The 60948-nt window shown below is 34.3% G+C and overlaps 2 protein-coding genes across 2 annotated transcripts; one reads left to right on the forward strand and one right to left on the reverse strand.

Annotated features, from left to right (window-relative positions):
- Positions 1-9895: 9895 nt before the first annotated feature.
- Positions 9896-13636, reverse strand: LOC149559472 (uncharacterized). The gene has a single exon (XM_089831456.1). The coding sequence runs from the start codon at positions 13634-13636 to the stop codon at positions 9896-9898; it is 3741 nt and encodes a 1246-aa protein (XP_089687582.1).
- A 16643-nt stretch (positions 13637-30279) lies between these two features.
- On the forward strand, positions 30280-60132 carry LOC149559473 (DNA-directed RNA polymerases II, IV and V subunit 3-like). Its single transcript, XM_089833392.1, has 3 exons — positions 30280-30832; positions 30974-31211; positions 59538-60132. Exons 1-3 carry the CDS (start codon positions 30384-30386, stop codon positions 59814-59816), a joined length of 966 nt encoding a protein of 321 aa, XP_089689518.1. The 5' UTR covers positions 30280-30383; the 3' UTR covers positions 59817-60132.
- The last annotated feature ends 816 nt before the right edge of the window (positions 60133-60948 follow it).

Raw genomic sequence — 60948 nt, forward strand, 5'->3', positions numbered from 1 at the left:
ACATATCTAGAGTTTGGTTTTCCTAGTGAGATTTAGAAAACTCTTCACAACCAACAGGTTAGATATAAGACTAGCAAATCTTTCAAGAATTAACGCCTACTATTCTTCTTGATTCTCCATCAAAATGTTAACCAATTTAGGAATTTTGTCACTACAATTGATGGTACAAGTGTTAGACAATCCATGCAGCTTTGGTACCCACTTTGGGACACAAATACAAGAGATGGAAATTTCATAGTATTCAAGGATGTATTTGTGCAGTGGATAATAAGGGTACTTGGGGGAACTATCGCAAGGTTTCCATAGTTAATTAAGAATATTTTGAGACATAAAAAGTGTCTAGCTGATAAGGGTTATGAGTACAACTTGGGTGATTGGATTCTCAAGCTGAAATATTCATTGATAAGGATATATGGGTGTAGACAACCACCTCATAGACTTCCTTTGTTCATCCTAGAAATATTAGGTTTCTTGGAGTTTATGTGGAAGTTACTACGGGTTGAGAAAGAAATTATTCAACCAATAAGAAAGGGAAACATGGTGCCTCATTTTAGAAATTTCAATGGATATATAGTTGGGTATAGTAAGATCTAAGAGGTTCAAGAAGTCATCATGAATAAATTATGGTTGATTAGTGATAAAGTAGAGATTATGATCATGAGGGGCAATATAAAACTATAAAGCTAGGTATTCTCATCAACTAAACATTAAAGAAAATATTATTAGGGATTGTGATGACTCACACGAAGCATACCAAAGGTTAAGGAAGTGGAATATCTTGAATAAAATAGAGAATCAGAGGTCAACTAAAGGTTTTCCTCATTTTCATTTTGAAGTAGATACTGAAGGATTGAGAATTATATCAAAGTATTTAAAAAGTACACCAAGAATATATTGAGCAAGAAAAAGGAAATAAAGTTGAACAACCATCTTCTCCACCTTCTCAAACCAAAAGGAGATATTTTAGTTTGATAGGTTTAAGTTCTAGTCATCCCACTCTCAAAACTCATAAAGAAGGGACTAGTACCCCTTTGGTGGCCTATGATGAATTTGATAATGAATGAACAACAGAAATTGCTAATATTCTCAGAAACATGAAAGAGGGTAAAAATGTTGAGACATTAAAGCCACCTCCTAGATTTTCTGAGAAAGAGCATGGATACTATGCTTAGACTAAGGAGAATGATGACCTAATTGATATTAAAGATGAGAAGGAGGTCATTTCTCTTAGGTTCATTGAACTATAAAATTTTACTCAAACACAAGAGTTCAAGGACTTTTGGATCAGATATAAAATGAAGGACTTTGACGAAGAAAAGAGCAAAATACTTGAAGGTGTGGAAGAGTCTCAGAATGCCTCAATTGTCCAGTAGATGATGGATGAGCTACATTTGGATTAAATTTCATGTACTAAAGAAGAGGCTAGAGAGATGGTGAAAAATAATGACATATTGATACTCCCAAGTTTAACATTAAAATAATTGCATTTACTTGATCAAGGAAGAAAGCAAGAAGATTCAACATTTGTATCAAAATGTGAATCATTGGGAAAAGTGGAAGGGATAGGGTATGACCCCAAAACAAAAACCCTTTCCACATGGGTTACGTTCAAAGGGAATATGCCTAAGATTATTGATATATCTAAAGCAGAAGAAGGGATGGCCCTAGTGCAAACTATGGACAACACATATCCTATAGTTGTTGCATCACAGTTAACACGTCAGTTTATGTTTAACAAGGTTTATATTAAACATATGAAAGAAACAATCATAGAATTATAAAAGAGAGAATTGGAGATGAACTCAATAATAAATAAAATGCATGTGAAAACTAGGAGGCTAGAAAAAGAACTACATGATTCAAAATCTGATGGAAGTACTCAAGCTATTTTGGTCCATAAGGTTACAAATGTTGATGTTGGAGAAAGCTAGGATAAGAATATAACCTCATATATTGATCACAAAGATTGTACTTTTAAGGTACTAGAAGAGATTCTTGCCTACAAGGTAAATTTCATATCACCCAAAAGTGATGAGGTGTTCTAGGAGTTTAATAGTGTTAGCCCCAAATTTGTCTTGTCGATTGTAGGTATTAACACTCTGAATTTTGCTAAAATAAAGTTGAACTTGAACCTAGTAGCCATTTATTTCAACTTTTACTTTAAACTGGTATCTTTCACACAAATACCCAATCCTTCTTTTTCATGTCCCTGTTAGTCCAACAAATCCCATGCAAAGAGGGAGTTGAAGTTGAAGTAAGAAAAGGCAGTTTCAGCTTTAACTTCATCTCTTTTATTTCTAATGATTGCATTTGTTTTCTTCTCATAGGGATTTAATTTTAAAAAAATGTACATTTTACTTGAAGGAGGCCCCACTTCTGTGCCATGTGTTGAAGATGGAAAAGGCAATAAATATGGTAGTTAAGTGGCATGTGTCAAAAGTGCCAATTATTTTTTGGAAAGTAAAAGTAGTGATTATTTGTCATCATTAAAATGGGTTTGCACGTTGATATGATGGAGATGAGTAATGATGAATGGCTAGAAAGTCTTGTCAAATAAATTCACACGCCAATATTAATGATTTTGCACACTCCATATCTGTCCTTGATTTTCCAAAATCTTGTGCTTTAAAATCCTTCCTTTTCTGGCTTAATTTCCTATCTTGCTATGTCAAAGCCCAAAACATCAAGCTCGTAAGAAAAAAACTGGAAGTGCTTGACTTAGCGAAAACCTGGTGAGTGCATATTTCGGCTTCCTCTACATTTTTTGTTTTCTTACTCTTGTTTCTCTAGATTAAAGTTTTCTTTTTAAGCATTTTAAGTTTCTGATTTCCTATCAAATCAGCCATGACTCTTTTTTGACCTAAGCTTCCTAAACCTAAGAAACCTTATTTGTTAAGCTCTCTGTCTAAGATTCGGGATACTTTTCTAGTCAATGTAGACCTAACCCAACTGAGAGAGAGTAAAGAATGCACAAGCTAGACCATTTACCAGAAACTCATCAGTAGTGGTCTAATAAAAGTTGCTGCTTTCCTGACTACCAAAGGGTGTCCAAAGTTGATTTTTAAGTGTGCAAATCATTATGATCCTCATACTAGATGTATAAAGGTCATAGGTGAAGTTCTAGTCAGAATTGATAGAGTTATAGTCATTTCATTCTTAAGGATACCTCATAAAGAACCTTATGAGCCATAGACTTTTGAAGAATCTGGACACTTCTATGAAAAGAAAAAGAAAGATTATGATTCTATTCTGGTACAGACCTAACTTTTAAAGCCAGCACTAGGGGTCTTAAGGTTACCTTTCACTGGGATGACTAGATGTATTTGTTCATTCATAAAATTGTTGAAGGACATAAATTCATTGACTGGGCAGATTTGATAGCCAAAGGTTTGCACTCAAGTCTTGTAGGTCTGAATATCTTCGACCCTTTCTTCATGTCCTCCTTTTTGGTTTACATCTTGGCTATGTCAAAAGAATGGGAAGGGCTACCACATGAACCTTGGAGATAAGACATGACCATATGTCAGTATTATGGAAGTCTACAAGAAAAAGAGCCCTACAAGGAGTTCTAGAGGATTAATGATGTGTTCCTAGGGAGACTGGTTTTTGAGCTCCAAGGCCAAGAGAATTGTAGGATCTATGAAGAATCTATGCAAGCTATTAAGGTTTGTGGTTGTTTTTTTATACAATTCTTTAGATTCACCTACATTAGAGTCGAGGGTTTCATTCAAGAACCTTTTAAGTTGCCTCTCTATTATCTTGATGGCATTGTCCTTTATGAAATCTGTAGGCAACTCCTGCATGTCACTCATTTGTTTAAAAATATTAAAAAGACTTGTGCTACCCTGTTTCCTATAAAAACCAGCCACTATAGATGTCCTAATGTCAAATAGGCTATGTTGATAGATTCAACAATGTTAAAATTGTGCTTCAAACCCTACCTTGCTAGAAAGAGATTTGATCATGTAGGATTTACTAGGGAAAATCTAAAATATGCATCCTCCATCAAGCACATCCCTCACTTAGAAGACTACTAGGCCAAATGCTCTGATGAGTTTGAAGTTGAGAAAAATATTGTGGTCGAGATTGACCATAAGCCAAATACAAGCATTTGAAGTTCAACATGAAATCAGTGAGAAAAAAAAATGATAATGAAGAAGTAGTTGATCCTCTGTATATTGAAAAAATCAAATGTCTCCCTATCCTTGAGCTAGATTGGAACAAGAGAGAAGAAGATGATTTGTATTCCCACATGACATGAGTTTTGAAGAGAATATAAAATTGGTTAGCTCAAAAGATGGATCAAGCATCAATTTGAGAAAATCCCCAAAAGCATTCAAGAACTAAAAAAGAGAAGCCTTCAAGGAAGTTGATTGTGCCCTCTAATATTGCTATTGGTGATTCTATTGTAAGTCAAAATGAAGTTGAAGTTGAAGTATCTATTCCTCTAGTTCAACTTCAAGTTCAACTTCAAACAAAAAGTACTAAAAGAACTACTTTTTTGTCCACTCAAAGCAAGAGGACTGGGCAAAACAAAGTAGAGAGTGGGATAGCAATAAAATTGGATTCCCTAGAAACTAAAGAGGTAGTAGAACAAATTATTGCCCCTGATATGTCTAACTCAATAGAACTCCAACAAAAAATGATAGAAGGTGATAGTGCATCAATGAGTACTCTGGCTTTGATTGACAATAATGCCACGCTTGGAAAAGAACTTTTGATGCCTAAGTAGTTGGAAACCTCTGTAGAAAAGAAAAGAAGCATGGTAGCACTCTCCATGCCAGTAGATGACTTGGTGAGCAAATGCCTTGGGAGGTCTTCTAAAGTTCAGAAAGCAAAAATGGAATCTCGACTCGATTTTGACAAAGAGACAAGATGGTGGTTGGTAGAAATTGCCAAACCTCCACAGGATAAACTTCAAGAAGAACTCATGCCTCAAGATTATCAAGTGTCAAACGTAGACCTGGGTAAAGCAGTAGAGCCATGGACATGAAAATATTTGAAGTGTCTGACAAGAAGATAACAGACTGGATATGGAAGGATGCTAAAGATAAGAAAAGTATAAAGGAAGCTATGGGAAGTATGGCCCAATTTATCAATGCAATTCTACATCCTGAATTGAAGCCAATCAATGAAATGTCAGCCATTGTTGATGCCAAGTCTCTAAATAATCAACAATTCTTAGATAATTTGCAAAAGTGTAAAGCCACAACAAAAATATATTTGAAGAATGGGTCCAAATTGTGTGAACTGAAGTAGTAACACAAGTGAATCTCTTGAGTGATACTCGTAAAGAAACTTTGATTGTCACTATGAAGGTCGAATCAAATATCAAGGGATATGAGAAGGAGAAAAATAATTGGATAAAAGTGATACTTTGGATTGATGAAATACAGGGGCATGGCCTGTAGAAATTCATTTCTGAATGCCCTGTGGCTAGTCTTGATGATAAAATTTTCCCCATGATCCAAGAATGCATTGAATTGAGAAATGAAGCAATCACACAAGGTTTAGCTGAAGTTAAAGAAATATTATCTAAGCTTGGGGTCATATATGATATAATTCAGGTGATAGATGATATAATTTGTAGCAACCCAAAGTGGTTTTATAAGCAGTGTGCAGAAGCAGAATATGACTATGTCTTACCCACAGAAGATATCGTCAAACAAGTATAAAAGAGGTTCTTGGAGCTTCAAGAAAAGAAATCACCTATAAAACAAGATTTTTTGAATATTGCCCATGTCAAGGCCATGTTGATAATCAATCAAAAGCACCTAGAAATGCACAAAGGAAAGATAGTGGAGCTAAAGAGGTAAAAAGAAAATAGGAAGCAAAGGATCACTTTTCTCAGTCTGCCACTTCAGTCAATCATCTCATCCTTTACTGCCATGTATTAAAGCTAGAAAGCTAGAAGGATTGTTGTTGGCATGGAGAAACCCGTGTGACAGCTATAATTTCTTAGTTGCATACCTTCTAGTTTTTATTTTCTCCATTTTATTTTAGTTGGTTAGTTTGGTTAAGTAACCAAATAACTATCCACGCTTGACGAGGTAATTTTGAATTTTGTTATCTAGCCCCAAAGAGTGTATATATATATATCACCATGGTGAAATTTTATATAGCTACAAATTTATATCACCATGATGAAATTTTATATAGTTACAAATTTATATCACCATGGTGAAATTTTTAGATATCTTTCTAAATCTATGATATATATATATATATATATATATATATATATATCACCATGGTGAAATTTTATATAGCTACAAATTTATATCACCATGGTGAAATTTTTAGATATCTTTCTAAATCTGTGATGATATAATAATTATATCACAATAAAGATACACATCTATTCATAGATGATTTGATAAACAAGGACGCAAAGCGTCTAGTTCCTGCCATCATGTATTTTGAATTGGAGGCTGTAGTGTTCAGGTGAAATAACTTGTTCATTTTGCTAGTTATTATTGTTTGATTTTCTTGTATTTTTTTTATTTGACTACGTGAATGAGGCAATAAGACTGCAGAATTAACTTTTCCTACTACAAAATACAATAGTTGATTTGTCATATTTTTAGAATCAAATTTGCTGAGAACAATTTTGAAGGTCTTAATTCTAGATAACTTTGGACAACTTGAGAGTTGAATAAAAATTTATAAATCAATAGAACAATTCAGAAGATATTTTACAATAATGATTCATTGCTATTTGGAGGAGCGTTTGTTATCATAAAAGTGTTGAAGAAAATATAAATATGCTAAATCTTGTTTCCATAATTTGAATACATAATCTTTTATGCATTATCTCAAAATAGAACTGATGATTAATTTTTATTTTCAATCACATTATTTACATTGAGACAATGATAACAACATTTTCTAAAGTTAAGAAAGAAGCATTTGCATTATATTCATTCATATGCATGACAACACTAAAATTTATGTTCACATATGACATATGACGGTAGGAAGTAGTTGTTCCATTTTTTTAATTTACTTCATGGCATATAAAGTAATTTTATAGCTTCGATGCTATAGAGGGTGACAAAGAAGTGAAAGCTGACTAACAATTTAGTAATGTCTGAAAATAAGGTACATAGTTGTAGACATATTTGGTTTAGTATTCAACCTAAGCTATTGATAGAATATTGTTTGTAAGCATATGTACAATATAGCATTTTGGTTTATGATGGCTCAATGGACTTTGTAGCAAAGGTTTTTGTAATAAAGTATTCTGTAGTTTTTTTATTCCTCTTTTGCCTGCAATGTCAACAAAAGAATTACGTTAGATATTTGTTATTGATACATGAAACATTTGTGCAATAATTCATGTTTTTAGTGTTTTTTTAAAAGTATTTGTAAGCTCACCTTTTCACTTGTTTGAGTGGTTTGAAGCAAGTTGACATGTGTAATTGCATTGGCTTGGGTCAGTGTGAAAGTTGCTTGAATGCAAAGGTCTCTTAGCATGAATACAACTTTGGATTTTTGCTGCATATATTCATGATACTTGATGTTGCGGAGTGCTGGGATTAATTGGTCAACCATCATGTTGTCAATGAAGCACTGGATTGGTTGTTTATTTTCACTAAAAAGAAATGTCTTGAGGTGTAACTTGTGCACATAGTTGACATCTTGCTTGCATCCAATACAGTGTGCAATTTCTTCTTCGAGGATTCCATATCCTTCAAATTTGTGTTGGTAATGTGGACAAAATGCTCCAAATGGATTGGAGAATGGATTTGCAATCTTCAATTTCCCATTGACCTGTTTCAAAGTATAGTTTCTAAGTGTCAATTACATTTTATAGCAACAATTGTTTACATTTCAACAATGATTTTCTTTTACCTCTCTAGTTTTCTACATTATGCCATGTAACATTTGCAATGTCATTTTGTCATTTAGCTTGCAAATAAATGTGGATAGGCCTGTTCGAAGTGTTTGTTTTCGGTCTGTCCTTCTTACAATGTTTTTAAAAGCCATGTTGGTGTTTCATTTCATGCAAGATGTTCTTCTGCTGAGATGTAGTGCTAAATAAAATTTGGATGGATTTCCAACTGCGTAGAATATACAGATAGACTTTAACATATTGAATTGAATATTTCCATAATAAATAGTGCGCTAATTTGAAAAAGTACAATTGGAGAAGTAATTTGTATTAATTGTTACCTGTGCCCTGTCTTCCTCAGAATGACCATCCTTTATTTCTAGAATGTTGAGGTTGCCTTGCTTTTGTGCTGCAACGACCAATGCACCTACTGTTCCAATAGGGCAGTTGCTTGTGCTATTTAACAGGTTCCTTATTGTAGTGCTGGGGATGAAATTGTAGTCATTGCATATGCGATTGATTGTTTCAACAGTGCTTGTTTCATTTAGTACAAGAATGCAATCACAATCACCTCTATCATAGTCTGATTTTGATTGAATTTCAAATCCACTTATAGAGACACCCATGCCCGGGATTATTTTGTCCTCATATTGGTGGATTAAGTTTTCAGTAACAGTCACTGTTATTGTCATCTCTGCTTTAGGATCTGTTAGGTCTGCCCGTAGCACTTCTCGTGTTTTGTTGACTTTGTCAAGGTTGACTTTGTAGACAACTAAGACATCTCCTTCAAATGTGTTGCCTCCTTTTCTTGCATTCAAGTCTTCTATAGAAATGCAACCAGCTGTTTTCAGTTTTGTCTTGCATTGGTACTTATGTTAGTGTATTTTTCGTTTGAATATGAAACTAAAAAATTGTTAAAAGAAAATATAGGTTACCTTTTTGTAGATTGTTCTTGTCTAATTTGTGTAGCCTTTCCTGCTCTTTTGTTTGCGTCCATTGATTTGTTTGCATAAATTGTGGGTAGAAAAAATTTGTTTAGTGCATCAATTCTTTGTTACTATGTAGATATTTTGTAATTTGTATAATGTGGTTATTGAATCTCAAAGTTTCATGTTAATACAGTAATTACTAAACTACTTTGTCTTAAATTGTTTACCATGGAATATTCTAACTTGTTTTCGTTTTAAACATTGTAATATTGCATATTTTGTTTGTTGTACTACATTGTTTTTTTGGCAACAAGAAATGAGAAAAGGAATTGTTATGTTGTCTAGTTATGTGAGTTTGATGTGATTATGTGGAGTAGATAGTTGTTGGTGATAAATGTATTTGGAGAAATGTAGGATGTTGTTGGGTGAATTTTCAGTAATTTTGGTCATGTTGGGAAAAGTTGTCATTTGTCGGATGGATTTTTAATATTGTTGATAGGTGATCAGTCCAGTATGCTTCTGATTTGTAAATATTGCATATATTTGTAGTTATGTTGGACCAAATATGATCAATAAGTGGAGTGTTCATATTGTCTGTATCTTGTAAGAGAAATTTAAGTTTGTGGTGTTGCATGTAATTGTTAAGAGTTTTAGCTCAGTTGTTTGTTGTTTGCATATTTATATTGAAATCTCCTAATATGTACAATATGTTATTTTGCTCTATGTTGTTTAGTACATAATTTAGAGCTCTTTGTATCTCATCTATATCGGAGTTTGGCCTTGCGTATAAGTTGATTATATTAATTTTATTCTTGAAGCTTGTTATTATTATTCTTTGTATTTCTACATTTTCTGTAATGTGTTCACTGATCTTGGTTGCTAATAATTCTTTTCTTGTTAAAGTTAGTAAACCATGGATACCATGAATAGAAAAGTAGTTGTATGTGTCAGTAAAAGGTTTCAAGGCATCAATTTTGCTATTCGCTTCCTGTAGGCATAAGATGTCAGAAGAGACGATCTCATAGTCAATTGAGAGGTCAAGTAAATGTGCATGGTATCCACGAGTGTTTAGGGAGAAAATGGTCAAATGCTGTAATGATTCCAAGCATATGTCATGATTTTGAAGTTTCCACTATGCGATTGTATTTAGCCTTTCCATTTCTCTAATTATTTTTTGCTTGACTTTGAAATTTTTGGTTGTAAGAGGCTTCACGAAGTATAAGTGATCAATTGTTCTTGTTCGTGAAAGTGTTGTATATGTGAGCCCATGATTTTTCACTCCTGTTGGGTCAAAAGCAAGCGCGTCCATTTTTAGTCCTTGAGATCGATGGATAGTACGAGCACATGCGAGTTGAATTGGAAATTGTTTTCGTATGGTTATTTTTTTATTTGCAGTTGTTTTAAGGATTGGTCTTGCAATGCGTAGAATTGGTACCCAATCTTGTTCAATTTCATCATTGTAGTATGTAATATACTTTGTTTTTGGTTGGTGGCCTATGTTTGCATCGTTAAATTTGATCCATACAATGTCGTGCTTGTTATTTCTAGTGTATAATTTGAAAATTCCGTCAAAGCCATTGACAATACCATCTTGTGTGTTGTAGTTTCCTGAATAAATTTCTATGAGCACTCCTTCCTTCACATTTATTTCAGTAGGAAGGCATGTTGTATGAGCATAAAGTCGTAATGCATTGTAGTTTTCCTCAAAATCATCAATTGCTCTTAGTGTAATTGTATTTCCAGGCATACTTGATAACATATTCTTGTTGTGTTTATCCACATCCGATCTCCTAAAGTATAGGAAAGGAAGAGTGGGGTCAGTTGGTATGGGTTTTATGCAGTGGTCATTAAGGTATTCTATGTCTTCTATTGTTTGTTCACCTATACGGATTCTGTTTAGAATGTGAACAAATGTGGTGTCTTTTTGACGCATTGTATTTCTCAAAGAGAAACACTTTATATTGTCGTTCCAGAAATTGTAAGGCATCAAGTCTTTGCCTGTTGGTTTGCTTTCAAAGACATTTGAATCTAGAACTGGTAATGCCTGGTATAGGTCACCACAGAAGATTGTGTCTAATCCTCCAAAATAAATAGTAGGTTTTTGCATGATGTCACGCAAACGTAAGTCAATGTATCTCAAGAAAGAGGATCCCACTAAGGATATCTCATCTATGAGTAGGATTCGAAGCTGACAGTAATGCTTAGACATTTTGTCAAGTGTATCAATATTTAGAGGGATAAATTTGGACTTATTGAATGGTATGTGTAATGCAGAATGTATTGTAACACCGCCAATGTTGTAGGCAGCTTTTCCTATATATGCAGCTATCAATCCCTTTGGTTTGTCAGGGTCGTCATTGATGTCATTACTATATAGACGTAGCAGTGCATGGTAAATAGCTTTAGCTGTAAATGTTTTGCCAGTGCCAGCACCACCTGTGAGGAAAAGGTGTATTGGTGTGACCCTATCTTTTTGTTTCTTGGTTATGATGTCTTTAACTATCATTTGTTGCTCAATATTGAGTGTTCGACGCAAGTTGAAGTAGTCAATGTTATTCATTATCTGTGGGTGTTTGGCTATGTCAAATCCAACATTTGATGATGTATATAAGTTTTTATATGAATTTGTTGGAATGTCTGTTGATATGTCATAAGCTTCATGTATTATGTCATTTTTTCCTTTTTCCTTGTTTTGTTTACTGGAGTCTTTGAGCTTTAGTTCATTTTCCTCTTCTTCAATGTTTCCCCATTTGCTATTCATATTATAACAAAAATTTGCACGATTTCTTATAATTGTTTCTTCATGGTATGCATATGCTAATTGCCAAGAGCTGAAATTTTCAAAGATTGTTTGAATACTTATTATAAATGGAACATATAATAGGACTTGTTCTCTATAGTAGTTTTCTGGATCAATGTGGATGTTGTAATTCATAAAACGTATTATATCAAGTTTTTTTTTCTTTCTAGTAAAATGTTTAGTTCCATTATATTCTGAAACAAATTCAGCAAAGCATATGTGGTTTAGAGTTTCTGAACGGTTAACATAGTAATGTAGTGAAGATTTTGCCATTATATTCTCAGATTCATCTGGCTCTTCTCTCAACTCTTTTGAAGATTTAAGAACAAAAATTTGCTCATCATCAGGTCTTGTGTCAATGAATATACATCTTCGGGAACTTTGATTGAGTGGCATTGAGAGGACTAAATGTGCAGCTTGTTGTGTTGACATCTGTTGCAAGTTTAGTAAAGCATTTCCTAGTTTTTTTATTATGTGAAGTGCATCTATATTATTTCTTTGGTGGTCTTTTCGAATCTGTTTGAATGCATTTGTCATTGATCTGTCTACTTTTGCCATATATGAGCTGCAATACATAGCTGCGGCATATGCATTTAGTACAAATTGTGCATCTGTATTTGCTCTCCATAACAATGGCATTTTCTTTGAGAAACTGTTATTCCATATTTGACAAGGTTTTTGTTTGAGAAATAGAGTAGGCCTATCTAATGTTGACCTGATTGAGTTGACATAGTCGTACTCTGTCAATTGCAGTTCATCTAGAAACATATCATATGTGAATGAACTATCATAGTTTTCTTTTTCTAGTGTTGAGAATATGTTTGTTGCATTTGTTGATGTTGTATTAGAGCTTTCTGCTAAAGGTTCAAGTATCATTGTTTTTGGAAAAGGAGGGATGGGAAAGTTGTATTGGCATGTTTTTCTTCGTGATCTTTTACATCGTTTTGTATGGTTATGTATTTGCAGTTTTGCTAAAGATTGTTGTAAGTGCTCTGTACTACAAGTTATGTAGTTATTGACAAAATTAACTATGTCCATGTTGCTTTCTCTCCCATAGATTGGGGCATTATGTACCCAAATCAGAAGATGGTCATGTTCATTACCTCTATTTTGAAATTTTGTTACAGAGAAAAAGTCAGAAACTTTACCAAAGAAGGAGACATCAGTCATTATTAATTTTTGGATAGCTTTTGTTCGATGTCGATAATAACGTGCACATGTAACTAGGTCTTTGCGAATGAGGGTGTTTATGTCAGTATTACTTTGACAAGTTATTTCATTGTTCTCTGGTTTTGATTCATTTATTTTGTGCAAAGAGTGTAAAGTTTTTGTTAATGGTTCCCAATTTTGTTCTGCACTTGTAAAAGTAAGGAAAAAAGTTGGTGGTCCCAATTGACGTATCATAGCAAAGGCATTTTTTTTGAGTTGTTGGCAGTAGTCCAGAGATATTCGTATCCTTTTGAAGTCAACATAGCCAATGTCTGATTTCAATATCTTCTCTAAGTTTGGCTTGTTTTTGACGTCTTTTGCAATGAGTTTCCTTCCTTTAAGTTGACCTTTTCTTATTCTAACCCACATTGTTGACAATACTTGATGTATTAGTATCTTGATTGCTTTGAAGAAAAGATTTGTTGTATGCAGTGCAAAATTACGGTGATTGTTTAAGACTTCCCATTGTGCTACTTTTTGATAACTTAATTTTTCTAAAACATGATTTTTCCGTGGTTCTCCAAAAAATAGTGTAGGAAAATTCATTTCCTCTGCATGTTTATCTTTGAATATTCCTATTGGATAAGATTCTTCAGCAGGTGCTATTTCAATAATTTTTTCATCCATGTTTTGTATGCTTCTTGAATCTGTAAATCCATGTATCAGTGTTTCTGATGGATTAGCATTGTCACTATTACTTTCTGAATTAGAATCAGATGACATAGATTGACATAATATTTTATCTTGTTTCTCTTCCTCTAGTAATTGCAACCATGCATCGTTGATTTGAACATTTTCTAATTTGTATAATGTTGTGTCTGCCAATTCATGAAGAGCTTGCATAATAAGATTAGGCCTTACCATTCCTTTTTGAAAGGCATTTTTATATTCAAGTCATCGCTTAAGAGAGACTGCAACAGTTGATGTGTTATTGAATGATAGGGGCAAAGTGTTTTGGACAATGTTCAAATTGACAGGCACATTTATGATAGAACCGGTTAGACCAATTTGTGATCTTCTATGTCCTAGTTCCCATATTTGAGCAAAAGCAATTCTCAAGGACACTAGTCTTTCCTCTAGTTGACTCAGACATTTTACATGTTGTAAAGGATTATTTGTTCTAATGTTTTCTAGTGTTGCAAATTTTGGAAGCTTTGATTGTTTAAGAGATTTGTTACATATTTTGCATATGTTTGCATTATCATTTGGGTAATTACGTTGGGTCAACATTTTGTATATATCTTTTTCCTTTGCTCTTACATGTTTGATATTTTTTTTGAAATGCAAAGTCTGACAAATCGGACAGGTATATTTCGGAGTGTCTTGTATTTCAAATTCATATATTTCTACTGGTGTCTTCTTTGATCTTGTTTGCTTTCTTTTTAAGCTATTAGTTGTTGGTGATATAGTTTTTGGTGATATAGGTACAACATTAATATTGAATTGTTGTTTATGACTATTCAAACTAGGTTTATTGCAGAGTAGACTACTTTCATTGCTTATCATTTTAGATCTAATGAATTTTTTTGTGTTTCTGAGAGATTGCAAAATAATTTCCTTAGCAGAATGCATATTCTGTTGCTCTTTATTGTTTTTAGGACCTTTTTGCATTTTTTGTTCTCTAATATTGCGATTTTTTAACATGTCTGTATTCTGACCAGGCAATTCTTTAAACTTATGAAAATTGATTGTATGGTTTATGTGTTGGACTGGTTGCAATTGCAACAAAGGTTCAAAATGGCCACTTTGAGGATTCGTATCATGAAATAGTATACGATATGGTTCTGTGTTCAATGTTTTATTGAAGTCTAGGTATTGTTTTCCTGTTTTCAGTGAAAAGACACAAATACGAATATTTAACCACTTGGAAAGCTAGTGAATGCAAAATATGTCTCCCCATAAACCAGTTTCATTACTATTGTTTACTTCTTTTGCAGATAGACGCATTCGTCGCAAGTAAGTGTTCTGGTCGTTTACATTATGGAGGTCTTTAATGAGAAGAGGATGCAACTCATGATTGTATGCATGTAATGCTTCTGGATCTGCTTTTGCAAGGCACATTGAAAAATAGTCTATTGTACCATTTCGTAGCTCTTTGACAGTTTTTGTAAACTGAAGTAAGTATTCAATAGAGTCAAACAAGCAGTCGCCAACATTGTATTTGAATTTTTGTAGCCTACAAAGTCCTTGGTTTGCCAACTCTATATCAATGTTGCATGATTGATCTTTATTAGTCATCTTGACAATGTGAATATTTGATGATCAAAAGTTGCAATTGATGAGTATTTGTTGGCAATGCACACTTGTACTTAATGCATTTAAGACATAGTAACTTCTAACATATGATAATGATCTTCATAGGAAGTGGGTGGAATGCACTGTATGAAACTAGTCAACTTCTCTATGAATTTTGGATTCCTTGGTTAATTGTTAGCTATCGTGTCTTAGCCTGCGCATGCAAGACAAATACTTTGTTAGTTTTGTTTAATTACACTTTTCAAATTTGTGATGAATAATTTTGTTTAGACTCTTCCAACATATAGACACGAATATGTACATGATCATGTTGCAAGAGACATTAGACAAATTTAGAAGAAAATATTTCTTACCAATTAATAACAATACTTAGTAATTTATGTTTGCCACATTTGAATATGTACTATTCGTAATCTATCCTAGTATACAAGAAAAGAACGATTGTCTTAGAACAAATCATAGATACTATACTGTTTATAATCACCAAGATATAAATATATATGCGCAAGCATTACAATATAGCTGTAAAAACTGACTATAGAGAATTCAATGAAATGTTTCAAGATTTTTGCTTATGTGTGCAAGCATCTTCAACATTAATCTCTAAGTGCAAAAACTTTTGTATATTCACAAAGATCTTATAGTGGATGCACAGATGCAGGTATATGTTTGAGGAGTGTGCTTTCCATATTATTTATCACACCCTCAATTTCAGATAACTTGCTTTTTAGAATACCAATCTCCAAAATTATCTTGTCATTAATTGACAAAACTTTCTTATCGACATTATTTGTGAAGAGAAGAGTTCCATATGCTCTGCAACCTGTATTATGTTCTGTTGCATCCACAAAATTGCTTTTGTAGTCCACTGTTTCATTCATACTATAGAGACTCATATCATAGGTGCTTGAATCTAGTTCTTTAGGTCCACTTTTTGTGTTCCATGGGAGCATTGGTTTAAGCTTGCGGTTGTTCATGTTGTCGTACCCTACAATTTTTGAAAAAATATAATTAGATATCTTTCATGTTCAAATGTATTTGATTCACGTTTATTTGTGCAAATGATTCTAATTACTTGGCTACACTATCTAATATTTTTCATTGACTATGATTAGAAAATGCATCAAAAACGGTAAAAGGAAATACCATTTTGTTGTTGTACTCCTTTATATTGAAAGTGCTCAGATTTCAAAATTTCAATAGCATTTTGCAATAAATATGAACCTGCAACATTGGAATCATAGGTTGACGATGGTTTTCCTTGAAAGCTTGAATGCATGTTCGAAGTATTGTCCAATTTGTATGCATCGTTGATGCTATCATTTCCAACACAGTTATGGGCAACTATGTTTCCTAGTAATCCCGATGATGTATGTGTATATGGTGGGAGATAACTAGTTTGATATTGATTAGGAAAATGTTTTGATGATTGACAATCTTTAGTTTGTTGGACTGCATCAAAATTGTAATTTGTAGGTGTCATTACACAATGGACATCAGGTACTACTGTGCTATCAAATGGGATGTCATCTAAGGATGGTCTTTGTGATAGTGTACCATCATGTATATTAGACAATGGTGCACAGTGAAGCTTTATGTTTTCCTCTTGATGGGTCGTGGTTTGGTAGATTGGATTTTCTGTTATTAATGGGTTAATATGCACTAATGTATCATTGGTTTCTATTGCACTTTTCTTATAGCAGTCTGCACAGTCTATCACTCCTCTCATAGAAAGTGCTGCTTCATCATATGCATTTGCAGCTTCTTCTAGCGATTCAAATGTTCCAAGCCATTGGCGTCGCTTAGTTTCTGGATCCCTTATCTCTACAGCATATCGACCCCAAGGACGTCTCCTGATACCCTTGTATTTCCTATGCTTTGGACATTTTTTGGACCTGGAAGACAAGTTTTTGCTTTCTTTAAAGGTGGACGTGTCTTCATTCTCCAAATCTATAATTCTTTTTGCCTTGAAACAAGTCATCTATACTCTTGGTTCTGTAAAGATGGTGCACAGTTTAGACAAAGTAGACCAATTGAATAGATGAAAGAAACAAAGATATCGATATAGTATCTTTTTACTAAAATGCTATGTAGAACAATTCAAAATGTTTACCATGATTTTGTTATTTTGAATATAGTAATTTAGATCTCATTAGAAGTAATGAGATCTAATTATCTAATTTTTTCAATTTGCAATCCTTTATTATTATTTTACCAAACAGTAAGAGTAGACAATGTTTAAATTCTAATAGTTCTTTTGACAAATTAATGTACATCATGTAAGGGTCCAGATCCAGTATAAAAATAAACTTACATAAGAATTCAGAAAATGGATGCAACAAAAGAAACAGGTAACATGAGTTGATCCTGTGAATCAGTAAGACTAGATGATGTTTAAGGTCTAACACTTCTTTAGATAAATTAATGTAGATCATGTAAGGGTCCAGATCCATTATGAAATAAAAGTTGCATAAGAATTCAAAAAGTGGGTCCAAGAAAACAAAGAGCTAACATGACTTGATGTTATGTTCTTGGTGCAGCAAGTATTTTGTAGCCAGACACTTCCTTTAAATTATATATGTTCGCATTGATTAAATTACATGATTCTCAAAAATTGACACTCCAAATGTATACTTGTCTCTATGTTATGTCCTTCGAGCTCCTAAAGACTACATATATTTCTCCATTATGTACAAAGTGACATAAAAAACTATTACGTCAAATGCTAATAGGAATATGAACAAAGGTGTTTCCTTGACAGTAAAATATAGCATTAAGAGAATGCATATGTTAAGTATCGCGAACAATTCGGGTAAAGGCATGGTGCCTTCAGGAATCACCACAACAATTTGCTTTGGGGAACTTGTTTGTATGTGGAACCTTGAACTTTATATACCACAATTATGTCTTCAAAGCTTGTCTACCCTGTCATATGAATATTGAAACCTTTTGTTACATGCCTATTGCTATCAGTCTAGTAGACCATGTAATTATAAATCATTTAACATTATCTTCAAATAGTATTATAATTAATAAATTGAAAGGCCTATTGATTGACATTGCTATTTTTTGTCTCCGATTAAAAGTCACATAAATTTGTCGCACAGTTTCATGTGGAGTGCAATATTCAAAATTTGGTTTTTTCTTAGTGGAGACCCATGAATGTCCTTAGTTCTAATGTCTTTTTAATATGCAATGCTAATTCTAGCATTTTCTCAAAAAATTGTGTCAATGTTGTAATGCCAAATATTGAATAATATGACAACTTAAAATAATAAATACTAATTGTTTCTACTAACTAATGGATGGTTGGGTCTTCTATCATTATGCTATGTTCGTCCTCCAATGCAACTACATCTATAGCTATTAGTGGAAAACTGTAAAAAATTACATTGAAGTGACATTGTAGTGTAAAAAATTAGGTATTACGTACAGATGTCGTTGATGCTTTCGAAGATCGAAAAGCTATAATTGCCGTAATGAATTTTCAATTTCCATAAATTTTTCATGAAGAAATTGTAGTAATTATAGTTGAAGTATCCTATGATACTTGAAAGCAAGCATAACAAATCATATGCAAATTTGATGTGCTTTGCAAACTTGGAATTTCAACAACAAAGAAACATGAATACAACTTTGTTCTCATGGAATCAAAATATTACATGAAATTGATTCTTTTATCATTGGTTGCCATTGTACAAATTATCGAATAATCTATTTCTATAGCACAATGGAGCATATACTTATACATTATAAGTATTTACTTTTGCAAAACAACCATGTTGTAAAAATTAATTCATCCATAGAGGATGCGCCATCTTCCAATATCTGCTACAAGATGAATGCCAGGTGGCATCTCGTTATTTGGAAATACAAACAAATAATGGTATGAGTAGTGGTGCTTTATGGTTTTAGTAGCTATAGCTCCTGTAGTACCATCATACCATTCTCCTAGAAGTTGTATACTGTCATATGTTATAATCCATTCAAGCGAGAGAGTTGGATATGATATGAGAAGGTTTATTATGCATACAAGTGTCTCACTTTCAACAGGGGTTTTAAATGGTGATAGCTGACAGAATAGTGTTTTGCATGCTGGATTAAAAACATTTATGAATTGTTCTATACTATGATTCTCATAAGGAAAATGGATTAGAATATCTTGACAGTGAACTATGATATGAGCTTCAGTATATACTCGCACAAGATATTTCAAGTAAATCAATTCTCCATTTGTCATGAATGGAGATAAGACATGAATTTGATTGGTCTCTGGTATTGTTTGAATGTTTCCCCATCCATTGTATTGAAACATTGCATCATGATTTTCATAAAAATATTTTTCCAATATATTCCTTTGACATTCACTTGGAAGTTGTTGGATTCTTTCAAGGACCTCAGATTCTGGATTTTCATGGTCTGTTGGGTAGTTTATTGTATTTGATGCATTTAGAGTGTTCATATTCTTAGATTTTGCTAAGCGTCAATGAATTCTAAGATATAGCTTAACTTCATTACATAGTACAAAATGATAATGAATTGATTTCTTCAAATAATTGAATATTTGTTTATCTAAAATTTCAATATCTCTAACCAGTTTATAATCTATGATTTTTTTTTGGTTTTAGTTAGTTTTCAGTTCATTTATCCTTTATTAGAAGCTATTGTGTATCTTAAATATATATCAAATCTAAGTAAATAAACATTGTTTTATGGGTAGGATTTATATACATAATTTTTTTGACTACACACGATAGAAAATATGTTCAAACTATGTTTCATGGTATCTAAACAATGTGAATTTGAAACATCAATTCTTTTCTCTAAGTGACAATTGATACAAACATCCCTCAATCAATAATTTAGAAGAGAATATGGAAAACCAAGTAGATAAATTTGTCAAAATATCAATACTAATGAAATATTAGTGTTCTATAAATTATTGTCATAATTACGACTACTTGATGATTACAATTACAAATAAAATTTGGACTTTTAGTTTGAAAACTCTGAATTGAAACATACCGATTACTTGTAGCTGGCAATGTCAACTGTCTGAACAAATTCCAAAACTCCTAGCACAGTTCAAACATCTGTGAAATCTACAAAATTCAAAAGTCACCAATATAAGACATATAATCCATAAATAATTTTTTTTCACCTTATCAGAATACATTTTTTACAATGAAGTATGACAATATGCAAAGGAAAACATAATCTATGAGGCAATTAGGCATTATTTATCATGCTACATACCCATTGTTTAATTGGTGTAATGATTTTCAATCTATGTTCAAATTTCTCCATTTCTACTAATACATGTAATACTTAATGTACAAACTACTTCAGTACAACAAGTCTTCGTAAAAAAAATCACACTTTGCAATATGGAAAACAAAAAGACATATTACTAACTATGGATACAACATTTACCACACAAGAAACATGTCAATTAATTTATCGACATCAAATGTTCAGAATTTAAAGAGCATTTTCAATACTATTCTTAATCAAATAATAATTTTCTATCTAATGTATATGCATTAAATTTGATCATCATTGGTTTTTATTTAAAAGATGACATAGTTAAAGACTAGTCCAAAATATAACAGTTTACTATTTATAGCAATGATTTTACAAAGCAGTAGAATTCATTTTTCTAGCAAGGTTAGAGGTCTATACAAATTATTGTATACAAATTACATATGCTATGGAATATGTACATAGAATCATGACATGTTATCTATGATAACAAGTCATGTATTCAAATTTTGGCGAGCTAAGAAGTAGTCATTTCTGCCAAGGAGCAATTGTTTTGTGCATAAGTTCTAATTGGAGGAGGAGACATATGCATTTGGAGGAATATGAGTGCATTGCATACGACTGAGGTTCTCAAAGCACTCTGCTGCGAAAAATGCGAACAATGAGCATGCAAGGCATGATCAACAATTGCCTTATATTTACTACTAATCGCAATTTTTAGGGAATTGTACACACAAGTTGTCACAGCACATGAACTTAAAGATTCTAGTGAGAACAGTCCACATATAAGGTCATTACTCATCTCTATAACATATGCAGCAATGTATGGATCATAGTCTTCTTCAGGCTTGAAGTAATGCTTCACATACGCATTTGCTAATTGCTTCACAATTTGTATATCTTCTAAAAGGTCCATGCAATTGGTCAAGAATTTAGAAACAATGTCTGCATAATGTGTTGAACTAGATTTATTCTGCAAGAATTCTTCACTGAGCACTATGCGCAAAGATTTCTCAACATTTGGGCATTCAATAATAAACACAGTCTCCAAATGTCTTGAGTCAATTGCACCAATAATTGGAGAAGTCCATTGTGCACTTGGGCATGGAATAAAAATTCGGTCACACATTCTGAAAGTCCAAATCTGCGAGAAGTGACTACGAAATTAGATTAAAAAAAAGAGTTACAGATAATAATTAATATGTTTTTAGACATGGAATAATGTATTCTTATTTGACCTATTTGCAATGCGAATAATAGTGTAATTTTGTTTGATTAGTCTATTGGCCTTGTTGAAATGGATTTGACTACTCACCCTTGAAAATGTTGTTTGTGTCTTCTATGATTGCTAAATTATTTCTTCACTTTCATGAACTTGAAGTTGAGAAATTTGTCTGTGGTATCCAATAGTCTGACTCATTATTTGTGAAATTATTAAAATCATTTGCTAGTTTTCTCACATGGAGGCAAATATAGAGAGAATAAGGTGATGTTGTGCTTTGCTTGAACATTAATCAAATGGGTATTTCGAATGCCAAGGAGAAAGAACTGATTAAATGCCAAATATGGGAAAACATGCATTGATTTACCAGATCTTTGACCCTAATGTGAAGCTATATGCAGAAAGTATAAGTTGACAGATTCTAGTCAAACAATTTCATTGTGCCCATGAGAAGGCTCATAAGATTTCAATATTCAACACTGTCAAAGTTTCAAATACTAGTCCCAAACACTTTTGGTAGCCTTTGATAGACGAGCAATTAAAATAAAATGGCAAGCTATTTGTGGGAGTTCGAAACTTTTTCAGTAGACAATGGTAATATGATCCCTTAGACTTTGAAAGCATTGATCTTTGACTATAACTAGCTTTTGTTCATCATTACAAACAAACTAAACCATTTTTCAACTTACAACATAAGCTATACTGAGCGTGTTCTTTATTTCAAAAAACTACGAATAGTATCATGACTTCTGAAACTACATTTTGGGAAAACTGATACTAGTTTCATGAATACTGGCACATTAGACCCATACAAATTTCAAAAGAATTACTACTAAAACATGTCAGTAAATAAATCAATGAAAGTTGAATATTCAATTTCATAGAAAATTTAAATCATTTACGCGTAATTTTTTTGTTTTCTTCGTTCAAATTTCATCATTTTAACATAAATAGTTATTAAAATTGTTTAAAAATATTACTCATTGAAATAATTTGTACCAAAATATACTGACAATTATTTACAATAATAAAACAATAAAATCAATATATTTCATTTTTTAATTGAAACAAATATAGTTATTTCATATATTTATTAAACTATTCTTATAATCGATGATATTTATAACTGATGTTTCGAGGTAGAAAAATGCCTAGTTGTTATCAACTTATGTTAAATATGTTAACGATATGTGTTTTCCTGCAAACAAATTCTGAGAACTTTAACTAGACTATAATCTTAATATTAACTAGCTTCAATTATGTTTCCTGATTTCTATTATAAACAAATATAGAATCTCTTCAAACCTACTCATAACAAAAAGTTAATTAAAATAAAATTAAGTATATAGGTATAAGGTATAAATCATAATAAAAGAAGAGTCGGTAGTGGTCCAATAATAGGCATAGTAGTTGGGCTTACTTAGTCCTTTATTGGAGCACAAAAAGTGTCACATGAATACTTATTACCAAAAAGAAATGACAAATCTAAAAAAACAATTATGTGATTCCATATTAGTGTACCAATAAGCACAATGACTTAGTGCACAACTATGATCTTGCATTTTTAAAACCATGTTGGATGCCTTAGACAAAAAAAAATGATGATGTGCCATTATATATGATAGGTGAGACTTGAAGCCAATTTTTTCAAAATGAGACTTTCCAAGTAACGAGTTGTACAAGATTAAGAATGATACGAAATGTGCACATAGAATTTTGGATGTTCTACTATAAGACTCTCTCAACTAAACAAGGTTTTCATACAACCATACATGAGGCTATATTAAGGCAAGACAACAAATTAAAATGTTTCATTAGGATATGAGAATAGATATAAATCATTACTACAAATACCCATAAACTAGGTTTTATACAACCAATAATGTGATTCCACATTAATGTACCAATAAGCACAACTGTGATCTTAGGATTTTTAGACCATTTTGGATGCCTTAGCAAAACAAAATGTCGATGTGTCATTACATATGATCGTGGGGTTCGAAACCAATTGTTTTGATAGAAGACTTGACAAGTAAGTAGATGTATAAGATTGAGAATGATATGAAATATCACATAAAATTTTGTGTGTTCCACTATAAGACCCTCTCTCCACTAAGCTAGGTTCTCATAGAACTGCAAACGATGCCATATTAAGGCAGGACAACCAATTAAACTATTTCCTTGTAAGAAAAGAACATATATAAGTTATTACTACACATGCCCACAAACTAAGTTTTTATAAAACTATAAAATGAGTAAATCTATAGTCATCGTAGACACCAAATGTAACTTTGGTTCCACAAATTAACAAGTACTGTCGTTTGAATATACGTCACCTCATATTCCTACCATACATTTGGAAAGGATTAACTACATGAATTCTAAACCGACGGCTGAAGTATAACTTTGTCACGCACGAGTTGAATCGAAGACCGACCAAATCTGACGACTGCACGGACCTCCGGGGCTGTCTCATTTAACGTAGGGCATGACATCCAAATATTTTCATCTTAAATCAATAAGAAGCTTCGATCAAATTATGATTAAAACTATAGGAACACAGCAACTCAAATATTAAATAAACGGAAAGGCGGCTGGCCTTCTTTCTCTCTCGTACAATTTTTTTACCTTGGTTGTATCTGTTTTCTCAAAATCCTCGTCTGACCAATCTTAAGGTTTGTACCGACTCATTTGGGCATTGCAAGTCCATGTTCTTCATTACTTAATCCCTGAATGAAAACCGTGTATCAATTTTTTCTAATTTAGTGTTTTTCGGGCGCACTGCAGATCTTTGAATGTGTCTTTTAAAGTTGTAGATTGGCTTCAAATGGTTCAGCTGAGATGGGTGTTGAGGAAAATGCTGCAATAAGGTCTTTTTGGTGCAGTATATTGATTTGAAGGGGCGTGTGTGTAAAGGCATGGCTACAGATTGATTCGAGGAGGCTTATGTTTTGAGGCACCGGCTACGGTGCAACATATTTGCACCGTAGAAAACCGTGCCGACTCCTGCCCCCGTCCGAATGATGTGTCCTTTCATTTACGCAAGAGTCCGCTAACAGGTAAATTTTGTTTATGGACTTTAACTTTTATTTTTATATCCATCCTCTCTGTTTTAATGATTCAATTTTTATTATTATATTTTTTAAATAAAATAATATTTGGATATATGTATTTAATTTCATGTAAAAAAATATAAAAAATAATTTCATATTTAAAAATAATTGAATAAATATATTTTTAAATGAATAAAAGATAATTAATTATTGTTTTAGTTTTAATAAATAATAAAAGGATGTACAAATATTAGTATTAATTTAAAAAAAAAAGAAATATCATGTTTATAAATTTAATTCAATTTTAAAATTAAATATATTAAGATAAAGTTTAAATTTTAAAAAGATATAGAATTTGAAATGTAAGTAAAAATTATATTTAAAATATAAAAATTGTTATTAAAATAATTGTAATTAAAATATTTCATAATTATTATTCTTACAGAATAAAATGAAAAAACGTTTATGTTCTACATGCAAAATAGTAATTAAATACCAATTACTTTACTTTTTGAAAACTACATTCTTTTATATATTTTAATATGTTAGAAAAGCCACACTTAGACTCTTTTTAACATCAAACCAATTTTATATTTTTTTTATAAGAATACTTAAATCATTTTTTAAAAATAAAATACTGATAAAAAAGTATATTTAAAAAAAAAAATTTAGTTGTAAGATTATCTATAGTAATTTCTAATTATATTTTGATAAGATTTATTTATTTATTTTAAAATAGTTTAAGTTTTATTCATATTTTGAAATAATTATATTATTGATTAAAAAATATAAAATATTTTAAATATTTTTTTATTTTTATATGCATAATATTACTCACACAATTTAATTAATATATATGTAAACTTAAATTTCTAAAAAAAATTAATTTGTTATAATATCATAATTTAAAAAATTTAAGTAAGCTGAAAACTTAATATTAAATAAATTATTTAAAGAAGATAAAATATATTTTTACTTTATAAAAATAGAAAAAATAATAATTTAATTTTAAGATTATATTATACTATTTTTTTTAAAATTATAACTTAGCTAACATTTTCTATATTATTTTGTATGATTTAATTATTAAAAGTTAAATAATAATGAAACATTCAAAAAATGATCTCTGATTCAATGATTTAAATGCATTTACATATTGAAATAATTATATTTTGATATTACAATGTATTTGAAAATGAAAATTTGAAGAAATGATCTCTAATTCATTAAAATTATTTATAAAGTGTTCCCAGTACATAATATAAGATAATAAATTTAAGTAAGTTAAGAACTTAAATTAGAAAAATATGTTTTTTCTAGTAATTCTAAATATTCAATTAGAAAAACAAATCTATAATTTTTACTTCGAATATATCAAATGTCATTTTTAAAAAATCATTCAAATTTATCATTCAATTTTTTAAATAAGAAATTAAATTTTGTTTATTAAATAGAGTAATTATAAAATATTGAAAACAAAAAACTTAATAAAATATTGAAAAACACTTTTTTTCCTTCAGCTCTCTCATCTTCATGATGGATCACAGAGTGTGATCCGAAACGTTGATGCAAAAATTGTAACACAATCTACCTAGAAAACACAGCTAAGAATTCTAATGGATTGTGGAAAACTACTATCTACAACTTAATTTAGTTTTAAAGTTATATTTTTAATTATAATTAGACTAAGATTTATATAATGATTTAAGTTTTATTTATACATCTATAAATGAAAAATTTAAGAAATGACTTATTAAATATGTAATAATTATTTTTAATATTTTATATTATAAATATTTTGAAGATTCTTTTAACGAAATCTAGATATAATTGAATTCAAAGTTTTATTTATTAAATATATAAATCTAATTATATGTTTTTGAAATATTATAAATTTTTAATATTATATAGTATTAAACTTAAAGTTATAATACTATTATTATGTAATAATAAATTGAAGTAACAAATAAAAACTTCCTATTAAAAAAAATTAATTTAAATAATTTTTAAAGAGTGCATTCTTTATATAAATTTAAAAAATTACTTCTAAGTTTTTTACAACATATTAGAGCATAACTTATTATTAAAATAAAATCAACCAAATTTTAGATGATATTTTTTGAGTAAGTGAGTGAAAACAAATATAATGATACTAAGACAGAAGAAAACATAACAATATTTATTTAAATGTAATATAGAAAATTAATAGTGTATTCAACTAAAAAATTTAATAGTTAAAATTTTGATAAGAATAATAATTATGAAATATTTCAATTACAATTATTTTTATTTTCCCTTCTTTTAAATTAAATTGTTAATAGCAATTTTTATATTTTAAATATAATTTTTACTTATATTTCAAATTCTATATCTTTTAAAATTTAAACTTTATCTTAATATATTTAATTTTAAAATTGAATTAAATTTATAAATATGATATTTCTTTAAAAAAAAATTAATACTAGTATTTGTACATCCTTTTATTATTTATTAAAACTAAACTAATAGTTAATGATCTTTTATTCATTTAAAAATATATTTATTCAATTATTTTTTAAATATGAAATTATTTTATATATTTTTTAACATGAAATTAAATACATATATCCAAATATTATTTTATTAAAAAAATATAATAATAAAAATTGAATCATTAAAACACAGAGGATGGATATAAAAATAGAAGTTGAAGTCCATGGACAAAATTTACCTGTTATCCGAAAAGGACAGCGTACTGTCACGCAGTACGTAAATAAAAGGACACATCATTCGGGCAGGGGGCAGGAGTCGGCACGGTTTTCTACGGTGCAAATATGTTGCACCGTAGCCGGTGCCATGTTTTGATGGGTATGGTTCTCTATTAGTTTGATCAGAAAAGGTACTTGTTTGAGATGGGTAGTAAAGAGGAAGGATGGGTGTGGCAGCAGCATGTGATGCAGGTAACAAGGGTGTGTCAGGAGCAGAGGGACACCCCTCTATTGTGGGCAATTGAAGTGAGCAAATGCCTCAAAGCAGCAGCTGTCAGCACGCCCTCTGTGGAGCTGGGAGATATGCTCATATCGCATTTGTGTTGGAGCAATAATGGACCTACCTTTTAGTTTCCCTTAAAACACATAATTAACTATCTAAAGAAATGTGAGCGAAATGTTTCCTAGAAGACTTGGCCTTTTAATTCTCCAACACATACAGATTACTATTTTGTAGTGTAGGAGTGCAGTCTTGTTGAGTCACATGTCAAGCAAATACAAATAAGAAGAGCCTGTCCAACAGGTGCGATGACGACAAAAAAAAGTGTTAATTAGCATCCACTGAAAAAAAATGATAGCGGAGAATTGTTTGGGACCTACTCAATAAACCAGCCTGTGTGTTGCTGTTGCACCGACATATTAAGTGTAAACAAAACTGCATGCTTTCAAATCTGTCCCCTTTGCTCATGTCACATGCGTGAAAATGGCATTCACAAACATGCTCGGCAGAATTCGCGTGGACAGCCTTTTCCTTAACTCTCCATTCAAACCGATGTTATTTTGTTTAATGAGTTGTTAATATAAACTCGACTATTGTCAAATAAAACTTAGCCTTTCATAACACAAGCATTAATTCCAGATCAATATCAGATAAGGTGAAATTGCTTATTAATTGACATCCTTGGAGTACTTTTGGAACTAATTTATCTCCAGTAATTTTTGGACTGTCATTTAGAACTGCTAACCAAACATGAGTAAGCTAGTGCATCTACAGTTGCAATGCCTCTTCTTCTTGTTTGTAGGTCTATCTCACCCTCTGACTTCGCGCTAAATCCTCTGACATCGTGTCAGGAGGCATCATTCCTTTTAGGCGCTTGGCAGAGGGATTTTATTTTTACTTTGTCTAAACTTGACGGTTCAACCACTCTGCCAATGTGGAGACCAATGAATTAAAGGAGAACAAAAATTATCTTAGCCTAATTTAACTTGCAGATGCTTTTGGATGAAAAGATTTATGCGACCCTGCTACTTTACTAATAATAGTCTGACCAGCAATCAATATAGGTGGAGAAACTCTAGTACGCACTTTAAAAAGCTATTAAACCAAGACCCCCATCGAAGCAAGATTTGAAAAGATGCGTGCACCTTTGGGAAAAGAGCAAGAGCGCTGAAAATATTCATTGTTTTTCAGTCTTAACAGAATTCACTGTTTTTCAGTCTTAAATACCTTTTGTAAGTTTCTGCTTACTCACAGTCGCGCTCAAACAGAATTTCTTTCTATTCTACAAAGAGTCATCCAAGCGCATGAAGCAATATTCGAGCTTATTCTACCACCAAAATTTGGATTCAATTATAAGAGAGAAAGAAATAGGTTTGTTGTTTCCGGAACAGTCCATTAAGCGCTCAAATTCCATAGGACCTGATCGGAAGCATATTGGGGTGATAACTGCTTTCCATAACAGTTTGTCGATTACTTGGAGGCATGGGCTTTTTACTTTTAAATGTGATTTGGTAAGTGTTTGAGAAGAGAGCTCATGACATTTTTGGGTTCTTTGTGGGTATGCTCGAGTTTGATAAAAATGGCCAAAATGAGCTAACAATAAACTAAAGCTGTCATATTCTATGAAAAAATGCATCCTTTACCAAAATCATAGCAAGTGTAGTGTCAGAAGCAAACTGTGCAGATCTGTACAGCTACAGCCAGATGTATATGAACAAGAACAACTAGAACAGGAGAAGGACGACAACAAAGAAGAACAATCTGAAAATAGACATCATGTATGGCAAGGAGTATAAACAAGAACCCATTTTCGCCTGTACCCACCCTACTGCAATTAAATATACATGTAGATATATAATAGGTTTCAACTATAACACGCTGTGTAAACAAAGACAGCTCAAACACAAAGCAAAAGGAAAAACACAGAATCGAATGGCAAATGCAAAGCATGCTTACCTGAGAAGGAACAAGCACTGTGTAATCTTTCCTCTCTGGTTTTCATGACCCCAGAATCTGCTCATCTCTCTATTTGTAACTCACGCACACCGACATCCACAGAGACCAATAAAAAAAATCAACCGTGGATTCAGGGATATTGAAGATTCAGAAATTTAATAATATTACTGTTTACTCAGAAGAATGAGCAAGGGTGCAAGGACAATGAAAGATTTAAAAATAATGATGATAAAGAATTGTAGGCAAATATTCAACACTGTCAATTCTCAGTGTAAGACCAAATGCATCGTGTCCTCATTTTATCCTAAAATGTGCTATCATATGCCAACACAACAGTTCATGATTTGTACTTAGGCCACAAAGGAAGAGATTTTGGTTAGATTTTCTGCACCCTCCCTGACACAGCCATTAAAACTGACAAGACAAAACAAAATCATGAAATTAAAGACTGCAAAATACCCATCAACGAGATGAAATGTCACCATTTCATCACAAGATGGTGGAAACCCTACTGTTTGCAGTACTCACCAATTAGAATGTGACAACAAAGCACTTCTGAAAAATAATTTAACTCTGAAAAAAAGCAAAACATAGCAAAATAGGTCGTGGGGAAAAAATAAAGTTCTCCCATTAATAACATTAGTGGAGAAATAACAGCAACCCGGTTGCTATAGTATACTGCCATTCGGCAGGAACTAATAAACATGGAGTTCTTTATCACTTGACTTATGTGCATATTTGCACACAAAGATTTAATATAAAAACATGTATATAGGTGTACATGTAGATGTATAACCATACCAAGAATAGCATACATCGAGAGGGAGCTTTCAGTTGAGCTCAATAGGAAAAACATGAGGAGGGAGCTGTGAGTTGAGCTGAGGAGACGGGGAAGATGGAGATGTCGTATCAGCGGTTTCCGAACGTCAAAATCCGCGAGGTAAAAGACGAGTATTTGAAGTTCGAGCTGCGGAACACAGACGTGAGCATCGCGAATGCCCTGCGGCGAGTGATGATCGCAGAGGTGCCGACTATAGCCATAGATCTGGTGGAAATCGAGAACAATTCGTCGGTGCTCAATGACGAATTCATCGCGCACAGGTTGGGCCTCATCCCACTCACTTCCAAGCGCGCAATCGAGATGAGCTTTGCGCGCGACTGCGATCAGTGTGACGGCGATGCGCAATGCGAGAACTGCTCTGTCGAATTCCACCTCCATGCCAAATGTGATGGCGACCAAACCCTCGATGTCACCAGCTTGGACCTCGTCTCGTCTGATGATCGAGTTATTCCTGTTGACGCAGCTAATCGCTCTGCCAGTGACTACGATCCGACCGAACAGAGGTCTGCAAAATGTTTTGGGTTTTAATTTTTACTTCATTTGAGGGTCAGGGATAGAGTTTTTTTGGGGTTAGTCTTCTCTACTGTATTTGTGCTCTGTAATGGGGACGGGATGATTGTGGCTTATTGCTAATTTCTGCGCAGGGGCATAATCATAGTTAAACTTCGACGCGGTCAGGAGTTGAAGCTTCGAGCCATAGCCAGGAAGGGTATCGGTAAGGACCATGCCAAATGGTCACCAGCTGCAACGGTCACTTTTATGTACGAACCTGATATTCATATCAATGAGAATTTGATGGAGAGCCTAACCCTTGAGGAGAAGCGAGACTGGGTTGATAGCAGTCCCACAAAGGTTTTTAAAATTGATGAAGATACCAATCAGGTTTGTTACGTTGTCTGCTTCTTATCACTACTTAAGGCCTTGAAAGTAGGCACATTAGAGGCAGTTTTCAGTGCTTTATTGCTCAGCTGAGAAGATATTCCTTCCTTTGCTTTGAGGAAACGAATGTTCAATGAAAAGAGCTCCTATGAACATCTTAACAAGTTCTTTTGGACCACTTAACCATGAGTGTCACGGATATACTGCCCCGTCAAAATCACGAAAACATAGATATCTTTACACATATGTGGAAATAAATGACTGATTGTATTAGATATCTTCACACATATATGTGGAAATAAATGATAGGAAAGACAACCAACTCATGAAGTAAAGCTAGAGAAATCATCAAACAAAAAGAAAAGTTCGATTAAAGTGAACAACACTCCTTATGCCATCAAAAACAGATATTACAAGTATATATTTTGCCCCTTCTGCTATCACAAAACCTTACTCCACTTTTCAAGCTTTGACACAACTGTACACTGCCTTGCCACGTGTTAAAAGAGAGTAACAACTACTATACATTTTTTCAATATCGCAAATAAAATCAGTAAGAATTTCATACCAGTTATTTCATTATTAGTATCTTAGATTTTCAGTTTGCACAGAACAGATTCCAAATCCCATTTGTGCATAAACACTCAAAATATATATGCCTGATAGTTTTTGGTTTTCTGCAAATGGAGCACACATCAATGTTAGTACTTTTCAGCTTATAAGGTTAGTGCTGTAAGGTAAAAGCCCATCTAAAACATGCCTTTCTAGCCTCTAGAATATTGAATCAGATCATTTTGAAACATTTATGACATTTTTTAGCATCTAACCCAACATTCCTTTTTAGTATTCAAGTAGTCAGAGACTTTATTAACAAGTGCTTTATAAATAAGTTTAGTTTTAGTATTGCATAATAAAATACTTTCATTCCATTTGAACTCCTTATACTGATTAGTATCATTAATGTTTTTCATCTCTTGCTTACATGCATCTTGATGATGGATCACAGAGTGTGATCCAAAATGTTGATGTTAAAAAAACTCACAATCTAAACCAGAAGCTAGGAGTTCAAAAATCATTAATGTAATCGCTAGTCATTTGGCAACCCTTGCAGGCTTACCCCATAAAGTAAAATGTTCTCCAATTAGACTGTGGCAGATCATGCATCTGGCCAAGGGATGGTCAATCAATCAAATGACCATTATTAATAATATTATTGAAGCATTGAATTCCTTTCTGTTCCAGCTCTTGGCTGAACACTCCTGGATGAGAGCAAGGGGCTTACCTTTATGCTCAGTGTTCCACCAAATGAACCTATGTCCCTACATAGCCTCATCATTGTTTTGCAGTAAATGACAATTTATAACCTTATGTTTAACCAGTTCCCAAGCCTTCCATAGGCTATTAAAGATTACAGAACCTGGAGTGAAAATACTATGCTTGCTAATGAGGATGTTACAAAATGGTAGATCTTTCTATTTCATGGCATATGCTTGGGTAGACCCAGCAAGATATTACTCCTTACCTATAGTTTTCGGGGACTATCTTGCTCAGGGGCCTTAATAATCAATTTAACAGAGAGGGCAATGACATGCAACTTCAAGTCTTCAAGACTTAGGCCCCTGTGCCCCTTGTCCATACCACACAACTTCCACTTGACATAATTTTTTCCCCTCGTACCTTTGCCATCACACCACGTGAAACTTCTAATGTTCTTCTGAATATCACTTACCTGATAAATATAAAGAGGTAGACTGAAGCATGGTATAAACTGTACAAGGACATAACTTTTTCACATATTTGCAATTGCCCCAAGAAAGAGTTATTGCTCGTTCCATCCAACAAGTTTTGTTTTAAATCTTATTCTTAATCCATAAACATATATTTTTCAAGTTTGTATTGATAGCAAATGTCACCCCAAGGTATCTTACAAGCTTATTAGGATCAACCAATTTGAAGGTCAATTTTATTGAAACATGTTGGAGGTTTTATGCTTCCACCCTAGCATAATGGATTTTATAATGGCACCTTGGCTCTAGAGGCAAGGCAAAATAAATCAAGTTTCTGAACGAGGTTAAACACATTTCTTCTTCAAGATCATCTGCAAATTGGATGCTAATTAGATCCTTCTCATCGTGGGGTACTAAACATTTAATTTTTTGGACAGGTTGTGCCTCTCCTAGCAGATAGTGGATAGCATCAGATGTAATAATAAATAAGGCAGGTGCTAGAGGGCTCCCTTGTCTTATGGATCTTTCCAGCACAAAGGTCTCAGATAGGGCGCCATTTACATCAATTTGGGCCATTGCATCACATAGTAGAGTATTGACCATATTACATAGTTCCTCGGGAATACAGTTCCAAGGTCATCATTAGAAGAAGCCATTCCACCCTATCACATGACTTCTCAAAATCTTGCAAGAGCAAAGCAGCTTTTTGCTTTGAGCATTTGGCTGACTCCATTGCTTTGCAGCTTGTAATCAGATTCTCTATGATATATCTCCCTTTAATGAATTCAGTTTGTACATTGTAAATAAACTTAGGAAGAGTTTCAATTAACCTCATAACTATGATCTTGTATAGTAATTTGTAAGAGATATTCAATATGGTGATAGGCCTCCAGTTTTTGTCTTAGTCTTGTCAACATCCCTGGATTATCCCTTTTTTAATTTTCTTGCATAGTGGGTAATATAATACCTCTTGGCTCACAAGTGGCAGGAACTTTCTCCATCCAACATGGGATGACTTACTTATAGGGGAAACCCATCTCTGCCCTCCCAATCATTTATCCTTACTGACTCATAAGTCATATATGATTTTTCTTAGGAGAATAAATTTATAATTACTAATGTTTATCTCTAATTCTAACACATATTCATAGATGTATCTTTGATCTGATTGCTGCTATAATATAATTATTTTCTGCTCTTAGTTTTAATCTTAATTTATTTCTCACTTTGCTTATCTTTTGATTATTTGAATTTTGATAGTTCATGGATGCCTTCTACAAATGAAGCTTCCTTGCTTTTATATCCTCCACATTGGATAAGGTCATACCATTTTGTCTTGAAAGGGTACAAATTTTTGCAATTGCTTCCATTTTAAGGAGTCACAATCTTTCACCATTATTCCCCCTTGAAAGAATGCAACATTCCATCCCTAATTACCATCTCAATTCTAAAATTATTTTTAGTTGAAGGCTTTTTAAGGAATTATCACTCATATTAAATTAAATTTAAATTCTAAAGTTAGTCCAAACATATTAGCTGGTCACTGCTCTTTGTATTTCCTTTGCACAATTTTAAAGCCAATGATTTGGAGTTTTTGATGCTGCAATTTTCATGTGAGAGTAATATTCAAGTGTCATGTGATTTTAATACTGTATTTTATTTTGGGGCACGACAGTGGTTTTAAATATCTGGTTTACACATCATTTCCTGGAACCTTTTTGGGGAAGCCATAAAATGTCAATTGTCAAGATTCCTTTACATCTTTTTTCGAAGGTTGAATAGTTATGTTCCCCATGATTAGAATGAAGATTCCCTTTTACAAACTCATAGGTGTTTTGAGTTAGTGTTCCATTAAATTAAGTTTAAATGAATACATAAAAGTTGTTCAAGACCTAGATATTAATATACCATTGCACGTGAGCTCTGTCTGTCTCCCTGTCCCTGTAACAATGCATTAATGACAAAACTAGTTACGGGGCTTTGTAACAAATAAGCTTTCAATTTGAGTTGTTCTCTAAGAGAAATATTTATCTGGTTTTGACTGTAGTTGTATCTTATCCCACAATAATCTCCTTAGAGATCTGGTTATCTAGGAAAGTATAAGATGGCAAAATGCCTTATTTAAGGACAGGATTTTTTGGAATGTATACAAAGGGAGAAATACTGATTTTTGGGATGATTAGTGATTCATGGAGACTTCAATTTCTTATATTTAGGCTTCTAAGTTATTCTAGCTTATCTTAGCGATTTTCAGTAAAGTTCTCACCAACACTCTAGGGAGCTTGAATGCCACGACCTCAGTGATCTAGTTACTTCAGCTTATTTTTTTGAATCATAAGTTAATAATTTGATAATCTTGATATTGTAAGAATGCCTAGGAGTTCTCATTGATTACATTTATTTTTCCTTATTCATCATCATTCTCATTTTGATGACGGATTATGCATGTTGAATATCTGGATCAGATTTCAAAGTTTTAAAAAGATTCCTTCAATCCTCTTTTCTAAGGTTTAATAGTCAAGCTCCCCAAGATTAGAGATAAAGATTCCCTTTTACAATTTCAGAGGTTCTTTAATTATGTGTTTCTTCTCTTAAGGCTGAAATGAATCTATATATTAAGCTGCTCAAGTTTTTGTGTTTCCATACATTTACTTTGCCTTATTCATCATCATTCTCATCTTGATGATGGATTATGTAGGTTGAGGGAAAGTGTAGGTGGTTTCAAATATTTGTTTCACATTTTGATGTTTTAAACTATTAATCATTAAGATTCCTTTAATCCTTTTTCCTAGGGTTGAATAGTTATGCTGCTTATGATTAGAGATGAAGATTCCCTTTTACAATTTCATAGGTTCTTTAATTTTGTGTTTCTTTTTGTAAAGTTCAAATGAACCTATGTATTTAGCTGAACAAGTTTTTACGTTTCCTTTCATTGATATATTTACTTTGCCTTATTCATCATCATTCTCATCTTGATGATGGATTATGTAGGTTGAGGAAAAGTGTAGGTGGTTTCAAATCTCTGATTCACATTTCATTTTTAAGAACCTTATTGTGGAAGTCTTAAACTATTAATCATCAAGATTCCTTTAATCCATTTTCTAGGGTTGAACAGTCATGTTCCCCATGATTAGAAATGAAGATTCCCTTTTACAAATTCATAGATACTTTAATTTTGTGTTTCTTTTCATAAAGTTGAAGTTGAAATGAATCTATTCACCAAGTTGTTCAAGACATACCTGTAGATGTTTACCATTGCACTTCTCTCTCTCTCTCACACACACACGTGCACACACACACACACACAAAAGTGGCAAATTGTTTATGGATTTGTAACATACAAGTTCTATGCTTGGTCTAGTCTTAGAAGTATATATTTGGCTTTAACCCTAGTTGCATTTTTTCTTCGAGGATATTCCTACAGAACTGTTTATCTTGGTGTGATGTACCTTTTTGGGATGATCTTGGATCTTGCAAATAATTCATAAGATCATCCCTTTTTCTATTACGGTTAGGTGTTTAACATGAAATATAAATACAAGATTCCACATCAAATATAATTACATATACATACTTGTTCCTAATCACCTTATCCTACTTAGATAAACCATACAAATTGTTGATCTTTGAAAATTAAAATTCAAAGATAATTGAGGTAGTGTTCTTTACAAACAGATGCTCTAAAAGTTCATGGAACCTTACAAACAATTTTGAAATTGGGGTCAACTGAAGTTGAGTATGAGATTCACTTTCTCCAAACAGACGAGCCTTATAATTATGTTGTAGGAAAACAAGTGAGAAAACATGGTTTCTTGTTTGATTTGGATATTTTCTGCTATTATAGTTCCTCCTATGGTAAAATAGAACCACTCGAGCCCATTCTTTGATGTTCATGTAGTCTAACAACATCCTCAACAAGAGGCATTTTAATTTTAGAATCAGACGTATTGTTAAATTTCTATACATTAATGTTACATTGAATGTGCTGAGCATGACCGTGTAAGTCCTTTCGTACCTTTTTGGCTGCTTTATTGATATCAAACTTGCATGTAGAAAAGGATGTAAAGTGTAATGTTCCTGTCATAAAATAAATAAATAATCAAATCATTGTTTATGGGCCGAAGGATATAGTATATCTCAGACCAATTTTTATTTAATTGTTTTCATAGGTGTGGCCGTCGGTTATCTTTGTAAACCCTTGGGAGTTCCTTTGAAGGGTATTCAAGCACATGTTTGTAGTAGTTGGGATGCTTTTTGGATTATTCTCTTCATACTATGAATTTTTGTTGGAGTTATATATTGTTCACCATTTCGGAAGTGGAAGATCTTCCCTTCTTGGCTTCTCCGATTTCGGTGGGATTCAACCCTCACCCTATTCCATTTGTGTATTGCCTTGCTTCGGATCTGGCACGTTCGAAGCACATCTTTGCTTACAATTATATTTTGTGATTGGAGCTGCACTTCTAGCATATGTGAGTTTTTATTTTTCATTTCATGTTAATTGCATAACTATGATTTGCATTATCATTATTGGCAAGTAGTTCTTATTGTTAATTCACTCTTCGCGTAGCTTGCACGCCTCCATTCCTCTTCACCACACTCTTCATTGCCAAGGTCACCATACGACCACTCCTATCTCTCTCATTCCCATCGTACACGTCATCGCTGCTACCGTACGACCCCTCCAACTCACTCTCTTTGTTGTCTAAGACTCCCCTATACACCATCTTGACACCTCAATTCCCTACACCCCTCCACTACCACTGTACAAACACATGGGAAATTCCGTACATCCTCCTTGACCTTCACTATATGGGCTCCTAATATCATCGTACAACTTCTTGATATCATCATATAGACCATTCAGTACTGTGCATTCTCTAGTCTTTTCACCGTACGACCTTCCCCCCCAATTGTACCCCTACCATATAAACGATAGCATACCCCACATCCCTACCGTACAGGCAATTAGAGGTCATCTACTACTACCATGCGCCCAAACATCTATACTATATGACATACTCATATCAAACCGTACGCCAACAAAGTCCCCTCCAAAAGTAGAACACTCCATAAAATCAATGACTTGTCATTTTTGTTAGTTTTGCAGATGGAAAGAGATGGGCAACATCACAATTTCATTAATATAAGTGGATATATAATACATGATTGTGCGAATTTCCTTTAATCATGTGATCAAAATGGATGTTTATTAATGGTCAAAATGTATTTATTATTTCTTGGGTCAATCTTAATCAATTTTCATCTTCAGTCATATCTTAATTGTACTTATTGGTCAATGTAATGTCCCTTCCAGTGCTCCACCTGCAATTTTGCCAAAAAATTACCACCCAAATCTCAAAGAACATAATTCAGTTTCAAACTCTATACAGTATTTTCAGTCATCACACTAAATTTTTAACATTATATAAATATGTGGTAAAATCCATAGTTGGAAAACTTGGACTCGAGAATAATGCGGTCAACCCAAAATTAAAAAAATTAGGACTTTGCAAAAGTCGGTGGAAAAATTGGCAATAACTTGGCAAAATAATCAAACATTTGAATATAAATAATTTCTTAAGAATTTATGAAAACTTAGAACGCTAGAAAATTCTGGGTAAAATTTGATAATAACTAGGCAAAATTATTAAACCTTTGAAAATAAATAATTACTTAAGCGCTTACCTACTTGCATCGAATTATTGAACTTTGTAAAACTAATTCTTTCTGGTGGAAACTTAACCACAATATAGAAGATACCTGTCTTCTACCTTTCAAAGTTTGTTTTTGTGTCAAGGCGTTAAGTGCCTTTGAAGGATCCCTATTGAGTAAATAAACAATACTATAGACAACCTCAATCTAATATATTTTTCAGAACTACTATTACTTTCAACGTGCTTATTCTATAGTCATCCTATTTCTTTTCTCCACATCTTTTTTTTGTCAGGCCCATAATGAATTAATGTGTCCCCTAAGGTATAAATTCACTGCCATTTTAGATCAAAAGATTGATTGGGTATAGAATTTGGAAATTTACCACCCCCTGAACTCTAGAAGATATCAACTTCTTTTCATTTTTCTCCTTTGCCTAGAAGATGGGAAAATCTCCAAAAGGGTTATTTGATTGGAATCATAGTTGGAAAACTCTCACTAGACAACAACTTGCCAAGTCCCAAAAAAAATCGGAAAAAACTTCACCATTTTTTTGTTAGAATATGAAAAAATTAATAACCTAGAAAACTAGTGCAAAGGATAAATATCCAAACTATGAATGCAAATGATACAAAATCAAAATAGCAACATAGAGTTAGTCTCCAAGAGAGTAATGCAAATGCTAGAAGCAAAATAGCATTAAGAGAATGCAAAAACAAGAGATGCAAATACAAGCAAGGTAGCATGCTTATACAGGCTAAGAAGAGGGAGGAGGTGGCAACATCGACCAATGAGGAACAACCATCTATTGGACTAAAGATAGCAAAGTATCTTCCCAAGATAGCTAATGGATGCTCACATGTAGGAAGATGACACCTCACAACCATTCACCTAATAAGACATGCTTTATTAACCTAAGTGAGATTATTAAAATGTAGGAAAAACCTAGCAATATAGGGAAAAATAAATAACCTACTAGGAAATAAAAAACTACACTAACACCCCCCCATAAGCGAAGCTTAGGTGGATGTAGAAATGGGTCTCGACAAGTCAAGTTTGATGAGGTACCCATGTACATAAAATTCCCCCAAAAGAGAGAGAAAGGAGACCCCCCAAAAAAAGTCAGGACTCCGAGTGAGAGGAAGAGGCCCCCCTAAAAGATGAAGCATCCCGCACCCCAGCAAAGCTCGCAAATGAAGGAACTTGCTCTCAGTGAAGGGTTTGATGAAGATATCAACAACCTGCTCGGAAGTCGGACAATAGCGAAGGTCGATGACGTGACTATGGATGAGCTCCTGAATGTGGTTCATGTGGACCTCTATGTGTTTGGTCCGCTAATGATGGACTGGATTCCATGAGATCTGAATGGCACTCTGGTTGTCACAAAATATGACTGAGGGCCGTCTAATCTGGATCCCAAACTCAATCAGAAGATGTTGAAGCCAAATGGCCTCAGTGGTAGCATTTACAGCCCCCTGATACTCAGCCTCAATGGAATATAGAGCAATAGCAGACTGCTTTTTGCTCGACAAACAAACAAGACCTGAACCAAGTGAGAAGTTGTAATTTGAAGTAGACTTACGATCCTGAGAATCACCTATCCAATCTGAATCTGTGTAGCCCACCAAATCAAGCTCAATACTTGCTGCGTAGTGAATCCCACAACTGTGAGAACCTTGAATGTAGTGAAGGATTCGCTTGGCTGCTTTCTAGTGCAGCTCATGAGGCTCTTGCATGAATCGAGAGACCATGCCTACATCATATGAGATGTCGGGTCTCATATGAGTCAGAGAAATGAGATTCCCAACAAGTTGGCGGTACAAAGTGCCATCAACAAGTGGAGAACAACACTGAGCCTCAAGTTTGACTCCAGAAAGGAAGAGAGTCGGAGCAAGCTTACAATCAGCCATATGAAACCTCAAGAGTAAATCTAGAGCATACTTGGACTGTGTGATGGTGAACTTGGAAGGAGACTAAAAGATCTAAATCCCGAGAAAGTAATGCAACAAGCCCAAGTCAGTCATCAAAAAGCTGTCCTGAAGGGCCACTTTGACAGCCTTAATGGTGGGTGAAGAACTTCTTGTGATCAATAAGTCATCAACATACAAAACCAAAAATAGAAGTGAATCAACTTGTTGCAGAATGTAGACATTAGGATTAGAATGACACCGAGTGAACCCAACTGATAGAAGGAAGGAGTCCATCTTGGCATACTAGGCTCGAGGAGTCTGTTTGAGGCCATATAGAGACTTTCGAAGATGGCACACAAGTGAAGAATCTTGAAGGAAGCCTTGTGGCTGCTCCATGTAGATCTCATGAAGGTCACCGTGAAGAAAAGCATTCTTCACATCCATCTAATGTACTTCCCAACAATTAGCTGTAGCAATGGCAAGAACAAGTCGAATGGAATTCATTCGGGCAACTGGTGCAAAAGTCTTAGAGTAGTCAATCCCAGGAACCTGGGAGAATCCTTTGGCAACCAAGCGAGCCTTGTGTTTGTCAACTGACCCATTTGCTGCAAATTTTGTCCAATAGATCCACTTACATCGAACGAGTTTTCTTCCCTTAGGAAGAGGGACAAGATCCCAAGTGTGGTTCCTCATCAAGGAACTATACTCTTCCTACATAGCTGCATCCCACTTAGGAATACCAGAAGCCTCATGAAAGGACAGTGGATCTGAGGCAATAGCGATGAAGACATGTGGAGCATCCTGGAATTGTAAACGAGCCCGCCTGGTGTCTAATGGATCCCCAACCCAATCACCTGCAGACTGCAAGGCCTGTCTAGCCCAAAGTGGATCGGAAGATGGAGAATCTGGAGTGGAATCATTAACCTTTGAATAATGACTAGGAGAGGAAGGAGGTGAGTTCTCTGAATCACTCTTAGCATCGGAAGTGGAGGTAGAAGACTGATCAGGTGAATTTGACTCATCAGAAGATTTGTCATGTATTCCAAGTGACTCCAATGTCAAAGTAGAAGGAGTTGGAGAAGTGATAGAAAGTGAGCTTGAAGATCCCTCCTCAAACTGAACACTCCTCTCAGTGAACAACTCATGTGTAGTAGGGTGGAGCAATCGATAACCCTTCACACCATCAGGATAACCTAGAAATATGCAAGGTCTACTCTGTCGATCCAAGGCCTTGTGTTTCTTTGCAAGAATGTGGGCCCATGTAGGAGAGCCAAAAACTCGAAAGTGCTCAATTGATAGTTTTCGATTGCTCCAAGCTTCAAAAAGAGTAACTCCCTTCAAGGCTTGGTGAGGAACACAGTTCTTTATATAACAAGCACAGTTAATGGCCTCTGCTCAATACTATGGTGCAAGAGATCTAGAGTGAATCATACAGTTTGCCATTTCCTTCAAGGATCTATTCTTCCATTCTGCAACACCGTTCTGCTGAGGATTGTATGGAACTGAATGTTGTAAATTGATCCCCTTTGAAGTGCAAAATCTTTCAAACCGATGATTGACATACTCACCACCATTGTCTGTGCGCAAAACTTTGATGGCTTTCCTGGATTGCTTGTCTACAAAAATTTTGAAGCCTCGAAAATGATAAAATACTTCTGACTTTTGTTTGAGAAAGTACACCCAAGTATATCGAGAAAAGTCATCAATGAATGTGAGGACATATCGGGCCTTGCTAAAAGGAGGATGCTGAAATGGACCAGGCAAATCAATGTGAACTAACTCTAGTATCTGTGAAGCTCTCCATGCCTTACTTTTGTCAAACTTTTCCTTAGGATGCTTACCAAGAATGCAACCTTGGCAAACATCACCTGAGAATTGAACCGAAGGCAACCCTGTAACCATGCTTTGCTGGTTGAGCTGATGCAAATAGCGGAAGTTAAGATGGCCAAACCGCTCATGCCATAATTTACTCATCATTAGAGTGAGTGAGCAAAACAGACGAAGGAGGATCAGGAACAAAGTGAGAAAATAGATAGAGTTGTGACTGATGATCTGCTCTCCCAACTGCAACTTTAGAATCACTATGCAACTCACGTATCTCCACTGAATCAGGAGTGAACTCAACCCGCTTGCCTGAACCTGTGTGAGTGCTCTGGTATACTGATAGGAGATTAGTTGATAATGAGGGTACACAAAGAACATCATGGAATGTGCCATCCCCCACATCAACAGACCCTCTCCCACAAACCTCAATAGGAGTGTCAACACCCATCAAAATAGAAGGCATAGTACACAACTCCAAAGATGCAAGTTCTTCCCTAGATGAAGCCATGTGGTGCGAAGCACCCGAATCAAGAACCCAAGTGGATTGTGAGGAAGCAACTGCAACAAGGGCCTTGCCCTTTCCTTTCCCCTTGCTGTTTTCTTTTTCCTTGTTCGACCCTTCATTAGAACTTTGTTTGATAGACTTAGGAACACTGATATTATTCTTCTCAAGAATGTATGTCAAGTGATCAATTTGTTTCTTCAAACATTTATGTTCATCATGAGCGGGTTTTTTTACAATAGGCACATTTGACCTTTTCTTTCTTAGGCTTATCGCCCTTGGAAGATGAGGTATCAATAGTTGCTTTTGAAGCAAACGGTATCTGATCCTTCTTTTCCTTGCTATTATTTTGTTTCTCATCCTTACGATTGTTGTTACTACTTTGTCTTTTCTGTTCTTTTGTGCCTTGGTTGGTAGCGAAGACATGCAACTTAGAGGACTTAAGAGTGCCCATCTGAATTAGCTTGTCCTGTTCTCGAGTGAGATTGACAGCAAAATCATCTAAAGATGGCATGATGAATTGAGTACCAAGTGCACCCTTAGTAGCATAGAAGGTAGAGACAAACACATAATATTTTGAACTTAGCTTAGAGAGAATACTAAGAATCAGTTGTTCATCTTTCTTTTCAATTCCACATTGTTTTAATTGCAGCCTTAGTGATTTCAATTTGGTGAAGAAATCTTGGATTGTGTTGAAATTGCCTGGACTTAAACAAGTTAGTTCATTTTCCAACATATGACCCCTCATTGAATCTTGTGTGCCAAATATTGTTTCTAGCACTCTCCATATTTCATTTGGTGTATCCAAAGACTCAATGTGAAATAGCAAGTCAGGAGAAACAGACAAACACAATGTTCCATATGCCTCATCACATTTGTTAAACCACTTAGGCTTATCTTCATCTTTATCAGGTTCAGTTTCAAGTCCCATAGTTATCCTATTTAATCCAACTTTCCTTAAGTGAATTGTCATGCGTGATTTCCACTCAAAGTAATTGTATGGAGTTAGGATAGGCATATTTGTTTGATCCATGATGAAGAAATGCAGAGAAGAAATGCTAAAAAGAAGAGAACCTAGCCATTACAATGCCCCCACCTTTTTACTCAATTAAAGAACCCCCTCAAAGAAATATGATTTGGCACTTTATTTTAGTGCATTTACAACTACCACTTGCAAGAAATACTAAATGGTCTTGATTTCAATGCATTACAAAAATCTTCACGAAGAGCATATTTTGAAAGTGAAACTTGGGTAGAATACTTAAGGAAACAAATAGCACGACTGCGATCTACTCGAAAAATCATGCACTTTAAAAAAAAAATCACTTCAATATGAGGTCGTATGAGAAAGTTATGATCCTCCGAAGTTTCCAAAACGAGAACTGTGCAAAGACACGGCCGAGAATCTGCAGTTTTTGAAAAATTTATGCATGAAAGTCAAAAAATGACTACACTAGTGGATAGAGCACAAAAAAATAGCCAAGATCATAACAAGAATTGTCAAAGTCGGAGTCCGTATGAGCAAGAACGAGGCATTTGAAAATTGCATTCAAATTTTCGACTACCAATGGAGAGGGGTACGGCTGTAGCTTTCCCGTTCTTGGGTCTCCTTCTTCACAGGGTTGGCAGCCTCTGAAGAATAACAATGCAATGCGCAAAAATCAAGTTCTGGAATGAGCCCAAAATGCCTCCAAACCCCTTAAAAGAGGGCATAACCCTAACTCACGTCCAAGAGGGGTTAATAAAACATATTTTAATAATAATTTTCATTTATTAGTCCATTAGCTTCCAAAGATTATCCCCTTTTTCCAAAACTTCACCTTTTTGAGCCTGCCTGCCTTAGAAAAGATTATTATTTTTAATTATTTGAAAAGGAGACATGACAACCTACCATAAGATTTATTAGCTCCCCTCGAATCTCTCAAATAAGGAAACTAAAATCTATTCTTGCACATAGAATGACTTTGATACCATGTTACAATCTGAAAAGATTAATAACCCAGAAAACTAGTGCAAAGGATAGATATCTAAACTATGAATGCAAATGATACAAAATCAAAATAGCAACATAGAGTTAGTCTCCAAGAGAGTAATGCAAATGCTAGAAGCAAAATAGCATTAAGAGGATGCAAAAACAAAAGATGCAAATACAAGTCAAGTAGCATGCTTATATAGGCTAGGAAGAGGGAGGAGGTGGCAACATCGATCAATGAGGAGCAACCATCTATTGGACTAAAGATAGCAAAGTATTTTCCCACGATAGCTAATGGATGCTCACATGTAGGAAGGTGACACCTCGCAACCATTCACCTAATAAGACATGCTTTATTAACCTAAGTGAGATTATTAAAAGTGTAGGAAAATCTTAGCAATATAGTGAAAAATAAATAACCTACTAGGAAATAAAAAACTACACTAACATTTTTTTTAAAAAGCCGGGTACCAAAAAAAAAAACATAAATTTAATTAAAAAAACATTTTTTTTTGCAAAATTCAATGAGAAGATGCATGTAATGAGTAAATTAAAGAGAACACAATGTAATGAGTTACTTAAAGAGAACACAAAAAAGAAACAAGCAGAGTTTGCATATACATAAATGCATCTCATTCTCATGCGAAATGTTGATAGCGGAAAGCAAATTAGTAAATAGTTTCTCTCAAACTAGAAGTAAATACATAATTACAATCACATCTACCTCTTCCCAGCTCTATTAGTAGAAAAGAGAGGGGGTCTAGGCCTAGAAGAGGAGCCCTTCACTGGGTGTGATTGTGAAGTCTGTGCTTGTGCCTCCTTGCTTGGCATCCTTACTGACTTGCTTTTTGTCGTGGATGTATCTCCTCCTACTTGTGGCACTGGTAATGACTCCTCATCATCCTTGTCCTCAATGTCGCCCAATGTGAAATCTAATCCTAGCCCCCTGTTCCATGGCCTATCTCTCCAAATCAACCATGTCATCTACTAAAAACAATGGACCTAGCTTCTATGTTGTTCAATCAGAATAAGTATTTGTATCATCCAGATCAAGTGGAACAGGTACTAAACACCCTGCCTTTTTTATGTGCAACTTAAGATTATATTGCACAAGGTCATTGAGCCATTTTTGAGTCACTTTGTTTCCTTTCTTTGTGTGGATGGACTCAAATAAGCTCCAATCACCCTCACAGTGAGATGTGCTACAAGGCTGACACAAGACTCTGAGACCAAATTGCTTTAAATTGGGGGTATTGCCCACCCCAAGATGCCCACTAGGCATCAGAAACACAAAATATAATAAGTTATAAAGCAATGAAAAAATAGAATCATTAAACATAACTTATCAAATTGCAAATGTTTTGAAGTTTAAACTTTAACGGTTTACTTGGGGTTTGAGTGCGTCTTGCTCTTTTTGGTAGCTCAGAAGAGAACAAATTACCCTTTGATTTGACGTACTTTTGTTGTTCGGTCACAACAAGGTGAGACTCTCTACACGACATTAGATATCATCTTGTCAATGCATACAAAGAGACCCTACGAATCATCATGTCTAAAACAAACAAAAAATGAAATCAAGTCTTAGTACACAACCTAAAAAATAAAGTAAAATGAAGTCTTAGTAAAATCTCAGGCAAAATCATAGTACCTTAAACATGGGTTGAGGAAGTAGCCTACCACATGAATGGGTTGGTGGAACATAATCTTCCACCTCCTATCAAATATTTCTCCAAATGGGATCAAATTTGAGTCTATCCCCATAGTAGAAGTTTCTAACAGACATCCATGGCCTCACAAAGCCATCCCATTGGGGATTGTTGCCCATCAACTAGGTGCAAGACTCTAACCAAGGGCTCAGACATCTATAATTGAAATTTGAAAAATACAAATTAGTTACTAACATGGTAAGTTACAAATTAATAATGGAAATTGAATCAGCTTTCAAAAACAATTAAAAAAGTAACGTTTTCAAGTTCCCTTCACAATATCCGTAGCCTTTTTCTAAAAAACTTTGGTCAAAGACTATCCATGCCACAACCTCTCCTTTAACCTTCTTTGGGTAAGGTGAAGCAACCCAATTAGGACACAAACATTTGTTTCAAAGCAATATTGTGTCGATGATACTTTGCAATGTCAAGAACATCATTGCAAACCTGGTGACAACGAGTCTCACCAAATCTTTGTCTTTAGTGATCTTTATCATCAAACTTAGAACCCATGGGTGATTATAGATAAACTTGGTGACTCGCCTTGCATCTTCCAGAACTGGAGTCACCCAATCAAGTTTTCCTGTGTCCTCCAAAAGAAAGTCAAGGACATGTGCTGCACAAGGTGACCAAAAAAGTGGAAGGTGCCTCTCTCGGAGGATTCTACCTAACTGTAATGTCCCCACTATTAGGATTAGTTTGGTACAAGAAATACCTGCAAAACAAATGTTGGGATTTAAACAATAATAAATCTAACTATATTATTCTACCCTCTATATTAACCCCAACCTTAAAGACATCTCCACGTCTGACTCAATAACCCTCCTTAGGATTGTTTGGTCCTAAATGATATATCATCAACTCTAGTACCATCCTTGGTTACTTCTTTGTCTTCTATGAAGTGCTCCCTCTAAGGTTCTTTATAGAAGAGATATTCTCTATCCAAGGCCCTTATGACACATGCATATGTTACTTTCAATGGAATATTCTAGCCCTAGAACCATATTAAGCTCACTCACTTCCCTTAGGGACTCTCTTGATATTAGGTTGTTAAACACATTAAGATCAGTCTCTTACCTTAAAGGACTCTCTTGATCTTAAGCCATTAGCCAAATTAAGATTGCTCTCTTCTCAAGAAGGGACTCTCTTGATCTTAAGACTTAACCATATTAAATGGTGTGTATCGTTCTCTTAGTACACCATATCTGCTTATACATATATATGAAAGTATAAGTGTAAATTATCCATAAAAATATATTCACAATTGAAATAAAATATTCATAATTAAGATTAAACTATTAGCGTTGTACCTTCCTTACCCTTTCTTTGCTTGGTCAATGTGGCTCTCCTTGATTAACCTGGACAAAATTCCTTATTAGTAAAAAATCAATAATTAGTTTCAAACTTTTCAAATTTTATATCAAAGCTAAATTGAATGACACGATAGAATTAGATTCATTATTCATATGCAACATAAAAAATTAAAATTACCTACTGCCGCATACGTGATGATTTGCACCACATTCTCTATTCCCATCTCCATGACAACATTCTCCAACATTCAAATTTCCAAAACTCCACATCATTTTTGCAAGCAACCAAAAAATTAATAATGGTTCTATTTCTTCCATCTATCCACCCATTAGATAAAATGGTGCAGCCATACTTCTTCCACTCTTTTTTTGATCTTCCACCTTTGCTCTTGCCCTATCAATTGGATTGTCAAGCAACCTACAAAATTGAAGTATAATCAAGTGTTAGGAATAAATATGAAATAACAATTAATATTTAAAATATAAAAATGAACTCAAGTGGATTTCAATTATTTACAGTTACTAACCTTCCACTCAAATCCTTGTAAGGAGCCTTATACCCTTTACCCGAAACTGTCAATGCGGTCACCAAATTCAGCTAATAGGAACTCTCAGTGACATTCATTGAGATATTATTGAAATACCAAAAATCAGCGCATGCAATATCATGCACCTTTTTGTTTAATCTAATGCTCTCTAATGATGGTTGCACTCTAGGTTTGTTCCAGGGCACAAATTAGTTGCCTATCACTGATGCGGATGGTGATGAATAACTAGGTGTTGTAGAAGAGGGAGTGGAAGTGGTAAAAGAGGCACCTTGTTTGCGGATCCACGGGGCATGAAAAGATCCCACTACATTCTCAAGTACTGCTTCTTCTTCAACATCAATAGTAGCACCTTGAGATTTTGCTATGGCTGATCTCATAGCTAATCTTCCCTTCTCCGTATTCAGTTTTCTCTCTTCACTAGCTGCAAGTAGGACATTAATGAATCTTTTTATTTCTTCACTTGCATTGTCACAAGGAGTTGAATCTTGTTTCCTTATGTTTGCAAGGTGGTATTTGAGGTGGTTTATGCCTCCAAAAATTATTTTTTCATATTGAATGCATATTACCTTTTCAACCTCATTTGGAGCCTTCATAGGCTTACCTTGATACCTTATCTCTTGCATATCTAGGCTGAGTATATATCCAGATGGGCATGCTATTTGTGGCCGCACTTCCTCTGAACTTACCATGCTGTTTAATGTTACACATAAACATTTAAAAGACAAATTAAAATTTATAGAAAAATAATTAAACAAAGTTAGAACTTAGAAATATAAACTAGGTAAATTAGTTCGATTATTTTTAGACATTATTCAAAGTTAAACTTTAACTACACAAATTGCTAAGGTTTGTTTAAAAAAAAAATTACATATTCTTCAAAAAAACAGCGATAGATTCCAAAAAATTGTCAAACATAGTGTTCAAATGCTTTCAAATGATTCAAAATCATTTTTAACTAGTTAGGAATGAATTTGAATTCATTTACATGTAACAAAAATACAATAGAGCATTTTTTAAAAGTATAGAAACAAACTCAGCAAACTTACTTGGAAAAGAGATTTTTCTTCCAAAACCGGTTGAAATCCTCTTGAATTCTACTACTCAAATCTGCTTTGAATAGCTTGCAATCACCTAACTTCGAACCCTTTTTCTCTCCACTACTCAAGCCTCCAAACATGATGAAACAAATTGGTAAAGGAAAAAAAAGTTGCTTGCCATTCAAAATCTGCCTAGTCACAATTTTTTTGGCAGAAAACTCACTAGCCAGAAAAACTCGGCAAATAGTTGAAATTCGTAGAGTATTCAGCAAGTAGTCCTACTATGTTTGGAATAGCTGATTGCTGTCCATTTGCAATCTGAACACCATTCAATTACCATTTGGAATCAGTACCATTTTTAATTAGTATGTACTGTGCATAATGTCAGGTTCTCTCTGAATAAATATGATACCAAGTTCCATAAAATAAAATAGAATATATCTTTTGAATTGCTGATTGCCGTCCATTTGCATTTTGAACACCATTCAATTACCATTTGGAATCAGTATCATTTGGAATCATTATGTACCGTGCATGATGTCAGGTTCTCTCTGATTAAATATGATACCAAGTTTTCATAAAATAAAATAGAACATATCTTAAGATTAATAATATTAATAATAATTTAGCTTATATAGCATAACAATGTAATTATAATGAAATATAAATAAAACAGAACATAATAAATACAATATCTACAACATAATAATGTTTATCATTTGAAGATATATAATATGTTATAATATATTCTTATTTAATATTTTTGAATATAATACAGCATATATTTAGTTGCTTTAATACTGATTATAATATTTTTAGCAGTTATGTACAAGATATTTTCCACAGTAAGTCAAATTATGATATTGCCATTAATATTGAACTGTGTAGTATTTGTCTCGAACACAATTACCTGTATTTCATGATGATAATAACTTGTTTAATAGATATGTACAAGATATTCTCTGCAGTAAGTCAAAGTATGATATTGCTATTACAATCTAACTGTCTAATATTTGTCTCAAAACACATTTACCTGTATTTCATGAGTGGTTCTCTCAAGAGAATGAATGGGCATTCTTAAGATGTCACCTTGAAGAGCACACGATTATACTGAGAGGGGGGCGAATCAGTATAATAACAATTTTGCCAATTTACAACTTTAATCCAACCATTAGCTTCAAATACTGAAATAAACAATTATGTACATGAACACAATGACATAGATTTACATGGAAACCCAATGCAGGTGAAAACCATGACACATAAATGCTTTATATATATATATATATATTCGTTCTTTTTTTTACAATGGTTTGTAGGCTTTGACCTACTAGAGGCTACGACCTTTATGTTTATGAGCACCGACTCACTGGAAGCTCCAACTCCCACACTTTGCAGGCTCCAATCTACAGGAAGCACCAACCCCCACTGCTTGTGAGCACCAACCCATTGCACAACAAACTTCTTTTCCACCTTTGCAATGTTGCTTTCTTCAACTGATGATGGATATCTTTGGCACATAGATCCTTTTGCTATTTTCCTTTGCACACTATGGCAATATCCTCTACTTCAAGTCTTGTTGTAAGTCTTCTCATAAGATAGCCAAATTGATTTGTTATTCCTCTCCAAGTCTGAAATTATCTTCAATAGTCAAAATGATACATAATGTAATTTCCTTTTATGAAATACACCCCTTTTCTTACTCCTGTTCACATAAATAAAATTCTGATATGATTATATCAGTTTTATTTGATACACAATCTGCTCTTACTATTTTCTTGTGGTACTTGTTGATGTTAGTTTTGGACCACTACATAACATATAGCAATTGAACACCTGATATGGAATATCAAATCCTCAATTCCTCTCTTAAAAAGTTAATACTCATGAAGACATAAGAAAAACTCCAATGTTCCTTACACTTGTGGATACTAACTCAGTATATCGATGTGATTCGCTGGTAATCACGTAGGCGGCCTTACACTATTTGTTTGAGGACAACTTGGACTTTTGGTGGGATGATGGTGACGATGATTCGGTGTGGATGTCGGATGACGTTGATGGAGAAGGTGATGGTGATGGAGGGTGAATGTTCTTGTGACTTACGCCTTCCTAACTTTCCTCTTCAAAACTCCAACTCCTAAACTACTTGCTATTCTACTCCTACTCCTATAAATGGAAAGACTAGCAAACGGACGAGGATCAAATCTATTGAATGTTTACCAGTGGCTCCACCTCCATAGGTGCAATGATTCAAAGGAAAATGAACTAGTTTACCACACAAGGCTTCCCAACAAGCCACTAGGATGCTAGTGGCCTAGTTATAGATTCCTATCAAACATCTACTAATACTACCATGCAACTATCCATCTACTTTTCTCTACTTAGCAACTTCTTGAAATGAAATTTACTTTAACAACTTCAAAATGAAAATCTTATTCTAACTAGTAAAGTAGAAACCATGCAACAATACCAAAAGTTCTTAATCACAATGCAAGTTACAACAATGAGAAAGAAAAATGATTTTGGCATTATCTTAGCAACAATTTTCTTCGACCTTTTACAAATGAGAGCAAATGGCCTTATATAAAGGCCAGAATTTACAACTGATGGTAGAGATAAAGAGGCAAAACCAACGATCTAGATTGGATCCTAGAAACCCTAATTACGGTTGCCACCCCATCGGCCAATGAGAAGATGCCACTTCATTAATTGACCAATGAAAAAAAGGCAAGTGGCAACCAATGAGAAGGCACCAAAATGGTAGCCAATCAGAATTAGACACTTGTCCTATCCTAGAAGAGGGAGAAATTGCCACTTGGGCTTACATCAAATGATCTTCTAATATAAATCTCCCTTTTTCTTTCACCCTTTTAGCCAAGGCAATGAACTTAGCTAGGCTTTTGTTGACTTCCTCCATGGGAGGGCAAGGTGTGTGTCTTATCTTGAGCTCGGCTGAATTCATCATGCTGCTTGCCGCTTGCAATGTCTTTTCATGGTCCTTCTCATATTCTTTGGCATATCCGATAAAGGCATTGAGGGAGGCAAGGGTGCCCAAGTATTTCCTCTTGATAGCAAGCTTCCCTAACTCATCCAATTTTGATCCCAACTCTGTCTCGTTGATGCTCTCCTCTTTGATATCTTCAAAATCAATTGCCGCCCCAACGTCGCTCATCATGGTTGAAATGGAAGTGTTAATGCTTGGGTGCTGCTGTGCAATCTCATTCTGTATTTCCTCCAATGTTCTCAATCTGGTAGTCAAGGCAACAAACCAAGACTCAACCGTACTCAATCCTCCTTCATCAACCAACTTGGCCTTTTCCAAATATTTTTCTGGTAGCCCAATGAATGTCTGTAGCTTGGGAATGGCTAAGTCCTTGACTGGAAGGAAATCCTTCCATTCACCTTCAAATTTTTTGAATTTGTCTCTAACAGTCACTAATGACCAGAAGGTCGAGATAAAGGAAAGTAAGAATTTTCGTTCGTTTTGGATTGTATCATGGATCCAATCCTCGACTTCATGCAGCTGAGCCGATATCTCTTCTATGTTGCTCCCGCTGTCTTGAGGAAGGGCTGCCTGGTGCAACTGTTGGATAGGTTGGCAATCTCTCCAATAATTGTTCTTGGCCTCCAACTTCGTGATCTTTTCGTTTGCCTTCCTCAACCTTTCCCTGATTGAGAATATACCCTATTGGATCTCCTCGCATTCCATGTCATCTATGTTTCTTCCCAAGTTGTGCACTACTATTTTTTATTCCTGAGTTGCAATCTCATCCAGTGCCTTGGTGATTGTTGGTATAGCAATCTGAACCTTTCAGTGACCATCACTATCACTCCTAATCACCTTTGCACTGTTTTTTCCATTTGTTTCTAGTTCTCGCTATCACCCTTTTCCATTACCTTGGATGTCTTCAATTGTTCGGGCAGTTACTACTTCGCCTCTTTGCATAAGCATTTGCCTTAACCATAGTGGTGTGGTGCATCTCCCCAAATCTGGATTTGGTTCAATTAGTTGATCATCACCAACGGCCTCGGGCGCCTGGCTTCCTCAATATCAATTGGCCCATCTTCTTCTCCACTAGTAACTACCATATTGTCTCCATGCTGATTCTCTGAGAGAGGAGAGTACTCGGTGCTATCATTGTAACCACTTGATTCAGAATTGGAGCTCACCTCTACCGCGACCCTTTGTTCACTTGTGTTATCTTCTTGGTCTCTAGCCTCAATTATACTTTCCCTTGATGGCGCTGCATTCTGTCTCTTTGTTGGAGGTTCTTGATGTTCTTCACCCTTTTCACCCTCCAAAGCTCTCCTCTTGCTTCTAACTGTTTTTTGTTGCCGGCTACTTCCTTCACCCTTCTGTTCGATTGATTCCGGTGGACCTTCCTTTGGTTTCATCTTCTCATAAGTAAGGTGTACCCTTTGACTTTGCAATTTCCTCAACTTCCCATTGTACCACGACTTGGTATGCAAATCAACTGCCCTTGTAACCGCCTCTAAGGAAGGATCCTAGTGATCATTCCAATCCACTTGATTCAACTCTGTTCCCTCCATTGTATTATAATCTTCTCTCAGCACATTTTCATCATCCTCCAGTTGATCAGGAATATCAAGGTCTCTCCATTTGATATCTCTCGTCATGTTCACTAACAATCTTGAGAAAGCTAGCTTCCTCACGTGAAAGTCATCCTGTGCATTGGCCCATAAATCTTCTATGGTAGGAACATGTTTGAATGCATTTCTGTGAGATGCCTTGATAAGACCATTAGGATCGAAACCTAGATGATACGATTCCAATTCTTTCTCGGCAGCTGCAAAGGTGATAGGATTGGGGCAACTATCATTGCCAATTCTGAATGAGAAGGTAATCCCTATCTCACCTTTGAGTTTCATCGTTCTGTCATAATGCTCAAGTTGCCTAGCCAATTCTATCAAAACTACTTTGTCGTGTGGGTACCTTGGAAGCCTCTTGGGACAAACTGTGCTCTTGCCACTCTAATGTATGTGAATTGTGAAAATTGGATGAACCAACTCCCATATTTCTTAATCTTTGCTTTTGCTTCCGATGAGAGCCTCTTAGTAGGTGTCCCTTGTAGTACCCTTACTGTCTTCATGGCAAAGACATCACAAAATGTTTTATAGTCTTTGTTGTTGTGCAAATGAAGCTGTGGATAGCTTTCATGCGCCTAACATTGCCTCGACTCATTGCCAATTTTTCCTAAGGCCTTAAGTCTCGAATTTTCATATAACCTCGCAATCAAATAGAACAGAAAGGACATCATATAGAATTGCTTTTGGTTTTGCACGGTCTTAAATTGCAATTCTAGGTTCTCACTTATGATCCTAGCCCAATCAAATCTTCTTTTCCCTTTTTCAATTTCATCAATAAAGAAGTACATCCAGTTTTCGAATTGCACACCTTGAGCTAGGCCCACTATTCGGCTGAGAAGCACAATGAGGTTGCCATATTTTGATTTGAAGTCTAATATGGTAAGCGTGGATGATTTGGTGACTCCCTTCTTTCCTTCATGTAGCCAATCCTGCTTTAGATGCATGAAATAAGCCTCTTGGTTATCTCGAAATGACTTGGTCGTCTGATCCATCATTACCACTGTCATGCTCTTGTACTAGGGAATGTTAAATGCTTTTTCGATCACCTGTCCGCCAATGTTGGCCAACACTCTTTTCCCTTCATAAAAAATGATGGATTTGCTAACTAAATCAAACTTGGATGCACATTCCATAACCAATTCTAGACAAGGCAAGGTAGGAGGGAAGGCCGCTACGTGTATAATTCCATTTTTGTAAATCTTCTTTGCCATGGGGGATTGTTCTTCCTTTAGTCTGTCCTTTAGCTGTATCATATTCACTGTACCGATATTGGTATCGGTTATTCGCTTCACTTTTGAGAAGAAGGTGGTCTTGGGCATCATGTCCTCTTTGTCTTTTTTGGTGTTCGTTCCCTTTGGGTTCTTGCTTGCACTAACATCTACCATCTTAAACACTTATTTCTACCCCTTTGTTCTAAGTGATATGGACTACCCTTATCGATCTCCAACCTTTTTTCTATCGATGGATTCTAATTTATTTTCTGCCTCGCCAAGTCCTATCACTACATTTATCAATCTCCAATCTTCAACCTAGGGGTGGGACTACCACTTATTTCTGCCTTGCCGTTACCTTAAGATGGACTAGACGTATATCTCCCAACTTCATTCGTAGGGTGGTTTAGCTTATTTCTGCCTCGCCAAATGTCCTATCATGGAGTCTACACTTGTCTCTCCAATCTTCAACCTATAGATGGGATGATGAAGTAGTGGATGATGAATGTAAGAAGAACATAAGGGAAACAAAATCGAGCAAGAACAAGGAGTGAAATCTGCTTAAGAACCATCTTTCAGCTCTAGAATGAATTGAATTTACCTTTACCAATAGCCAGGTCTTCTTTGAAGTTCGGATCAGATTCTAAAGAAAATTCGAATCTCCTTACAAAATCAGAATTCTAAGCTCTTTGAAACTGTCCACACTTTGCCACCAATCGGGTCTTGGACCAAATAATTTTCTCACAAATAAAATCGCCCAACTTCATAGGCAAAATTCGCACTCCTTAAAGAAGGAAATCAGACCTCCACAACACTATCCAAATTTTGTCCAAAATACACTAGAAGTTGCTGCCAATAAAATCCTAACATGCACATGCAAATTGCCCAAAATGAAGGTGCTCAAATGTGATGGATCTTGCTGCCTTATGAATACTGGAAATGACACCAAATGATCAGATCTGAAAATGAATCAAATACTGCCCAGAACAGTCCACAATGGAGGCGCCAAAACCCTAGATGCTTGCCCAAAATCGCCAAAAATGGAGTGCTGAAGAAGTAGTGCCAATACTGTCCTCTCTATCTCCAAAAGTGGATGCTAAAACATGCCTCAAAACCCTAGTTCGCTGCCCATGAACAGATCTGAAATTCCTTTTAAATGCCGCCACAAACCCTAATTCGCATGAAAATTTGCCATCATGGAAGGCTGAAAAAAATCGCAAAGTATGGATGCTAAGAAAGTCGCCTTGAAACCCTAGTTTGCTTGAAAAATTGCCAATGTAGGAGTGCTGCTAAAAATCGCAAGTGCTGCCTTGCAGAAGTTCGTCAACTTGGAGTGCAATTATGGGAGGAGAGAGGGGGGAATCCCCTTTATAAGAACTTTTTGCCTCTCACTTAAGGGCTGACCTCCTGCATGATATTAAATGGGGGTTAAACACTCATCAAATGGACCATTTAAGCCAAAATTGCAATTAAAACTTAAATTGCCAAAAATTGCAAATTGCAAAGGGAAAATTGAAATAATTAGCCATTAAGAATCGAAATTCTCTCCTTTATGAATTTTGCAATTAAAATCCCTTTGAAACGAAAATTAGAAGCCTAAAAGCACATTTCAATTTCAACTCAATTGCCCTCTAAAAAATTTCGCCAGTCATGTTAGACAATTTTAAATCATTCCAAACGAATTTTTTTTCATCAAATCCAATTTTTTTACTTGCAATTTCAATCCAAATCTCGCTAAAATAAATTCATCTAGGCAATTAAAAAATTAAAATCGAAATCCATTACATCCAAAAAAATTTGTTTTCACCAAAATTTTCAAGATTTTCAAAACGGTGATATCCAAATTTGATTTTGAAAACGTTTTAAGTTTTTTAATTTTACCAAATTTCCAAAATCCGTTGAGTCCCAAAATTCACAATTTCATCTTGCCAAAAAATCATTACAAACATTTGCCGTTTAGAGTTCATTTGGCCTATGGAAGAAGCTGCCAGTCCATGAAAATCGAAATTAAGTTGGCACTAGGTAAAAACAAAACGAAAATGCCTAAGGGGGCTTAATGGCGAATTGCCATTCTATGGAATCCGGGCAAGGCTAAAATTGTCAAGGCGACCAAAAAAAATCATCACGCGAAAAATTGTCAAGGCAAAGGTCGCAAATGGGGGTATCCAAAATTTTGGGGCGATGTTGTGAGAACCTCACAACAATACTCTTCATTTATTTTATACTGTTCTATGTTCCACTACTCTGCTTTTTTTACCACTCACTTCACTTCTGTATTTTATTCATTTATTTCACATTGACACTTTCTTTTCTTTCACACCACTCCTTATTGTTTTCTCTTTCATAAACTATTCTTCACATTCTGCTCCGTTCACTCTATATTTTAAAAAAAACTAACTCTTATTTATATTCGATAGTATTAAGAGACACGACCTCTCAGAATTGAGTCATGTTATTTCTTGATAAGTTTAAACAGTACTTACAAACTTAACTGTATTTTTCTAAGCCCCAATTTAATTGTCTTATCAGTTTATATACACCAGTATCCAAATGTTATAGGCTATCTTCGATAGACTTTAATTGTTTCAATTTAACCTTCATGCCAGACTTATCGCCGTGAAAGTATGATGACATGGTGGATAATACAATACAAATCATGCTTAATATGTGTCGATTTAGACTTGGCCACATACTCTCAAACATTCAGCAAAACATCCAAACACTGGGCGGCATCAAGTTTCTGCTTGTTTGATTATAAATGTATATAATCTCAGTTGAAATTGGAATTGTGCTATCGATAATCATTTCTAATAGCTCTGTCCTTATAAGCTTTGCCCATCATAATCGCAATTGCTACATATTAATTATTTAATCTCCATCATAGGCGATACATGTCTGTTGTTTACCATTGACTTTATCGGGCCTTAAAATCTACAACAATCCTCATACTTCCGCACATAGGGCATATAGTGACTCAACTTTATTAGTATGTATATCTTTGTACGAAGGGTAATTCATCCGTTTTTTTATATTGTGTGCATGGATGTCTTCGTATATTGACTTTTATCACCGCTGCTGGATATTCATTGTCCAATATTAATTTTCACTTTTTATGTCTGATAACCCACGTCTTCCACCCATATCTGGGCAATATTTATTATTGGGCTGGATGTATTTTATTGCCATGTACCCTTACTGACTTGCGTACGCACAAGGAGTGCCGCCATAAATCTCCAGTGATATATTAGTTTATAGATTTGATGCTTTTTGAAGACACACTATCCAGTTGCCTTTTTCTATCATCATACATCATAGTAACGTAGAATGACACATCATATGTTGACTCAGAAAACCTGATGAAATTCATACCGTGTTTGTTATATGGCATTTCTTTCATTGCCTTTTATGCATGCAGTTGTTTTTGTGTATCTGCTGCTCTGACTTCGGTAATGAGACAAGGTAGATAGCACTGTTTGTTCAAAATAAGAATGTTACTGAATCATTAATGAATGAAAATGTTGCTTCAGTTTCTTTGCTGTCAGCAATATATGTAGTTATTTCATTCAACATTATGATACTCCCGATAGCACTATTCCATCATAGATATTATTGCTTCATCTGTATATCCAAGTGACACATACAATTCACTGTTTATACTGTCTGAAGTTTTCCACCATCCCTTCTGTATGTAAGACTTGTGTATATGGATTGTTTCACATGAAAATTGTTATTGCTGCATACATAGGCTCATTGTTGTTGACTTAATCTCTAAACTGATTAATTCATTTGTCTTGACTATCTTAATAGATATATTTTATGTCGTCAGAATTTCTTTCTACTCTGAATATCATTGTTAATATCTGTGAGAGAACTGGTTTCTTTCCATTAGATTAACTCTTAGTCATTGTTTATGTTATTACTTGTTCTTTTGTATCATGATTAAAGTTTATATCTTCAATTTAAACTTTAATATCTCTTTGTTGTCCATTAGGCTTTTCTTTTATTATGACTGATTGTAATGCATATAGCTCGTATTGTCCATTAATCAATTTCTTATATCTGGCTTTAATGACGACTTCTATTTACGTTTGACATTGATGACTTTTATAGTCTTTCTCGTGCTCATGAGATTATTTGACATCAATGACAATATTTCCATCACACCTATCTGTTACTCATGGGTCAATGTGTTTGACTAAAAAACTACAGTTTAAATCTAACGGTATATCATAATTTTTTATAATACTTATTAAAGGCCTATTTTTAATGAAATTTTATCTTTATCTGTTGAAGTTCATAATTTATCTATGCAGGTGGTTATACATGACGCAGAAGCTTACGCATATGATGACGAGGTTTTAAAGAAAGCAGAGGCAATGGGAAAACCAGGCTTACTGAGTATTACTCCTAAAGAGGATAGTTTTATATTCACCGTTGAATCTACAGGAGCAATCAAAGCTTTCGAGATGCTTATTAATGCTATTGATGTCCTGAAACAAAGACTTGATACCGTTCGTCTGTCATTGGACACTGAAGAAGGTGACGATCAGTTTGGTGAATTAGGGGCACACTTGCGAGGAGGAGCAATGTAGTTTGGCATGTTTTGGCAAAATATCAGCTATGCTCAGTTTTGTATCAATTAGTACCCCTTTCAGTCTCGTTTTTGACAGGATGAAATTCCTAATGCCATGTTATCTTTAGAAGAATCACATACTGCATTGCACATGCTAGAGACAGGCAAGTGTATATGCATGTGGGTCTCTGATGCCCCTATGTAAGATATTTAATATTGATGAGCCAGATACTTTTAGGCAGTGAAAGTTGAAAGTTTTAATAGCTATATAGGCTTTTGAAAATACCTGGTACAATTGTGATGATTACGAAAATGATTGAATGGATGCTTTCTTATATGCTTGTGTTCATGAATATGGCTCTATGGTTATGGATTCAATGTATAACTAATTTTAGTGGGTGGTGTAAAATGAATAGTGAAGTCTTAGTATTTCAAAAGATTAATAATTGAAACGGAGGTTTGAACACTGTATGAGCCCTATTTACTGGGGTTAAACCCTAGTAATACTTTCATGCCTTGTGTTACATGCCTTGCATTGTCAATATTATTAATGTCCTTTTAACTGGCCTGTATAAACAAGAAGTATTTGCTGCTAGGCTTCAATTATGTGATGACCAGTAGCTATCATAGCTTCACTTTAATGTTGCTAATGGTTTTCAGTTGGGTGATCCTTGCACGCAGATTTCCAGTGCACTTCATCTCTGAAGTACCAAGTGGATAATTGTTTGCATGGAGGAGGTAGTGGAATTTATGAAGGGTTTGGGTATCAAGCAAGGTTTAGCCAGTGAGAGTGCATTGGTTTTCACAAGTATCCGATAAAAATTTCCCCCAAAGTGAAGAGATTTCTGGATAGCATAGCCCGTTTTTATGAAGGGAGCATCTTATTTTACTGAAGTAGTAATGAAAATTAAGCTGTCTGTTATGTAACTCATGAATAAGAGTGCGGTGCGAAACTTGTTGAGAAGTCTTCTTTTTTCTATTTGCTAGTTTTGCTCAATGGGGCAAATAACGCTGATTAGAATTAGAATCATATTTGATCCTATTCTTCTTCGCTGTGGACAGGGGTTGGCATTTGTACCTGTAATAAGATATACTGTTTTACTACAGTATAAGCCATGTTTTATGAGCAGGGGCATGAAACTTCATAGAAT

The sequence above is a fragment of the Cupressus sempervirens genome, chromosome 5 (assembly GCF_028749045.1).
Source record: "Cupressus sempervirens isolate cs-2001-9-10 chromosome 5, ASM2874904v1, whole genome shotgun sequence".
In the NCBI taxonomy this organism is placed as follows: Eukaryota; Viridiplantae; Streptophyta; class Pinopsida; order Cupressales; family Cupressaceae; genus Cupressus; species Cupressus sempervirens.

What these genes read in the sequence shown, in the direction of transcription:
- LOC149559473 (XM_089833392.1), top strand. Translation starts at nt 30,384, where the DNA reads ATGGAGATGTCGTATCAGCGGTTTCCGAACGTCAAAATCCGCGAGGTA. An exon ending in TACGATCCGACCGAACAGAG is followed by an intron (nt 30,833 to 30,973) that starts GTCTGCAAAATG and finishes ATTTCTGCGCAG; the next exon opens with GGGCATAATCATAGTTAAAC. An exon ending in TTGATGAAGATACCAATCAG is followed by an intron (nt 31,212 to 59,537) that starts GTTTGTTACGTT and finishes TTATCTATGCAG; the next exon opens with GTGGTTATACATGACGCAGA.
- LOC149559472 (XM_089831456.1), bottom strand. Translation starts at nt 13,636, where the DNA reads ATGGTAAGGCCTAATCTTATTATGCAAGCTCTTCATGAATTGGCAGAC.